We start from the raw sequence: 62,595 nt of genomic DNA on the forward strand, positions 1-62,595 counted from the left end.
GAATACTTTCTCCTCAGAGCCTTAAGAATGTGTAAGAAGAGCAAAATCCTATATGAACTTGCATAACTTTATAGATGAGGAAGATTTTTACATATATAATTTCTTTCAAACTTTATCATCATGAAATACTTCCCACATGCAAAGAAATTGAATAATATCATCAACCTCCTTGTATTTACCCTCCAGCTTAAGAATGAGAGCATTACAGATGCTATGGAAATTCCCTATGTACACACCCGGTCCTTCTGCCGCACTATTCTGACTGTGGGTTCAACACTTTCATACATGTCTCTATAGGTTAGAGCAGGGATCATAAGTGTTTTCTATAAAGACCAGATAGTGAATATTTTAGGCTTTGCAGACCATGTGGACTGTGTTGAAACTGCTGAACTCTGCTATTGTTGTGTGAAGACAGCCATAGATATGCAAGCAGAAGGGCAAATTTGGTCTTTGGCAGGCTGGGTTTGGCTCATGAATCAGCGTTTACTGACTCCTGCATTACATTATCAATGGTAATATGTAGCATTGTTTGTATATTTTTGAGCTTACATACATTTTATCAAACTGCTTGTATTTTTCTGCAACCTGATTCTTTTGTTCAATGTGATGTTTTTAATTTTATCCATATGAATACATATATATAGTCCTAGTTCATTCACTTTAAGTGCTGCATAACACTTATGAATATACTTATAGCATTATGCATATACTATTTCTTTATTGTATCCATTGTCTTGTTGATGGACATTTATACTGTTTCCAATTTTTTACTATTGGAAACGATGCAGTGAGCATTTTTGTCCATGTCACCTATTCATATGTGTAAAGACTTACGTAGTACGGGGACCAGAGTGTTAAGTGACTAGTCCTCGGTTATACATGAAGCTATGAAAGGTCAGCACAGTTCTCTAACTTAATCTTCTCATGTCCCGTCCCCCATGACATTTCTACCACACCACAGCTGTTGTTTCTGTGTATGTGTGGCACTGCCAGGTGTGATAGGGGGATTCAAAAGAAATATATGATATTTAATCATAAATAATTATGATTCCTGTCTTCTTCGAATTTACAATCTGGTGCTATAGTGGGGAAGATGACAGATGTAGTGAAATCATTAATTCCCACACGAGGAGGAGAAAGATAAATGACGGAGGAGCGTCACGGAGAAGTTGTGGCATATATGGAAAAAAAAATCTATAGAGCTGAGAGCTCTAAGAGCACATTTGAGTGTGCAAGGAGACATAACTTGCCCACGAAAGGCAAAATTGCATATTATAAAGATGTAAATCTTCCTAGCTAAGTATATAGGTTTGGTACATCTCAAACTCCTAAAGAAATTTTTTTTAAGAAACTTTTTTTTAAAAAAAGAATGTGACACAAGATGCGATGATTTATTACAGAGAATAAAAACATGAGAATATGTTAGGAAATACTGAAAAAGAATGAACAATAATAGGGAAGGATAATATTGGTACAAGATAGATCAATGGGAAACTAAATTCAGTGTCATTAAAAGAAGGAGCATAAATCAATGGGAAAAAGTATTCAACAAGCAATTCTGAGAAAACTCCCCTTTACCATACACTAAAAATAAAAAACAATAAAAATAGGCTTTAAAAAGTCTAATATATTTAACTACATACAATGGAAAAACTTTTCAGGTAAAGATAATTAAAAGAAAATAAAAATGTTTGTAGTAAATATTCCAGAACACTACTACATTCAATATGCAAAGAACTCTTCTAATTCAATAAAAGAATGAACACTTCCATAGAAAAATGGCAGAGGACATAAACAGAAAATGGAAAGAAATTAGCACGTATAGACAATAAAGATGTAAAAAAAATTTCAACTCTACTAGTATAATCAAAGAAATGCAATTTAATACAGTAATATAGGATTTGTCACTTATGAAATTAGAGAAGATTGTTGAAAGTAATGCTAATGAAGGTGTCGTGAGAAAGTCACCCTTATTCCATGCTGGTGGAAGTATAAATTTAAAAAAAAATTATAGAATGCAATTTGGTATTCTTTAATGCTTTTTTTGTATTGTCTGAATTTTCTGCAGTGGGTCTTTTATTTTAAAGCTAGTGTCATTTAAATTTTAACAACTTTTCAGGAAAACAAGGCATGAAGGTGGGGAAGTCTGTGTGCAAATTCAGATATTTTTCTTTCTTTGCTCTGATTCTAAACTTTGTGTATTAACACACACATGAATTCATCTGAATAGAAATGATGGCTTTCTGTGATCTGGGCTTTCGTTACTAACTCTGGAGAATTTTTAGGCTCTCTGTCTACAGTTTCTCAACATTCAGTATTTAAATAAAACCTTTTAACTGTATTTCTAAGGAGGTGTTCTTCTTCTGGTGCATGTGCTCAGTCATCTCTGGCTGTGGCCCATGCCTGACAGTGGTGACTTCCTTTCTCATCTGCATGCTCTCTCATCCACAACGGACCACTTTCTCTAGCTGTGCTCTTTGACACCAAGGAGAATGATCCATGCTATTCATAGAGAACGCCTAAGGGGCAATGTATAGTTTTGATGAAATGGACACTGATAATAAGTAGTAATACACTCAATCCAGAATATTTTTTATTTAAATATTAAAAATCTTAAGCTCACTAGATGTTTTTTAAAATCCAAATTTATGTGCATGTTTTTGTTGTAGAAAAGTATGATATGATGGTCAATAATAGACATTCAAGTAATAAAATATGCTATATCAGAGTAAACTTCTGCAGTGAAGTGGAATGAAATGTAAACTCACAGAGGAATAGGAATGATAAAATTTTTTTCCAGATGTTAAAGAACATTTTTTTGGTACTTCTTTGAAGGATGAGGGAGGCTATTAAGTTGCTGTGGTATTTAAGAGTACGTTGAAGAGTAATTGAATAGATTTAAGAGTAATGTAACAGCATGTAAAAATGTCAATTTTTATATGTCAGAAGTTAATTTTTTTGCAACTTTTTAAAGTGAAAAACTACAGATATAAACCCAAAAATGTGTTGATGGAGTACATTGTTTTTCAAACTTTTTGTAGGGAGTAAATGAACAAAACTACTCAAAGGCCACTGGTATAGAGAATACCCATTGCTTATTCTCAACCTATAAAATGACTCCTTATATGGAAGGGAGGATTTGAGGGGGAAAAAAAAGCCTCCAGAACTAAGGTGTGGGGTCTCCTGGGAGTTAGTCTTCCCTTGCAGGTCTTCCCCCAACAAGGGGGTGAAGAATATTGGAGAAAGGAGGACATAGAAGTAACCCTAATTGAAGAAATAATATATATGGAAACAGTTGTCAAATACTTGGGACATCGTAGGTGCTCATTAAATGACAAGCCAAATAAGGCTAAACTCACCAATCCCATTAAGGAGCTGCTAAGAGGTAAAGATCTTACTATTATGAGATGTGTATTAGTGGGTTTACACTCCCAAGGCAATCATTACATTTATTCATAGTTTGCCTATAATATTACTTAGTTAAACATTTTTCTTCTGTTATTCGTTGAAGGCAGGGTAACAAACTTTTTCTGCAAAGGGCTAGATAGTAAATGTTTTTGGCTTTGTGGGCCATATATTGTGTATTCCAACTACCCACCTCTGCCATTGTTGGAGGAGAAAAGCCATAGATATTCCATAAACAAATGGGTGTGGCTGTGTGCCAATTACATTTTACGAACACTTACTTTTGAATTTCATGTAATTTTCACGTGTAGTGAAGTATACTTCTTTTGATTTTTTCTACCATTCTGAAGTGTAAAACCATTGTGAGCTTTCAGGCTACACAAAAACAGGTGGGTAGCCAGCTTTGGCCTGAAGGCAATAGGTTGCCAAACCCTGGTTTAATGTACAGTGTTTAAGGGCCCTTTATGCTAAGAATGGGTATAGTATCGGAAGGATACACAAGGAATTGGCCATTGTAGTTGTATTTTGGTAAGGGAAATGGGTAACAGAGCTGGAAGGAAGACTTATTTTTCAGTGTACTGTTTGATTTGCTTACCATGTGCTTACATTACCATTTCAAAAATTAAAGAGTTTCCTTTTCTTTAAGCCCCTTCAGGAATCATAAATCCATCAAACCTGGTTTGAGCAGACTCTGCCATGGATTCTGGATTCTGGAAGGCTTTCTTGTTAGCTAATCAGGGGCACCCACATAATAGATCTTCAGCCAGGGGTAATAACCCAAATGCTACAGAATTAGAGGAATTGGGCTTTGGGTGAGAGATTGATAAATTATGTGCTAATAGGAGAATCATATCCTTATCTAGAATAGGAGAATCATATCCACTTCTAGAAAGAGCATGCCAAATGGCAGGGAATTGGGCAGAACTAAGCAGAAAAATAATTAATACAGATTATTTAATTGAGCCAACATTTCTTGAGGGCCTATTATGTGCCAGGCACTTAAACTAAAGGTACCAAGTTTATATGAACATATAAAGGAAAATATAAGAATCCAAAATGAAGATGAGTATACCTGGAAAATATTACAGAGCTATCATATGGTATGGAAGTATGAGGAAGCTTGATGAACATGACTAAAGATTAAAAAAGACAAATGTTAGAAAAAGTTAGCACAGAAGGAAACCCAAAGGAAGAGTCAAACTACCAAAATCTCCTATTTTTTTCTTAAAGACCAAAGGATATGGATCTTATATCACAGAGTATACATTTGGATTGAATATTAGGAAAAATTCCTGACTCTGTACATTGTGGGTTCCTGGAAATTATTATTATGGTAAACTGTGGAATTTCCTATTCCAGAGGAGGAACTCTATCTAGAATAGTAGTTGTCTGAATTTTGGGGAGGCTTTTCAACCCATTTATTATACAATATGCAGACATGTATACACAATTATTATACATAATTGATATATTAATATATACACAGTGAATATATGCCTGTATAATTCATGTACACGTATTGAACGTTGAATTTCCCTAGTCTGCAACTAGCTTGTGAGTATGAATGAAGTCTCATTAACTGTAACAACTCAACTTTCACTGGTTTATTCCTCAGGTCCTTTAGCTTTTCTGTCAAAGTCCAAGTATTTCAGAAGTGCCTTAGGGTCTCCTCATGTTTGTTCATGATCAGGTTTGTTCTGGCTGCTGCTTCCATTACCTTTTGCGTCCATGAGTGAGAACAGCGCCCAACCAGTGGTCACGATTCCTCTGCTTCTCTGAGGGTTATGGTGATACCTAGCGTGCTGCTACTATTACACAATTGCCCCCAGAAAGGCCCTGGTCCTCTTGGGGTCAAAGTTCCACTGTGATACGTGGCAGAGTTGTGTGAGCATGAGGGTGGCGCTGAAATGAGTCCTCTCTCCTACTTGTTGGAAGTATTCTGTTGGAAGTGTCTACCTCTACTTTATACATCAATGCTTCTAGATTTCATTTTTATTTATCGCCTTCCCTCTCACCTTATGGTGGCAGGAAAGCCTTTTGAATCCAGTATGGATTGGCCAAACGCTGTACTACAGTGAGAATTACACATTTCTCAGACTTAATTTTGCTTTAGGGTGAAGGTCATGGTTTTTGGCTCCACCTGACTTTAGAATGGGTTTTTTCCCAACAGGCCCCTTGGCTTCCTGGGGAATAGATTCTGGTAGGGGCATGCCATTGGTTCACTAGATGGACCCAGATTTGTCTGCATTCCCACAGTGGGCATGGTTTGTATCCTGTAGCAGGAGGTTCTCTCTCTTTCTTGCCCCTTCAACCACCCACTCTCTGGTGTCTTCTCTTCAATTCGGATGTACCCTAGATTTGACCATCTTTAGAAATTGCCCTTGAAACTACATCCTTCATCAGCCACTTCCCTATTTTCACTCCTTTTCACACCCAAACCTCTCTGTTAGAGCATCCTGATCTTAGGCTTCATCAAAAGATTTCATGATAATCTGTAATCATCTGTGTATATGCGTGATTATTTTTTAATGTCTCTCTTCTTCATTAAGCTTGATGTCATTGGTCATGGACACTTCTTTTTCCTTTTACTGTTTTATCTCCAAAGATCCAGCCCAGAGCCTAGTGCAGAATAAGTTCTCAATAAATGTTTTTTCAAAGCATGAATAAAGGAATGGATGCAGCAGCATAGTATGGTAGACTACCTTATCAGCAGCCCAGTATATCTGAAACTCACTTCTGCTTGAACTGGAACATTCTGCTGAGTGAAAGAGAAATAAATAAAGACACAAATAGTAGGGACATTCTAATGAAATACATATTTGTCCAATAGAAGCCCTATATTCTCTTCCTGAATAGCAAATATAAATAGTTATTTATTTGTAGACAAAATGATTTATTGGTAGAGACAAGATAAAAAGGTTTGAAAATCATCCTCAGAAAACAGACTTGGAAAAGAGATTCTGATAGCACAACTTTTCATTACTTGACCTTTCAAATTACCTCTTCAGGAAAGTAGGAGACATATTGGGAGGAAGGAAGGCAGGAGGAAAAGAAGACCTAAAAATATAACTAAAAGTGGACATTGCTTCTCTTGGGCTCTTGGATTCATTCTGGACATTTCCTCAGGATGAAACTTCAGACACTTTGGTGAGATTTACCATTATTTTTCTTTATACCATAATGTTTTTTTTAGCCCACATAAATATAAGACCATGGTAGACCCTGAGAGTGAAAATGCAAGCCCCTGAAATTTTCTCTAAAAAGCAAAAATTAAGATCTGAGAGAACACTTTCTGAATTTTTGATTTGCTGACATAGTGCCTACTCAAGAAGATTCCAGCAGAAAGTGGTCTGAAATCACTTTTGTGTCTTTGTAAATACCTGCTCAACTTTGGAATAAGACTTAAGATAGTAAGTCATCGATTTTTCCCATTTTTAATCAATGCCTTTCTATTTGTTTCTATTTTTTCTATTTGTAAAAGAAATAAAGACATAACCAAAATATCATCAAATCTTGCCCAAATTTCTCAAGTGCTGAAATTTAAATAAAAACATATGGTGTTTCCGATACTTTAGAGAGTGTCTCTTTTGAAAGCACATATCCTGGACATTTATGAGTCCAGATGAGGTGTAAAAATGATAAATATTGAAAACAGCTATGTACAGAAAGGTTATGGCAAAATGTCTACAAAGGGATCCATTTGCTATTTTGTGAATAAGCTTGGTCCCTCCTTCTCTCTCTCTTAACCAACTATCTAAACTGCCAACCCTTCCTCAAACTCTCTACTTATTTATTTGTCTTTCAGATTTTTTTTTTCTTTTTTTGAAGACCACCATAACGAAGGGGCATTCTCAAATAGAACAGTTTGGATGGGATCAAGAATGAATCTCATCGAACACTCCCACTTACCTGTCACAGAAGAATTTTCTCTTTCTGACAATTTATTTGGTAAGTTGTCAGGTTCATTTGAATACAAGTAAAAACAAAGTGCAACTTGGAAATATAGGAGAAAAAAGCCTAGATGATGAATCCAACAGAGCCTGGTAAAAGTTTTTGTTCCTTCTAAGTACTCAATAAACATTAGCTACTATGCAAGGTTGGAGGTAGATCAGACCTTGGATTTATTGAACCTAATAGTCTTCTTTTTTATAGATGAGGACTGTAAGACTGAGAGCTTTGTGACTTGTCCAAGGCCACGAGGCTAGATAATTAACAGAGCTGGGAGTAGAAATGGATTCCTGGTACAGGCTAATTCTGATATTATTATAGCATGTACTAAAGTATGAAATCATACTTCTTATGGTTTAATATTATACCTATAAAAGGCTGAGGTTACTTAGATTATAGTTTCCTTTCCACTATTCATCTTGTGCTGGGGGATATATGGCACAATGTCATGATTAGTCATTTCAATTGGATTGAGGACAAACTGTTCTAAGTTGTTTTCAGTAGATCTGTAACTAGATGATACCATAAAATTATATATTGCTTCACTTTATGCATTTATGAAAAAAACTGTCATTTTAAAGAGTTTCAATTGGGAACATCAGCAAAGACTGAACAGCAGCAATATTTGGGATGAGGTAGGGAAGCCTTCTGCCACTTGTAAAATAATTCCCTTCTGTATAATAGCCCTGCTGGGAAACTTAGATGCTCCCAGTTTTCCACTCTACATTAATGCATGGACCATGGTAGACTATGATAGTGAAAATGCAAACTCCACAAAATTCAATGTTTGAAGGCATGATCCCCTATTTGGTTACTGACATCCTTGAAAGAGATTAATTAATAGCTTATGCTATTACCTACTAGTCATTAGCATCTTAGTGTGTAATGGTTTAGTGGGTCATTTCCAAGGAGAGGTCTTTATTTGTATTGCCTGTTTACATATCTACCTGCCCCATGCAGTATAAGAACATTTAAGGGCAGTGACCATATTTTATTAACCCTAGTTTGCATTTGATAAATAAGAATCAAGTAATAAAGGAAAGGAGAAAAGAAGTTTAGGGGGAAAAAGAGATATTTATCAGTAACTCTCAGAGAGACCAAAGGCAGTAGTAATTATTTATGAAATGCCAGTTTTCAGACATACTTGTTGTCTTATTTCTTCCATTTGGCTTTTCTTCATCATGTGTGTGCATTCAAGGCCAATGGGCCCTATCTCCCAACCCAGCTACCTGACCATTTGCTTCTGGTCTACCCTTCTATTAGTCCTTAAAATAGTCAGTGCATAGACATCTTCATAATTTTTGTCTACTAATCAGAGCTCACAGGATAATTAGAACTGTAAGTGCATATCATAGACTAAGGAAAATTTCACCTAAGATTATTTTTTCACCTCACTGAAATTTTATGATTACATGGTAAGATCTCTAAGCAAGCACGTTAGATTGAAGGCTGACCTCATCAAACATGAGGTGAAAAAGATGTGAGCAGATAGAAAAAAGTTGTGGGGGTGCTGTCAAGTTAGAAGCATCTGGGAATGATTGCTTAAGGAAGCACTGTGACTCATGCTTTCAGTGTTGCTTTTCCTTCAGCTCTCCTTTGCTAGACCACATTCTCATCTTGTTTCCTAACACTGTCATTAAGATTTCTGAAAGTACAAGCTGCATGAGCTGCAAGCACAGCTGTTATTCCTGGCTGGAGCAGTTTCCTCAAATCTTCATCTGGTCTTCTCTCCTGGTAAACTAATATCCGGTGTGGCCATTGGGACACATTTTCCTTTTCTGCACTAAGTTCTAGAGCTAGCTCTAAGCATTTTTATTACATCTCTTTCCTCCCATGCCCTCAGCCTCACTCTACTTAACAAACCTGAGCTAAAGGTATGCCAAAGGGGTGGATGAAGCCTTGCATTTTAATTTCCTTATTCCTCCTCCCCATCCTCTTTTGTGTCCTGATGACACTGATGGATTCTTTGGGCTTCCCACCCTAAGCTTAGGATGCAGAGCACCAGGGAAAACACTGTGGCCCGTGGATGAGTAACTGGCAGTGCCTAACTCACCATTCCTGGTTTTTGAGATATGCCAGAGACTCGCAAGTGTTAACCCATGGGCTCAACTAGCGGAGAGTGGAGTTCTTTTCCAATGGTCTGTGTAATGAATAACAGCTATCATGTTGTTACAGCACAGGAGAGTGAGGCTTATGGTAGAGAATATGGATAGCTATCATGTCTTTACCCAAACGTTGAGTAACAACTATATACTGGTCATTGGAATAAAGCAGGGAATAAGACAGGCAAGATCCTAGAGGAGGGTAGACTCACAATAAACATGCAAATAAATAAATAAGCAAAATAACATTAGGTAGTGGTGAGTGCTATGAAAACAACAAGAAAGGGTGATATCAGAGTAACTGGAAGGATGGGGCTGTTCTAACTTGTGTGATTGGAGAAGACCTCTGAGGAGTTGACAACTGAGTTGAGACTGAAAGGCAAGAAGCCAAGGAGAACATTCTAGGTGGAGGAAATAGTAAATGCAAAAGCTCCAAGTCTGGAATAGACTCAGAAGGGCCTTGTCTTTTCATTTTTATTTAGGGCAGTTGAAAGGGATCTAGAGAACTGGCTCTGGACCTTGCATTCCCATTAACCAGCAAGAGTAAAAGGAGATTATTAGACTGGGAATTCTGGAACCACTGCCTAGTTTTAACATTTGAGTCCACAAATTGCTACAGTTGTTCCAGAAAGTGGTGACTTGGACTCATTGGTACTCATCTGGCACACGATGTGACTTTTAAGGTGGCCTTAGGTATGGTCCTCCTCCCTGCAGGTGACTATAAGGGCCATAATGAAATCTCCATGTTAGGACATTAGGAAGACAATATGAAGATTATTCAGCAAATACTGATGAGCACTCACTAATGGGCACCAGAGACAGTGATGACCTCTGGAGTGAGGCCTTTCAGTGTCTTCTAGAGATGGCTATGGACCCTTCACTCTCTGAAGGCTTTGCTTAAGGTGAAGGGGAAGCAGCTCCACATGTATGAATGGTTACTCTGAGGAGAAGAGCCCGAAGCAAGGACTTGTATGCAGGCAGTTTATGTGAGAGGTGATCATGGATTGTGGAAGCAAAAGACTAGGGTCATGAGACAGGGAAAGAGGAAAACCAACATGAGATGAGATATGAGGGTCACTGCGGTGGATGAGAGAACCTGACACCCCTGGGAGTAGCATGGAGAATTGTCTTCTGAGGGACCAGGAACTGGGACAGTTACTAACAGGATGAAGATCACCCCTGGGGTCATGAGCTCTCTGGCACTTCTGGGTTGTGCTTTTACTACTCCCAGTGGAATCAGGCCAAGTGGTCTCTCTCCTATGATGCTGGAGAAGTTCTGGGCAGAAAGCAAAAAGTGTGTGGCATGCTCCTGAAATGACAGACTGAGTACGAGGTGAGTCTGAGCTCACGTGTGATCATTTGCTGTGGCTACAGTTGAAATGAGGGGTGGGCTGAAGGATGAGATGCTGCCACGAGAGGGGTTTGCCACATACTATAAATGGGATTTTTCCCCCAGATCAGTTTAAATACTCAAAGGAAGGCTAAGATTTTGAGGGGGAGGGGGGATAGTGCAGATTTGCTCTAGAGCTCTGTTTTCTTAGGCTGGTCCTTGCAGAAAAGAAGGAAAGAACCTTAGACAGAGTGGAACTGTAGAGATGGGGCCAGAATGACCTTGTGAGGTCCTTTAATTTATTCTGCAGCCACATGTCCCTGACAAATCCAGATGGGAATCTAGCTCACTGGTAACTCAATCCACGCACAGGACTTGGCATGGAAGGACATGATCACCCAAAAGAGATAAGTCTCTTTTCCTTTGGGACATCCTGCAAGCCAGGAAACTTGGTCAAATACTGATTTAGTGAATTGAGAAAGGCTTCTCTGATGAGTGAAGAAGGCAGGATCTTTATGCAATTAGTGCATAATAAAAGGTAATAATGGCAAAGTCCACGGCTTCCCATGGTTTGGAACGGTGAATAGGGTAGGAGATGGTATGTTAAATACAACCTGTGTATTCTTTTAGCAAATTGTGCTTTAAGAACTCAAAAAACTGCAGAATTTCCGACTAACAGGAAAGCATTCTAACAATAGGACAGAATAAGCAAGAGAAGGTACTGTCTTATGCTCCCCTACCTATTGTTCCCAGTGCAGTGAGTCCTGGTTCTCTTAGCTTAGGGATATGGGGGGAAAGTTCACAAAATGTGAGTGGAAATAAGCAATGAAATTGAAAGAAATAGTCTTGGAGGCCATGGAGATACTCTGAAGTTTAGTTTTGTCCCTTGTAAACAGGGATAATGATGACACGTCACAGCTTGCTAGGAGAATTGAATGGCTATGTGGGAAAAGGTTCTGAAGGCATCACATAACATAATTAATCCAGAGTTTGCAATGTAGTTGTTACTATTTAAATTGTTGAAATGACAAACCACTCTACTCATTAAGGGAAGGAAGTTCTATTTATCTTACATTGTTGAATGCAAAGAATCTTCATGGAGCCAACAAAAACCAACAGTATGGAAATAAATATCTGGGTGCCCTAAGGAAGGAAACACATGTTCTATCTCATCTTGATATTACAGCATTGCTAACAATAGCTGTGGAATCCATGTTTTTATATTATTTTTTATTAGGATATCTAATAGTCTTTCCAAAGACCCATTCTGAATGAGGCCCAGCAAGTGGCAGGAGGCCTCTCTCCCATAATCCCTTTCCTTTAGCTGTTTTACTTTGTGCTTCTCTCAGCTGCTTATGCCTGTTTTCTCTGAGTAAAGCTTTATTTTTATTAGAAGATACTTACTTTGGAATCAGATTCTTGCTTATGTCTTTTACTTAAATTAAAAGAATCTTTCAGATGTTACAGAATCAACCAGACGTTTTAAAATTCAAGGTCTTGAGATGCAGTTTTGTGGAGTATTTCTGAATTTGACTTCAGGTATCTGAAGTGACTGGGTTTATCTCACTGGGTTTAACTCAAGTGAAGGTAGTTCTGATCTAATGGGTAAATCACAGCCCAAAGTTTCCAGAAGATGGAAAGATACCATTGGCTCAGACAAAACTGGAGTTTTGTTTTAGCATAATTTAAGTATTGTTTCTGACCCACATCTTTTCCACAGATTTATGCAATATCTAAGATTCTTATTAATTCACTATGGCTTGGTTTTTGCTCTCCCAGGAATCTCAGATCTGGTAAACCTTGTTAGTGGAGTTAAGAAATGGTAGGATGTAGAGAACTATCGACAGAGACCTTTTTTAAGGCAAAATGGACTACTACTTCTTTTGATAAGGCATGAATAGTTTGGAAAAAGCATGGAGGGAGATGAAGAATTATAGACAAGTGACCAGCTTGTGGGCAACTCCATTGCCATCCAGGGTCTTGCTCTCAACCTTGCAGGCTAAGAAACAGATCTCAAGGATGTTCAGAATAACTAAGCTGAGAAAGGTTGACTATAAAACCAGGTTGCAAACTTATGCATCTTCAGGAATAAAAAAAATGTGATAATGGTAACAGCTACTATTTCTTGAGTGCTTTCTACATGACGGATATCATGCTTAAATACATTTTAGATTTGTTAGCAGACTTCCTGCATTCAAGTTCATCTTTGTCATTTATAGGTATGAGGTCTTAGGCAAACGCCTCAACTTTATGCAAGTGACTTGCTTTATTTAATCAAGTTCTCAGAAGAATGCCTGGCACATCATAAGTGCTCTATAACTATCTGTCATTGATTAATTCTCACAACACTCCTATGAGGTACATATCATTATTATTCCCCTTTTACTGGTGAGAAAGCGGAGATTTAAAGATGTTCAATAATATGCTTAAAGTTCCATAGGTAATAAGTGGCATCCAGAATATAATCAGGATAAGCAATTAGAATTGGATGGTTAAGGAACAAGGCAAAGAGAACACTTCACCTTCTCAGTGGAGAAAGACTTTCCAATGAGATTACATCACTCAAAGTCTATTGACCAACTCTCTTCTCAAGGATAGTTTTCAGAAAAGCATTGCCAGCATTTGCTCTGGGACTTCCCTTTTTTCATGGGTTCATAGCTGATGCTCCCACATACCATGAATGACATGTCATTCACATTGCTCCCAAGTACCATATGCAACAAGACCAATAGAACTTTCCATGATGATTTTTTTTAACATATAATGTATTATTTGTTTCAGAGGTACAGGTCTGTGATTCATCAGTCTTATACAATTCACAGCGCTCAAAAAGAAAAAAAAACTTTCCATGATGATGAAATATTCTAGATCTACTTTGTCCAATGCAGTAGCCACTATCCACATGTGGCTATCGAACACTTAAAATAAAACTAGCATAACTGAGGAATTTATTCTCATTTAATTAAATTAATTTAAATTTAAGTAGCCATATATGGCTAGTGGCTAGTATTTCAGTGCAAAGAATGGCAGGGGAAAAATGTATTTTTAGAAAAAAAAATAGCATGAGGCAGGTGGGCATCACTAAGAGAGAAGCAAAGGGGTCCAGTCAGTCTTATGAGAATATCCTGTGTGAATTTCACTCAGCAACAACAGTTTCCTGGATCAGCTAAATTGTCCTACTCATTTCCTTGTTAGTATAGCAGTTTCTGAGGGCAAGAGGCCCATTTGTTTGACCATTGAGTAAGTCAGTAGAGAATTCTTTTTAAAAAAATAATAAGATTTATTGGGGCACCTGGGTGGCTCAGTCAGTTAAATGTCTGCCTTCAGCTCAGGTCATGATCCCGGGGTCCTGGAATTGAGCCCCACATTGGGCTCCTTGATCAGCAGGGAGCCTGCTTCTCCCTCTCCCTTTGCCTGCTGCTCCCCCTGCTTGTGCTCTCTCTCTCTGTCAAATAAATAAATAAAATCTTTAAAAAAATAAGATAGAAGGTTCAGAGATAGTTTGCCCTGGTTTACATCCTCGGAGTAGCTCTCCCACCCATGGTCCTCCCAAGGCAATGATAGCTCTGGGGTTGTGAGGAGAAGAGAATGAGGTCAGAAGTAGACTAAGGATTGAGAATAGCTTTGCAAACTGTGTCTTAATTTGGCAATCCAAACTGAGACATAACCATGGACCATCACTCTTTTCCTCTTTCGTGGCAATAAGGGCAAGTGTCCCTAAGTGTTTCAACCACGGGGTTTGAGTCAGAAGACCTGGGTTAAAGTCCTAACTTAATGCCTCACTAATTGCATGACCTTAGACAAATCACTTAGCATCCTGCTTTGCCTTGTAGAGTCTGTAAAATACAGTAGAAGATAGGGCATCATAAATAATACCTTCCTCAGAGGATGCAAGTAGGATCAAATGATGTAATGCATATGGAACCACTTGTAAACGTGTGAAGGCTATAGAAATGTCTTGGCAATGATGATTGCATTTATATAGATCACTTTTGCCTTTCAAACTGCTTATTTATTGTGTTTTTATCCTCACAACACATCTATGAGGGAAGTAGGGCAGGAATTATTATCTGTGTTTTACCATCTGTTGATGTAGACAAATGAGGCCCACAGAAGCTGAGAGACTGACCTAAGGTTATACAGGACGTCTGGTTGCATTAAGTGTGAGCTTAACCCTGGGCCTACTGAATCCTATTCTAAAGTCCTTTCTTCCAAAAAATAACCAACAATCATAGGCTTGATATCCACAGGTTATGCTGCAGAAATTATTCCTACTCAGTAAGCAAGCCGCCCTACAACCTGAGTCCAAAGCCAAATAATCATAACATCAATGTAATGATGGTGTGTAGCCACCCACTGTGCTAAGCATTTTATAAACATTACCTTATTTAATGCTCCTAGTAACTCTATGAGGCTGTATGGTTATCAGCCCCATTTTACAGGTGAGGAAATGGAGAAAGGAAATGGTTCAGGAATTTGTCCATGTCCACAGAGCTAGTGAGTACCAAGGGAGTCTCGTTGTATTAGTTTGCTGAGGAGCCTGTAATGAAGGATCAGACTGGGTGGCTTAAAGAACAGAAATGGATTGTTTCACTGTTCTTCACGCTAGAAGACCAAAATCAAGAGGTTAGCAGGTTGATTCCTTCTGAAGGCTGTGAGGGAGTGTCTATTCCTGATCCTCTCCTTGGCTTGTAGATGACTGCCTTTTCCCTGTATCTTTTCATGCTGTCTTCTCTTTATGTCTGTCTGTCTCAGTGTATACATTTCCCATTTGTATAACGACACCAGTTATATGGGATTAGAGACCACCCTCATGACCTTGTTTTAACTTGATTGCCTCTATAAAAACCCTTTCTCCAGATCTGAGATTCAACAGTTGAATCTCAGATCTGTACCTCTGAAACAAATAATGCAATATATGTTAAGAAAGAAAAAAAGAAGAAGAAGAATGTAGCAGGAGGGGAAGAATGAAGGGGGGGAAATCGGAGGGGGAGAAGAACCATGAGAGACAATGGACTCTGAAAAACAAACTGAGGGTTCTAGAGGGGAGGGGGTTGGGAGGATGGGTTAGCCTGGTGATGGGTATTGAGGAGGGCACGTTCTGCATGGAGCACTGGGTGTTATGCACAAACAATGAATCATGGAACACTATATCTAAAACTAATGATGTAATGTATGGGGATTAACATAACAATAAAAAAATTAAAAAAAAAAAAAAACCCTTTCTCCAAATAATGTCACATGCTGAGGTCTGTGGGTTAGAACTTCAACATACCAATTTGGAGGAAGGGGACACAATTCCACTAACATTGGATATAAACCCAGATCATTTGGCCTTATACTGTTAAGCATTATGCTTTAATGCTTCCTGACTTAACAAAATTATATTATTCTGTAGCCTTTTGAGAGGAACAAATTTCGAGACACAGAGCATGTCACTTGACCCCAAATCCACTTTTAGAGCCACTGAACAGAAACCTACTCTACATATTAAGTTCTAAAACTAGAAAGTGCTCCCCAAAAATATTTAGCTAAGAGACTGGTTTCCAGCTTACTAAGCAACTTGGCATTGAGGACTTTTCTCATAAACATTTACAAATATTCTTCTCTGTAATGAAGTTAATCAGTAAACCATACAACCTCTGGCCTCTATTGCTCCTTACCTAGTCTCATTTTTAGTTGCTGTGAGTAAGCTAAGAATGGTAATGCAGTTTCAGGGGTTAGAAAATCCAATTCAAAGTAGTCCTTGCCATAGACACACATCATCAGGATTTATCATGGAAATGATGAGCATGAAGCCTGATAAAGGTAAGACACTATTCACAGGGGCTCTTGGCCAAACCTTTGCAACTGGACTGAGGAAGTGGGGGGCTTTTGTTTGAGATTTTAGCAACAGATCTCTGTCAAAGATGTCTCAGTCAGATCCGGAAGACTGGGGTGAGAAGTTGGGGTGGGGTAATTTTTGAGGATTCGAGGCAGGTGAGTATCTCATTGAGATAAAATCTAAGTATGTTTTCCCTAAAATTGTTCATTGAATATTATGTGAAATTAGCAAGATTTTTTCAGGTTAAACACTAGGCAGTTCTAACATTAATGCCTGTAGACGCTTGAAAAAGCACTTTGAAGTACGTTACTTAATGCAGTGTTTTAAAAATGGTATGTCTCAGATCCTAGTGGGTCATGAAGTCTATTTGTGGCTTATGACCACCATTGAAAATGAACAGAACAGAATAGAATAGAATAGAATAGAACAGAATAGAATAGAATAGAAGTAGAGTAGAAATGTCAGAATGCACTTCAAGAAGTGAGGATAAGGGTTATTTCATGGAAATCTTGTTTCAATAACTTCTACATATGTTTAAGTGTACAAAGGAATTATGATATAAGATGTATTTCAAACTATGGGTTGTGGTGAGAAAAATAAAAAGAGATTGAGAGACACTGATTTACTAAATTAGTTTCATAGCAGATTTCTCCCAAATCAATGGAAAATCAGATGAGTAAAGAGTTCAGCTTTAGGCTTAGGCTATTTGTTTGCTCTGAAGTAAAACATAGATTATAATTAAAACATAGACCATATAATATAATATTGTCTATTTTAATATTTTTTCAAAACAGAATCTTATGTTTTATATTTTCACTTAAAAGAGAAACTCTAATCATTTTTACAATAATTATAATTTTGAATTTTTGATTATAGACTTAGCAGCATACTGTTTTATTTAAATATGTTGTTTAAAAGTGACTGACACTGTATTTAGGAAATTAGTTGGAAGGCAGGAGAAGCAAATTTTTCCATCATTTCCATTTAACAGATATTTATTAAGCACACTGTGTCAGGCTTTGTGTAAGGCACCAGGAATGAACAAAAAAAGGTGGCGGGGGGAGGAATATAACCTAATATATTCCCCAAAGAGCTCACAGGTTAACCACAACAATAGAATAAAATGCATTGAATGCTTATTCTGTGTCCAGCACAATGCAGTTTATATTCTTTGTCTTAGCTTATCTGTACTACAACCTTTCACCCAGGTACTGTATTATTCCACATTATAGAGGAAGGAAGAGAAGCTTAAAGAAGTTCAACATCGTTGCCAAATTCATTCATCTAGCAAGTTGTAGGTGGATTGAATCCAGATTTGTCTATACAGCAGGGCCCTCGTAACCAGTGTGTCATACCACTTCAAGTTTAGCGTAGAGGACAAGCCTATAAACAAACCAAACTATGTATATGCTTCTATGTGCTACAGTAATGGTGTGGACAGAGAGTAGGCGAGATTAACCAAGGGGAGCTAGGACAGGCCTCACAGAGGAGGTGATCAGCTGGTAAGCCAGGGAAAGGCGCCAACGTCACAAAGGCCAGGAATGGCAAACAGCTTACAAATGAAGCCGTATCATCTAGTTAAGAAACCATGGATTAGGAATAAAGGAAGGCAGAGAAGGCAATTTTTCCATTCATGAAACATTTTAACAAAAGATCATGAAACATTTACTATGGTCAGCATTGGGTCAGGGGTAAAAAAATGGATATAATGTGAACCCTTACCAGGCTCATCAGGAACAAACTGTGAGATCATGGCAAAGTGCCTTCATTACAACATGAGCCTGATTCTCCCATCTGGGTACACAGGGATTCTGATCACAAACTCCTAGTCGCTAGTCACATGTGGCTATGTAATTTTTCATTTTAATTATTAAAATTAAATAAAACTTAAAACTCAGTTTCTCAATATCACTAGCCACATTTCAAGTGTTCCATATTCTCATATGGTTAGTGGCTACCATATTGGTGGTACAGAACATTTCTTTCACCTCAGAAAGTTCCCTTAGATGGTATCCCTTTAGAGAAACTACTGAATGCTAGAGACTCTCTACTCAGAAGAATTTTGCTTTCCTTTGCAGGAGGTCTCAGACACCCCAGGTGTCTGTCTGTTCATGTGTTCCTGTTTAAAAGCTCTTCCTAGGAGTGCCTGGATGGCTCATAGGTTAAGTGTCCAACTCTTGATTTTGGCTCAGGTCATGATATCAGGGTCCTAAGATTGAGCCCCGCATTGGGCTCTGTGCTCAGTGGGGAGTCTGTTTGAGATTCTCTTCCTCTCCCTCTCCCTGTGCCCCTCCCCTGCTTGCGCTCTCTGTCTAAAATAAATAAATAAATCTCCAAAAAAGAAAAGTTCTTCCTAAACTCTCAGGGAGCATTACCTGTCATAAAGGAGTCCAAATTCCCCCACTTTTTGATAGACTGATTCCAGAAAAGCACTGATAAATCAAATTTATAGGTATATATTCATATATTATTATTCCCTTTAAATTGTATTAAAGTAGAAATAAATTTACCTTTTTAGAAAGCATATTTTAAAGTTGATCTACTCTTCCCATTCCACATCTGATGCTCTATCAGAAAGTTCTGGTATTTGTTTGCTTGTTTTTGTCCCAGCCCTTGACATCTCTACACACACACACACACACACACACACGACACACACACAAACACACGGGCTCGCATGTCTAGGGAATGACTGGGGGGGCCTTTTGTATCTGTATTCTGTCTGTCTTGTTCACTATTGTATTCTCAGAGACTAGCACACTGTCTGGAAAATAGCAAGTGTTCAGTATATATTTATAATTGAAAGAAGTATCCTATAACTTATGTTTTCAAAACAGACCAAGTGTTAATAATTACTAATTAACTATCAGTTAACTAGTAAAATCAGGATTTTGCTAGGCTCTTTAGGAAACAAACATGTCTTTTTGACATCCAACTTATCAAAACCTTTTCTCAACTACTTTATTCTATACTCAGAACTACCTTATGAGATAGTAGATAGCAGATAGCAAATACCTGGGAACAGGTAATTGATGGGGTAAGATCAGTTGGAGGATAAAATTCAGCAATAAGTGTAAGTGAAACTAATGCTTTTAATGCTTTTTAGTTCTTTTCAAACCTATTCACTCAACAAATTTTAGTCATATTTAATTATGAAATAGATTAGGATTTTGCTTATATTTTCTCTCTTCTTTTTGCTGTAATCATATCATCTTTTCATATTCTTCTATTCTGTGGTAATAAGACAAGGCGCCATTGCCAAAACTTTGTCAGATATACTGACTCAATGCTGGTTTTATATGGAGAAGTCAGGCATAAAAGACAGGAAGTTAATTTTTGCCCAGATAGTGTGTGTATACTTTGTGCTTCGACAATCTTTTTCTGGATCAATGCAGAAAGCATTCTTTTCAACAAACTTTTGGTATGCATATATTCCACTTTGCCATTATAGAAGAGCCCTGAATTCTCATGTCCGTAGTCTATTAGTCATATACTTATGGAGATTTTAGATATAAAGGAGAATATAAGGTCATCGAACATGAAGTCTTTTCTTTAGAGATGAGCAAAGCGCAGCCCAGGGAGGATAGGTAAGTACCATGTAACTAGACTCAGAACACCCAGGGACCTAGAGTCAGGGAAAACTTCCCAAGAGAAACTATACTTAAAAGGAAATTTAGAGATAGATAAGTGGAGAATAGTGAGATGAAGCCCTGTGAGCAAATGGCTGTGTTGCAGAAGGTTCCAGGCTCAGGAAGCAGCAGAGCTTGGGGTGGGGAAGGGAGGTCCTGAGTCTGGAGGCAGTAATGCACATTCAAGGGTTAGAGAAGTCAAAACAGGAGAAATGGCCGGAAAAGAAAAGGTAGGATCATGTGGAGCCTCGCACACCTGGTTGCAGCTTACCTGTAAGCAGAGGCATTGAAGGTACTCACCAACTGAAGTACAGAGGGAGGAAGAGAAAACCGTGTACTATCATGCTTTCAAGCATCACACATCTGAAATTATCCCAGAGAGGAGTGATTTAGCACATGGCTTTGAAGTCAGACTATCAAAGTCCAAATCTCAGCTATTTAGGTATGTGGGAATAAAGTTGCCTTACTTCTCTGTGCCTCAGGCTACTCATTTGTAAACGAGGATCCTAATGTTACCCACCTCATAGGATTTTGAGAGAAAGAGCTGAAAATATACAAGTGCCTGGCACTAGGATGGAGTCTCTAAGAGTTTGCTGATAGTAGCAGTAGCAATAATAACAACCACAACTATTTTGGGGGCACTGCAAATGTATAGATGCGTAGATCCACAGTCCCTAATTGACAGTTCTAAATTCCAAAAGCTCTAAAAACTAAACATTTTATCCAAAGTTTGACACAAACTTCTCTGGTGGCAAAACCTGACCTGAATGGATGTGAGGATATTTATGGCCTTTATTCTGTGTCGTATGAATATTTATACATTTCACCATGGAAAAGATTGCTGTGTTTGATTCTGAGTTCTGTCCCAGACCACGCGGGGAGAAATAGCACTGTGGTCTGTTCTAAAACACAAGCAATCAATTCTGAATTCCAAAACATGTGTGACCCCAAGGGTTTCAGATGAGAAACTGTGGAATAATCTGTATTACCTCAATCAATCCTTAGCATAACCCTTGATCTAGATATTTTCATCCCAAGCTTGCTGCCATCAAAACTGGGGTTCATCAGTAGTTTCAGTAATTTGCCCAAAGTCCCACTGTTCATCGGAAGTGGAGTTGGAATTTCGGTCTAGGGTTGCCTGACCATCCTTTGAAGAATTGGACACATTTGTATATTCTCCTCTATCTTATTTAGTTTATTAAATTTTTTAGTGTTTTGCATAGTTTAAATATTTTTATTTTCTAGAGTAGTAGATTGTGTTTCTAGGAAATAGAAGCATTTTCATAACCTGATAGTTTTCTAATACCTAGAGGTTTTATAGATAAAAGGCTCATTTTGTAATAATGGCAGTAGAATAATAATTATTATTACTATTTTAATGACAACTATAATTTATCAGGCACTCCTTGTGTGCCAAACATTTAGCAAAGTGTTTGGCATGCATTATCTTGTTTAATTCTCACATCAACCTAATGAGGTACCTATTATTCCCTGTTTTATGAAGAGAAATTTGATCCTTAAAGACGTTAAATAAATTACCAACATGCACACAGAAAATAAGTAACAGGACTGGGATTTGAACCACACAATTCCAGCCACTGCATTCTTTTTTTTTTTTTTAAGCTCCTTCTTTGTTTTACCATGATTAAAATACTAATCTACATGACAAAGTTACAAACAGTGTAAAGACTGTGCAACCTCCCACCCCAGAAAACAAAGCAACAATCTCACTTTCCAGTCACCATCATCCAGTTTCTTTTGTATCATGCAGAAATTTGCCTTGTGCATGCATGTGCACACACACATTGTTCTTTTAATACCCGCATAAATATATACATTATTCTATAGTTTAATATTTTCAAATAGCATCATATCATAGAAACCTTTCTTTATCAGTACATATAGATCTAAATCATTGTTTCACATCTACATAGTATTTCAGTGCATAGACATAATGTAATTTATTTAAACCAGACTCCTATTGGTGGATATTTAAATTGTTCCTGATTTATAGTTTTTATAGATGTTCCTGCACATGGACATCTTTACAGAAGCCTTTCACACAGATACATGCCTATCTCTAAAATAAATTTCTTTGCAGTCTAACTGCTGGGTTAAACGAGTATTTGAGTTTCAAATGCTGAAAGATACTGAAAAATTGTCATCTAAGAATGTTTGCTTTTCTGGGGTGCCTGGGTGGCTCAGTTGGTTAAGCGACTGCCTTCGGCTCAGGTCATGATCCTGGAGTCCCTGGATCCAGTCCCGCATCGGGCTCCCTGCTCAGTGGGGAGTCTGCTTCGCCCTCTGACCCTATCCCCTCTCATGTATTCTTTCTCTCTCATTCTCTCTCTCTCAAATAAATAAAATCTTTAAAAAAAAAAAGAAAAAAAGAATGTTTGCTTTTCTAAGAGTGTTCTATTGAGCATTTTTAACCTTTACTCATTTGAGGATGAACATGGTCGTATTTTATATTGCAGTTTAAATTTAAATTTAATTGTTGATAAGTGAGTGCATTTTTGTATGTTTATAAAACACTTTGTGTTTGTATTTCTACTGTCCACTCGTATCCTTTATCCTTTTTTCTCCCCCGTGGGGTTGTTGAATTTTTCTTACTGGTTTGCAAGTGCTTTTTACCTATTAACAATATGAGTCTTTGGTCTGTCTTTTATGTTGCAGATATTTTTCTGAGCTTGTAATTCGTCATTAAATCCTTTTGCAGTGGTTTTTTTTTTTTTTTTTTTTTGCTGTAAAAAAGTTGTCAATTTTTATATAGTTAAATTTTGGTCTTTTCTTAGACATTAATTCCAATTTTGTTACTCTTGTTCAGGTGTACTAACAGAACAAGCAACAGGACCTTTGGGACAGAATCTAGAAGTGGAACCATACTCACAATATAACAATGTTCCGTTTCCGCAAGTTCAACCACAGATTTCCTCATCATCCTATTATTCCAACCTGGGTTTCTACCCCCAGCAGCCTGAGGAGTGGTATTCTCCTGGAATATATGAACTCAGGCGAATGCCGGCTGAGGCTCTCTACCAGGGAGAGATCGAGGTAGCAGAGATTCCGGTAGCAAAAAAGGCCCGAATGGGTGCATCAGCAGGGAGAATAAAAGGGGATGAGTTATGTGTTGTTTGTGGAGACAGAGCATCTGGATACCATTATAATGCACTGACCTGTGAGGGGTGCAAAGGTAAGCATCTCTGGTTGGCCATTATCTCCTTGAGGTTTTACTCTATTGGTTGTTGAAATCCCTCAGACTGGATTCTTCCCTTTTCCCAGATAATGTCCCATTTCCTCTTCCTCCACTCCTACCTGTTCTAAATCTCTAGGAGAAGCCTTTTAGTGTATTTAGCTTATATATAAGTAAACTATTTCCTATTTATAACCTCTCATACGGTTAAAATAAATTTATAGATTATGGGTTTTTTCTGTTTGTTTTTGAGAGAGAGAGAGCGAGCGAGCAGGGGGAAGGGTAGAGAGAGAGAGGGAGAGAGAACCCCAAGCAGGCTCCAGACCCAGCACAGAGCTTGACGTGGGGCTCAATCCCACAGTCCTGAGATCACAACCTGAGTCGAAATCAAGAATTGGGCGCCACTCAGGCGCCCCTGTTGTTTTTCGCAAGAAAGAGAAACTGTTGAACTCATCTCTTCTAAAACTGAGATCAAAGAGAATAAGACTTTATTATCTGATGTATTTATTATACCTCAATAGTAAACCTTTTAGTTCTAATACTTCACTCCCATTTTATAGATGAAAAAAGTGCAGTACAAGAGGTTAATGAACTTACTCAAGGCTTCACAGCTAATTAGAGGTGGAGCTTCAAATCTACAGCTTATAAATCTAATTCCAGAACTTCTGCTGTTGACCACGAGGCTACCCTGTCTTTTAATCCTTGCCTACTGAGTGATCATTCTACTCTGAGCTATTTGCTCAAGGTTAATATTGACTAAATCAATGGACAAAGTATTGGTATTGTCTGGGCCAAGGGAATAAACCCCTGAAGTCAGTAATCTGGGTTGGCTCACCTCCTTACAGGTGAACACTGGTGAAACCTGGTCCTCCCAAGAAGAATCTGGGGCATCCGGGTGACTGGAGTGAAACCAGTATGCCTAGGACAACCCCCAAAAACACTGACTTTAAAAGCAGGCAGGGGACGAATCTCCCCTAAAGTTTATAGAAGGAAGCCAGAGATGGGGTGGGGACCATAGGACACAAGGGGACAGACAAGTGCTCAAGAGAGAACCCATCCTTGGGGGAATTCAGGAAGAAAAAGCTGGATCTGGATGTAGGTATAATTTTTAAGAACAGAGAACGGCAGAGCTTTTTCACTGATTCTGATTTGAGACTTTGCTCCCATGGTGGGAGCAAAAGGACCAGAGTGCAGGGAGGAGATGAGATGGAGCCAGGAAGAGCCTGTGTTCTACATCAGGGGTTGGCAATGTTTTTTTCTGCAAAGAGAGAGTAAATATTTTAGGCTTTGCACCATAGTGGTTTCTGTTGTGATTACTCAACTCTGCAAACACCCACATAAAGAAGGGGCATAGCCGTGGATTTATTTAACCTATAAAAATAGGCAAGGAAATTAAAAAACAACAACAACAACAACAAAAAACAGGCAGTAGGCTGAATTTGGCCCATAGGCCTAGCTGTAGTTTGCTGACCCTGTTGTAGACCAATGACTCTGGAGGGTGAGTGTGAGAATTAACTGGAAGCTGGGTAGCGGGAGAGTACAACACTCAGGGCATGGATATGAGACACATAAACTCATTTTGTATAGCTGGATTGAATTCATGGAAACTGTATTTCATTCAATTCAGGGTTATTCTACTCACCTCCCCCCAAAAAAACCCCACCTTTCTCTGGGGTTTTGTCTAAATTCCATGATTATGCAGCATTGTGGAGGGATTGGGCACTGTGGGTGGGGCTCTGGTTTTCACCGCTGTTAACACAGTGGAGAGTCTGTTGGGTGTTATTCTAGCTGGTCTTCAGTCACCAGTGGGAAGGGTCTCTGAGGCTCCATTCTGGGGTCTTGAGCACACTTCTCCTTCCTGTCGAGCCTACCTCCTGTCCCACAGCTCAGGTGGTGGGTTCCTGATGTTCTGCCAGTGTGGTGCTTGCATGTCTGGTTGCCCAGAGAGACCATTTCGTCTGCTCCTATGCCGCCCTGAGGACAGGCAACCCCAGGTGCCTCACCAGGCTGTCTCCAGGAAAGGGCACAAGAATTTTTCTGTTCTAGGATTCCCGAATGACATGGAGTTTCTATAATCTTTCAATACACACATCCCAGGGTGCAGTCTGGGCATGAAGGTGGGAGGGACAGAGCTCAGGGCCTTCTCATGCACTTAACATGTCTTGGCTCTTTTCATTTTCTCTTTATTTGTCTCCCAACTTGGGGAAATTTAGTGTCTGGGATCTTGGGGCTTAGGCTTTGGTGACTAAAAAGCCAACAATGAATTCCTTTGTGCTTTGTATATGTTCTCTTGAGGAAACAAATGAAAACTATCCTAGCTTAGTGAATAGGGAGGAGGTTCACAGCACAGAGTAGAGTACAAGGGAAAGAACCAGTACCCCATACCAGGTAGGCCTAACAGCTTGGCCAGCTCGGTCCCCCACACCCCTTGGGTATCTGTGCTTACCAGATACAAAATGAATCTTACTCCGTAGCTTTCCATCAAAGGAAGGGTGTGGACTTTTGGGTTTCACAAGCATGCATTGAATCTAGACTGTCATTCGTGGCTGAGTAAAGATGTTACTTAATATATCGGTCAGAGTTCAGTGAAATAAAACAGAAAGCAAAATTTCAAGCAGTAAGGAATTAATATGGGAGAAGTTAGAAGAGCAGAGGAGCAGATTCTATGCTGAGTCTCCAAGAGGATGCTCAGGGTCACCCTGTAGAACTGGCCTGCCAGGGAATTGCTGCGGTCAGGAAGATGGGGAAACAGGAAGCTAACACAGAGCTGTTGGCTCCAGAAAGGCACTGCCTTAGCTGCCATCTAGGGATCGGAAAGCTGCCTGCACCATAATTACTGGCTCCAGAGTGATGGCTTGTGAGCTAAATCTAATATACACATTATGAATGCCCCGTCTTGCCTTTCAATGCCCTCGAAGCTAGCAACTAGAAACCAAGACGCCGCCACAGCACAATTCCACAGCCCTGCTTGCCAGCAGAGACAACAGTCTTAAAAGGGCATCTGTCCCGCAGAGCTTAAATCATATCCACAATGTTAGCTGCAAGGGAGTCTGGGAAAGACTGTGTCCCATTTTCCCACCTTTACAATAGAGAACATACACTAGAGTAGAAGTAGGTGTCGTGGATATCCGGCCAGCCAATTCTTAGTTTATGGAATATTTTGCTTCTCTGAGCCTCCATGCTGCAAAAAAAAAGGGCAGTATCTATTTCACAGGGTCTTTGTAGAATTAACTTAATTTTATATGTAAAGATCCTGGCAGCTCTCTTGCTTTAGGACTTTGATGCGGGTCTGTCAGACTGGTGATCCTTACACACACACACACACACACACACACACACGAAAAATATTTCAAAACTTAAAAACAAAACAAAGATCATGGTTGAACACCCTGATTTCATTGGTCTCATGTTAGAAATATTTTAATTTTAATGAATGTTCTATTGTCGATATTTACAGCATCAAGGAGAGAAATTTCAATACATTTTTAAAAATAATAATTGTGAGAACACAAGCATAACGCAGTGACGGTGACTGCCATTTGCTCAGCACTAGATTACCTCAAGAGCTTTCTTTTCTCCCCGTTATCAGTGGGGCATATGAAAATGTGCTGATGTGTAGATGAATTTTGATTCAAACTTCAAGCCTCAACTAACAAAACTGACCTGCATCTGACTGAAAATTTCAAATGGCTGCATTTCCAAATAGGTCAATGTCAGTCACATCCATCTCCAGGCCGGGAGAGTCTACACCTATCAGCGAGAGAATGGTAGAATTCTTAAAAGGCATTTTATGAGTAAATGGGTGTCCTTTTGAACATATTCTGACTTAGTTCTGAAGTTCCAGGAAAGACTGCATAGTTGTTGAAACTATTCTGGGGTGTGGAATAGATGCAGAGTGTTTCCAATGGGCCCTTTGTTTATGGGTCAGGGCTGAGATGCCCTGACTCGCGCATGAAATTCCTAAAATCCTATTTGATTTTGAGATCTGATTTTATAAAATCTGATAACGATCCTACTGAACTCAATAGGTCAAATTATCTTAGAGTGGGATGCAAGGGGGTGGGACTTAAACTATATCACCTCATTGAACGCCTTTTGTAATAAGTGTTATAGAAATCACAAGAGGAATCAGATTCTGACAGCAGACAACCCAGATTTCAACACCCCCTTCCCCACCGCTGATTCTCTTCCCAGATGTCCAAGTTACTGAATGTCTGGGCTTCAGACATCTCTCCTATAAAATGAGGATAATAATAAAGATGAGGAGGAGGAGGTTGAGGTTGAGATGAGGATGATGGTGGTGCTGCTGATAGATAAGATATATCAAATGATTATTATATGCAGGCTTTATCTGGGACTTTACCTGTACTAACTCGTTCAATCTTCAGGACCACCCTTTGAGGTAGGTACCTAGGGGTTGGTGGGAGGATTAAACAAGATAATGTGTGTAAAGCAATTAACATAGTACTTACCTATGGTGAACCCTCAATAAATGTCCATTATTATTACTATTATCATTGAATAATTGTGAAGAAAAAATGAGACATTGTTCTTGAAACATCTAGCTCTATGTCTGGAACACTTGAATGCTCAATAAGCATTAGTTATTGCTGTTTTGTTGGTGAATTCTTATAATTTTATTGTTGTTATTTTTCTGTTCATCCAGCCTCCCAAACTTTAATCATAAACAGTCTTCAAAACTATTTCTCTTCCTATTAATTAAGCCTCCAGCTTCTGAGAGTTTGAATTCATTAATTCAGTTCTTTATTCAGCTACTATTATTAGGGACTAACCATATGCCAGGCACTATTCTAAGCATAGGAGATGCAGTGGTGAACAAAACAGACAAAATTCCAGCTCTCTTAGTCACCATTTTAAAGCAAAGCCGGGAAACAGTTTATATAACTGAACTAAAACAGACAAAAAGAGAAAACAGTAAGACAAAAAATAAAAGATTAACAAATATAAAAGCAATGAAATAGTATCAAAAAGAATATACAGAAAAATTAAATGGTAAAAGGATGATTTCCAGTGGATAAAAATTGAAATTTCAAATAAATATATAGCAATGATGTTAGACAAAACTAAGACAATAAAAATTACATTTAAACAAGAAAAAATGTTTAAACTAAATATATAAGCAATATGTAAATATGAAAGTAGTGACTAAAAAAACCTCTAGTTTGCTTAAGCCTCCAGCTCCTGGGAGTTTGCCCACCTGGGAGTCTGAATGGCTCTTAAAGACATGCAAAATCAAGCTCACGCAGAGCATTATTACCCCTCCCCTCCTTTTCCCAATCTAAAAGCATTGACTTCCACCTCCATCATCTTTGAGATGATCCAGTATAACCCTTTCAATGAAGGGTTGAAAACAAAAGCCCTATTTGAGAGTTACCTGTTTTTAGAGATGGACAACTTTAGCTTTTGTTTTATCAAGTGAACATGGAAAAATGTCTACCCTCTTGGGTTGGGAAAGAAAAGCAAAAAAAAAAAAAAAAAAGGAGGGGGGAAGAAAAGGATAACCCCCCCAAAAAAACAATAGGAGAAAGAACAAAGAAAGTGTACATGAATCACTCGATAAATTATCCTTTCATTTTAGCATTGCTAAAATTATTGAAAAAATACACATTAATGGACTCAAATTAGGGAATGTAATGACTCTCTGTTATGGGCTCGGCAATTCCTACCTCAGACCCTTTATTTCATTTATCCTTATAATGGCTCCAGTAGATGGTATTATCATCTCGCTTTTGCAAATAAAGATACCAACACTCAGTTACTTGTCCAGGTCTCACAGCTATGAAAGAATGGCATAGAATTTGTAGTCAAATCCTCAGAACTCCTGAGCTATATTTTATTCTCTGTGCTCTTTCCTTGTATCCTTCTGTCACTGACTTTCCAAAGACAGTCAGCACTAACAGCATTTTCCTTGCATATGAGTGTTTTAAAAGTTGGTTCTGTGTTTAGGGAAAAAACACACCAACAAAGAGAAAAACAAACAAAATCTAGGTGATGGCAAATCCAAACCCATTGGTTGTTTGACAGATTGATCTCCTGGTGTTCTCCACCACCATACTTTCCAAAAGCAGGCACAACTATAAATTATGGAACACTACTCGCTTGTATACAAAATAGACCATCTTTTTAATTACTAAGTAGGGTTGTCAGCCCCTTTCACACATTGAAATGACAACCACTAGTCCTATCACTTTTAAAAAATAAAGAATGAGGCATCTAAGTATCTTCATTTCTAATTGTGGTATATATGAGTATTAGAATATATAATTTAAGAATTGCTTTTGTGGGAGCTCTCCTTGCAATGTCTTATACTTTGACCCTGTACCTCATATTAATAGGTTAAGGTGAAAGTAGGATAGACTGAGAGTTGCCTCTCAGGCAAACTCACACAAAGGCAATTCTCAAATGACTTCAGAAAGGACAGTGGTTTCATTAAGTAGCCTCTGTGATTCCCTGTTCACCCCTCTGATGCTGTTTGTGTTTGTGCAGCCTGCTTTTAGCAATCTGGAGGGAGTACAAGATGTGTGGTTGGATAGAATGTTTCAGTCCTTATCTTCTAGGCATGGGGGCTCCCCATTCCTCCTGGGCATTGTCCTCCCCTTCTGGTTTATATTCATTGCTTGAGACTGCATGCAAATACTACTGTTATCCATGGCTTAGATGCATGGCAAACTTTTTGTAAAGGGCCAGATAGTTAATATTTTAGGCTATTTGACTGCCATTGTAGTGTGAAAGCAGATGTGCAGGTAAATGAATGAGCTTGGCTGTGTTCCAATAAAACTTTATTTATGGTCACTAAAATTTGTATGTCATACAACTTTTACATACCACAAAATAATTTTCTTTTGACTTTTTTTTCACTCACTAAACATGTAAAAACCATTCTTAGGTTGCAGATCATGCAGAAATAAACAGGGGGTGGAATTTTCCCTGCATGTTGTAGTTAGCCAACTCCTGGCTTAGCACAGTGCTCCCGCTGAATGCTTATAGGCCGTCAGCATCTTGTATCTGAATTTGGAGTTTCCTCCATTGCTCCTAATCCTGCATTCTCTGCACCTGTTTTGGGCAATGTTTTTCATAAATTTACTCTGTTTTTTAGCTTTCAGGGATTCATCAACATTTTTGATACACTGAGAGAGTTGCATTCTAACTCTTAGAGACTATGCTGTTTCCATGAATTTTTCTCTTATTTTGTGGTATTTTTTTGACAGAAGGAAGTATAGAAGTTTGATGAATGCCCTTTGACTACTAAGTTGTTTGTAGATTTGTTTACTTTGAAAGGATGTTAGGCAACTTCCCAAAATAATTCAAAGTCAGTCCTTTTTTTTTTTTTTTTAAAGATTTTATTTATTTTTTGACAGAGAGAGACACAGCGAGAGAAGGAACACAAGCAGGGGGAATGGGAGAGGGAGAAGCAGGCTTCCCACAGAGCAGGGAACCCGATGTGGGGCTCGATCCCAGGACCCTGGGATCATGACCCGAGCTGAAGGCAGACGCTTAACGACTGAGCCGCCCAGGTGCCCCAAAGTCAGTCCTTTTAAAATGTATTTAAGAAAAAAAAATCAATACGGATTATAGTTGGTAAAAGTAAGTGTTGGAGAAGTCAGGTGAAATTTTTTGTCTGTCTGTGGTTCTCCAATAGGTTAAAGAGGGAAAAACTCAAAATTATTAGCAGGCACTAAATAGTCAATAATAATTTTCATCACAAGTAACAACTGGTGTTGGTGAGAATGTGGAGAAAACTGAACCCTCTTGCAGTCTTGATGGGAATGTAAACTGGTGCAGCCACTGTGGAAAACAGTATGGAGGTTCCTTAAAAAGTTGAAAATAGAACTACCATGTGATTTAGTAATTGTACTACTGGGAATTTACCTAAAGAATACTGAAACATGGGGCGCCTGGGTGGCTCAGATGGTTAAGCCTCTGTCTTCAGCTCAGGTCATGATCTCCAGGTCCTGGGATCGAACCCCACGTCGGGCTCCTGGCTCAGTGGGGAGTCTGCTTCTCTCTCTCCTGCTGCCTCTCCCCCTGCTCATGCTCTCTCTCTATCTGACTGAAATGATTAAAAAAAGTCTGAAAAAAAAGAATACTAAAACACTAATTCAAAGGGATACATGCACCCTTATGTTTATAGCAACATTATTTACAATAGCCAAGATATGGAAGGAGCCCAAATGTCCATCCATAGATGAACAGATAAAGAAGATGTGGTATACATATACAATAGAATATTATTCAGTTATAAAAAGAATGAAATCGTGCCATTTGCATGACATGGTTAGAGCTAGAGAGTATAATGCTAAGCAAAACAAGTCAGTCAGAGAAAGACAAATACCATATGATTTCACTCATATGTGGAATTTAAGAAACAAAACAAATGACCAAAGGGAAAAGAGAGGGAGAGATGATAGATGATAGATAGATAGATAGATAGATAGATAGACAGATGATAGATAGATAGATGATAGATGGGCAAACCAAGAAACAGACTCATAATTATAGAGAACAAACTGATGGTTACCAGAGGGGAGGGTGTTCAGGGGAGATGAGTGAAATAGGTGATGGGGATTAAAGAGTGCATTTATCGTGAGGAGCACCGGGTGTTGTATGGAAGTGTTGAATCACTCACTATATTGTACACCTGAAACTAATATAACACTGTGCGTTAACCAACTCGAATTAAAATGAAAGCTTAAAAAAATAATAATTTTCATCAACTCCATCTCAGAAGTTTGAGAGTTGCTTTTTTGAAAATAATAGTCTGAAACAGCTTCTGCCAGGTGATCAGGAGTCTATAATCAAGTTCTAAAAAGATTAATGTCTAAAGACAATTTTAAGCAATGTAAGCTCCTTACTAGGATAGCCTAATGTACTGATTAAGAGCATAGAGTTTGGAACTGAGCTTATCAGGGTTCAAATCCAAGCTCCACCATTTATTATTTGTAAGACCTCGAGCAAAATGCTTCATCTCTGTGTAACTCAGTCTCCTTAGCTGTAAGAGGGAGATAAGAATAGAATTTACTTCATAGGATTGATGTGGATATTAAATGAATCACCATATGCAAAGTGTTTAGAACAGTGCCTGATACAAAGTAAGTTCTATGTAAGTGAGTGGTGGAGTCCTTTTTATTTGACAATGTGCTGAAATAGACCTAAAGGCTAATTCTATTTAGGCTACAGTGCATGTAAACATACTAGTTATTCAGCTCTATGCATTTGTTGCTGTTTAAAAAGTATGGAGACCTTGAAAGTTTTTTTTTTTTTTAAAGATTTATTTATTTATTTGAGAGAGAGAGAGCAAGCAGGGGAGGGCAGAGGGAGAGGGAGAAGCCGACTCCCTGCTGAGCATGGAACCTGACGCGGGGCTTGATCTCACAACCCTGAGATCGTGACCTGAGCGGAAACCGAGTCAGACGCTTAACACACTGAGCCACCCAGGCGCCCCGAGACCCTGAAAATTTTAAACAATTAATATTTTATTGATTTCAAACTAATGGGTAGTTACTGTCAGTCACTGGAGTCTGATGTGTGCACGTTCATGTGTCCTTGTGTGTGTGTATGTGTGTGCACACGCATACATATTTATATATGTGTTGGGAGTAAGGTATGGTATGTGAGTTACGTCTGTATAAAGAAGCAGAGAAACAGGATGTGCAATATTTTGTATATTGGAGGTATCCATTTTCCTATCCTATAGATATTCTCCTGCCACCGCAGGAATTCCCCTAGAGCTACACCTTCCTCAGATGGCAATGTCAGCCCCCTCTACTTATCTTTCATTACCAGGGAGTCTCTGTTCCTCAGTGAATTTCCTTTCCATTCATTTTCAAATGACTTTTCTGGGCCTTGTTGAATATGCACAAGACAGAGGCAGACGTATGTGTATAGATAGATTTGCATAAGTATAAATACAGTATATGTGCCTATATTTAAGTGATATAATGATAATATTGTGTTGCCATCTCAGAGTGAAAGCTAATTAATTCATCTATTGAGATGATAATGATTTCTTTCTCAGTTAATGCAAGAGTTAAAAAAAAAAACAAAACCCTGCAGAATTGTCCTAGCACTGTTCCTTTGATTCATCTTGGAATAAGGAGGTTTATTTCTGTTAACTATTGAACTATCAGTATCTACGATGGTTTTAAATGGAATCCTTCCTGGGAGGGGCTGAATATTCATGAATATTCAGGTTGACTAAAGAACATCATTGAGCTCATTGATTTGGTACCAGGAAAAAAACTAACTTCCTTCCTCCCTCCCTCTGTCCCTCAGCAGGGAGGGAGAGAGGGAGGGGCCTCTGGGATCTTTTCTTCCTTCCTTCCTTCCTTCCTTTTTCTTTCTTCCCTCCTTCCTTATTCCTTCCTTCTTTCCTTTTCTTGCCTAGAGACTCTTTTAAAATGCATGCTTTGGTATTTGCACTCCCAGTATCAGTGTTGATCTGAAGCACAAAGTCTTTTTTTAGACTTTGTGTAGTTGGATCTGACATTTAGGAAAATGGTAAGATCTTTCCTCCTGAAAGTTATACCAGCTGACAGATTCACAAGCAAGTCTATGACTTTTGTAAACCTTGCTATCTCGAACTTTTTCTTCAGCCTCTGTTTTTATGTTGAGTTAGTTACCAAGTCCTGAGTTTCCCTGTTTCCTCCTCCCTGTTCTCACCATCTAGTTCAGGCGCCAATCACCTCTCAGCTGTTCCACATTTTTTCACCTTGCCCCAAGGATTCTTCCCAAGATGCAGGTTAGGTCACACCCTCTTCGGCCAAAACCCTCTAATGGCTTCTCTTTCTGCATGGTAAAAACTCAACAGCTTTTGCATCATGTTGAAGGACATTTAACCATATTCTGTCCCACTACGTGCCCTTACCCACCTTCCACTAATTCTCCCTATACTCTACTCTCCTGCCAAAATAGATCATCTAACCTTCCTTGGCAGTTCCATAACTTTCTCATTTCCCAGAATGTCCTTCCTTCCTCACAGTCCATGTTTCAAAACCCTATTTATTCTCCAACACCTGGCTAAATTCTACTTCCTTCATTGAAGTGCTCTCTGATTTCCCCTACTCAGAATTAATCAGGGCCATTCCTAGCCATATAATGCCTTTTCCTCAAGACACTCAATTTCTAGCTATTGGGACATTGTCGTATTATACTTACTTTACTAGAACAATTTTTATTGCCTTCTGCTGGAAAAAATTGTCATAACGAATGTACAAATCTCCATGTCTGTGATGAAATTTCTGCCTGAGTTTGAATCCTCCTAATCCACTTATTAACCATGTGATCATGGCCAAGAGGCTTAGTCTCTGTGCCTCTCTTCCACATCTGTAATATGGGAACATATAATATTATCTTCATCATAAAATTGTTATGAAGGTTAAATAACTAAATGCAGGTGAAGTGGTTAGAACAACAGCCAGTGAGTGCTTAATAAACGTTAGCTATTATTCCAACAGGCTGTTAAAATAGGAAGGACTCTTGGTGTCTCAGTTTCAGCATTCATGAAGACGCTAGTTGCTACATCCAAAGTGAGCCCATCTTGCAGTGGGTAGTTAAGAAATAGTTAAAACCTCACCTACTTTGAGGGTATGAAGCAGTCAGGAGTTGGAAATTCTAGAGTAGTCTTTAAAGATTTTGGAGCGTGTGACTTGCGTGCTATAAATCCCATTGCAAAGGGGGGTCATGTGGGATGCAGGTGTCTGCCCTGAGGACCACCACTGAAAGTATGGTACTTTTGCGAGGATTAGGAAAACGTGCCCCCCCTTCCCTAGGTGTAATCTATACATTAAGTAGGCCCTGCTACCCTATGCCCAACAAAAGGGTTTTCAACAGGATCACTTGAGGAAATTGATACGTATCCCTTACAGCTGAGGGACACAGGAGACTGGCATCTGACTTTCACCTGAAAAGCTGAAAGAGCAAGCGGTATGGTGGCTGCTTATGGATAAATGGGAGAGATTTCTCCTCCCCACAGTTTGCTGGACCAGAGAAAGCCGGCACAGGGTTGTCTTAAGCTCATGACAAGAAGGCCACATGGAGGGATTTCAGAGTAAAAAGGATGGAGGTGAATTGCCAAATTCCTACATGCGGAAGAAGGGCTAGTCATGGGCTAGAATAGAGATGTATTTGCCCTCATTGAGGAATTGCAAAGGAACAAATCCCAGTGGTGGGCATTCTCTAAAGAACCCAACCCAAGAGAGAAGGAGTCAATTTCAGAAACTTGCTAGGCACAAGCCAGCTTCTAATAGTACAGGCAACTAGCACTTTCCTGTGAATTCTTCCCCTTGCCTCCCACAATCCTCTCCTTCTTCATTGCTTCACCTTGACTCTGGAAGTGTCAGAAATTACAGTTAGCAGGGTGGAGGAGAAAGAGTAGAGGTGGCAAGTGGGGAAAAAGAGAAAGAAAGGCAGTTGTGTTTCCTTCCTGCCTGCAGCTTACCTGTAATGAGCTGCCGCTGTGGCTACACCTTCTCAGGGGAGATGTTTGCTTTTAAATCAAGGTTGGAATTTGTATTATGACACTAGGCTGGGCATATCAAACACTGAATTGAAGCCATCACTGTGACCTCTCCCAGTCTGCCTGGTAAATAGCAACTCGTTTTGCAAGGCTTAGCTGAACACTTACTTCCGAGTCTGATCTCTTCACCCAGAACTGACCATTCTCCCTGCTTCCTCTGCCCAGCCCAGCCCAGGAACACTTAATTTCACTTGTTTGGTTGTTTGCATGGTTTTAATGCTATAAACACTAAGAGGTCAGGGACGACTTACTCGCCTTTGTACCACTGGCCCCTAGAGCTCACGGGCACACAGCTGTCTCCCAGTAAAGGTATAAGGAAAGTAACCTATCTTAAAATAACAAAGTAAAGGGGAGCCTGGGTGGTGCAGTGGGTTAAGTGACAGACTCTTGGTTTCAGCTCAGGTCGTGATCTCAGGGTCCTGAAACTGAGCCCCGTGTCAGACTCCAAGTTCAGTGGGGAGTCTGCTTGAGATTCTCTCTTTCTCCCTCTGTCCCTCCCACTGCTCCCTCTCTCTCTCTCAAACAAATAAATCTTTAACCACTCCCCCCAAAAGTTAAGATTTTTCTTAAGAGAGGCTATAATTCAAATGTGTCTTTATCTTTGAGCGAGAAATTGGAAATGACAGCCTTCTGGATGTTGCGGTGAGGTTGAAAGTACCTTTGCCGCCTGTACACTCAAGGATGACCCGCGTGCCCTCCAGGGTTTTTTTTTATTTATTTGAGAGAGAGAGAGAGAGAGACAGTGAGAGAGGGACAAGGGTTTTTTTTTTTATTTATTTGAGAGAGAGAGAGAGAGAGACAGTGAGAGAGGGAACACGAGCAGGGGGAGTGGGAGAGGGAGAAGCAGGCTTCCCGCCGAGCAGGGAGCCCGATGCGGGGCTCGATCCCAGGACCCTGGGACCATGACCTGAGCCGAAGGCAGACGCCCAACGACTGAGCCACCCAGGCGCCCCTCTCCAGGGGTTCTCGAGACAGTGCTCTGGCTTGCCTTAATCCTAATGTGTCTTTCTGAGTAGAAGTTGTTAGGAGCCCTTTTACTCCTTTCTGTGTTTCTTCCACAGGTTTCTTCAGGAGAAGCATTACCAAAAATGCCGTGTACAAGTGTAAAAACGGGGGCAACTGTGTGATGGACATGTACATGCGAAGAAAGTGCCAAGAGTGTCGCCTAAGGAAATGCAAAGAGATGGGAATGTTGGCTGAATGTATGTATACAGGTATTCACATCAAGCAATTAAATTCCACTAAAAATCTCTTAAGGAGGGTGCCTGGGTGGCTCAGTCGGTTAAGTGACTGCCTTCGGCTCAGGTCATGATCCCAGGGTCCTGGGATCGAGCCTCGCATTGGGCTCCCTGCTCGGCAGGAAGCCTGCTTCTCCCACTCCCCCTGCTTGTGTTCCCTCCCTCGCTGTATCTCTCTCTGTCAAATAAAGAAATAAAATCTTTAAAAAAAAAATCTCTTTAGGAGGCAGAAGGCAGGTAACTCATCGGATTAGTACTTCACGTACTAAAGAAGGGATTGACTAAGCCATCCAACTTCTTGAAAAGGGTAATGAGCCACTGAAATTGTCCAAAGTGTCAGCTACAGAGCATTTTATTCCCCTGAAAGAAGCAGCTTTTTGTTGTTCCCTGTTGCAAGAATCACATGTGGGGTGAAGTGGCATTAATCTGCAGTGAAAGTAACATGTTGTAATAAGCTACCAAGAATGACAACAACCTAAAAATTTTCTCCAAATTTGATTTAATATCTTTATTATTGTTTAATTAGCATAAAAATTCACAGTTGTGGGAAAGATTAAGAATGTTTTATAAGGTATAACTGCCTCTGAATTGTCTAAATAGAGTTTTAAACCAAGTCATTTTATTAGAAGTCCTTCTTCTCTTACTGCAGCTTTGAACCAATTTGTATAGGTTTACACAGGAAATTAACTACTGTGGGTTTTAATATAATTTGGCCCTTTGATCTGATAAAGAGACACTGTATTAACTGCTGGTTTTGTGGGGAACCATAATCTTCATCAATTTGGAATGCATGCTAGTATATAACATATTAATTTTTCATTCTGCAAATTCTACAGACCACTCAGATTTTGAGATATGTCCTATTCCTCCTCAAAGCACAACTGACAAACAAATGTCACCAAGGGGATGATAACATTCAGGGAGGGAATGCCACATGGAATAAAAGCCTTTGGAAGGTGACTCCTATTCTATTGTTCCCACGCTGTACAGGCGACTGGGATGGACCCAGAGAAATAATGTGTGCAGGAGGGGGAAAAACGGGTCAGTGTAAATAATCCAGCTCTGGGTGGATGAAAGTTTTATAGTAGATGATCACTATCTCCTCTTAGCATATGAAACAAGAGGCTGCAGTAGGGACTACTGCTGGAATCCAATCTTGCAATGGAAATGCTTACTTTGGTACTGGGGAGTTCATGTTGCTCATCACTTAAATATGAACTCATTCCAATGGGAGCACTGAGGACATTTTTCGTGATTCCACCTACAAGAGTCTGTGCTATAATTAATGTAAACTTGTCCAGTAACAGATGCAGAGCGTTCATGTGATCTTATAAAATAAATTCCCTGGACAAAGAAATTCCTGGAACTTAGTTTCATTAACATTGAGAGAGTAAGGACGTTAAATGGGAATATGGAAGATTGTTCTGCATTATTTTTTATAGCTCTGTTTAAGTATAAATTAATTTTGATATTATATGATTCTTCAAAAGGAAATTTCAAAGTCCCTTTGAGTTATTTCCATCTCTAACTATGTTCTCAATAATGTATACAGTTCTAAAGATTAAGAAGATTTAAAATTTTCCCTAAAGGATGTTGACATTTGTTTTGCTCAGTATGTGTTTCCTTATGTGTGTTTAATGTGAAATTAAATATACTTTTTATGATACAATTATGTGAACATGGATGAGAAATAATATTAACATTATGTTGTGAAACACTAGCTTTCAGGGTCCCCCATACCTGGAATGGGGAGAGTGTCATTCACTTTTTTATTGACTGAATACTTTGCATTTGTACAATGCTTTAGTATTACAAATTCTTTACATAAAGTACATTTTTTTAAAAAGCCCCAATTATCCTTAATTTATACAAAACTCTTTGAGGTAGATATTTTTCCTATTTTATAAATGAAGAAACTGAGAGTCACAGAGGGATAAATTTCTTATTCAAGGCCAAGTCTCAAAATTCAGAAGGGCTAGAATTAGCTCTGTGCCAAATTGCATGGATGTGAGCCGACTACACATCAACTGCCTCATGACCATAGACCCAATACGACTCTGTGGTGAAATCTCTGTGTTTTATTTTTTCAGGCTTGTTAACTGAAATTCAGTGTAAATCTAAACGACTAAGAAAAAACGTGAAGCAGCATGCAGATCAGACCATTAATGAAGACAGCGAAGGTCGGGATTTGCGACAAGTGACCTCGACAACCAAGTCATGCAGGGTAATAACATGCAATGGTGTCCGCTAAAGCCCATAGCAGCTGAGCTTCTAGGCATGTAGTGACCTGTCTGGGAGGCTTTAAAATTAGAGCCACCATAAGCAGAATTTCATTCCAGTTGTGCATTAAGTGGGTTTCTTCTTTTTAATCGAGAAAGTAATGTCTGCTTTGGCGTAGAAATTCAAATAATAGCAGTAAATAAAGTAAAATGAATGCTGTCTGTCTCCCTGGCTCCATTCCACTCCTACTACCAAGAGGTTGCCAGTAGAAATGGTTCAGTGTAGAAAATGGATTTTTCAGGTTGAGGGTTTTTTCTTTTTTTTAAGATTTTATTTATTTGACAGAGAGAGAGAGCATACAAGCAGGGGAGTGGTAGGCAGAGGGAGAGGGAGAAGCAGGTTCCCTGCAGAGCAGGGAGCCCCCCGCTGCTGGCCTGGATTCCAGGATCCTGGGATCATGATCTGAGCCAAAGGCAGACACTTAACAAACTGAGAACCCCAGGCACCCCTCGGGTTGAGTTCTGATGACCATTTTCTTTTCTCTGTCATTAAGAAGGGAAATGTAAAGTGGGAAGGATGTGTATTCAGTAGAGGTTTGTGGATTAGTCCCTATCAATGGGTAAAATTGAGTCGATACACATCTGTGGAACAATAGAGAAAAGTCTTTCCCATAGAGCTCACAAATTATGCAAGAAATCCTTTGAACAAATCGAGACAAAATAGAGGAACAGCATTTTGGATGATTGGTTAAACACATCGTGATAATCCACAGGGTATATGGAGGAACTTTAATTTGCCATTAGTTGAGAAAACAAAAATCCATGCTTGCTTAAGTCACATTCTTCTTAATATTTATTATACTACCAACAAGGAAAACCTCATCCACATTTAGTTTTCCAAGTATAGTATTTTTGCATTCATTTCAGAAAAAAATAATTTCATATTATCTTGCCATAGTACTTCCTCAATCACACTTTGGTATAAGGAAGCAAAGAGTTGACACAATTATCCACACTCTTCAAAAGATGCTAGTAAGGGAGAAAGTGATGTTCGGGGTCTGAATTGTCCAGATTGATGACTCTACTTCAGGGCTAGTCAAACACTTTCTTCTGTAAAGGGTCAGATATTTTAGGCTTTGGCCACAAGGTCTCCATGACAACTACTCAACTCTTGCCATTTTAGTGCAAAAGCAGCATAGATAACACATAAACAAATAAGTATGGTTGTGTTCCAATCGAGTCACAAAACCAGGTGGGTTTGGTTGATGGGCCATAGTTTGTCAACTCTTGCTTTATATGAATGCTCTAAAATGTGGGAACTTTTCCTTAGTGAACTTCCACTGAACTTCTCTCTGAATGGGCTTGATAGACTTCATATCCAGACTATTATATATTACCAAGAAGTACATGAAATGGATATTTTGTTATCCCTATTTTACAAACAGAAAAATGAACAACTTGGGACACATATAGTGAAATGTGATATGGCTTGCCCAAGGACCCAGAGTAAGCAATTACAGTACACATTATATCAGAGTGCATAGTTCCTGCCATATTTAGGGCTTTTATCAACAATTTCTGAGATAAGTTTACTCCAGATGGACGCACATATACAAAAAATGCCTTATAACCACCTTCCCTAACACCTTTTATTTTTTTGCCAGTGTAGGAGAAAACTGAACTCACCCCAGATCAACAGAATCTTCTGCATTATATTATGGATTCATACAGCAAACAGAGGATGCCTCAGGAAATAACAAATAAAATTGTACGTACAGGTATCTGAAAATACATGGGTTTAAAGTTAATATTTTCTGGAGCTTTTAGTACCTTGGAGGTAGAGTTTATATATGAATTTGTTATTTTGAAATAATTAGAGCTGAGAGTTTAGTTTATACATTTGAATTTTAGCAGCATTAAACAAAGATTAAGAAGTCTCATATCTATCTAGGTGATAGTAATTATCCTCCAAGGATCTGAAAAATATGAGCTGGAATTTAAATTTTATTATCCAAATCTGGTTCTTTAGTCTAATGATTTTGTGTTGATTTATCCTTTTATCTATTTATTTATCATTTGCTTTTTTTCCCCTTAAAATTTAGTTAAAAGAAGAATTCAGTGCAGAAGAAAACTTTCTCATTTTAACTGAAATGGCGACAAGTCATGTACAGATTCTCGTAGAATTCACAAAAAAACTGCCAGGTATTTTTACATGTAGATACTTTTCTGTTATACTGTGCAATATTCTTGTGACATTGAGTCAGTTCTGTTCATTGTAAAGTAGTGATTATTTCACATCTGATTTAAATTAATGTGTCTAAGTACTATAGGCATGAAATGTTAGAACCAGGTAAGATATGTGAAATCATTTATAATAGTTCTTCTGAATTGATAGACTAAGAAATCGAGACTTTGCAAAGTTGTCATTTATCCATTTATTCATTTAATAAACATTTGTTGATACCTATTTCATACTAAGTACCTAGCTATTACCTTCAAAGGGAATGATTAAAGAAAGGTCATAATAAAAAATTATATACAAAGTGCTGTTTGAACAGAGAGGAAGAGGTTGCTAATTGTATCTGAGAAAGACAGGGAGACTTCAAAGAAAATAATATTTTAATCGGGTCTAAAAGATAAAGCAGTTTTCCTGGTGGTATAGAAGAGAAGGAAACTTCCAAGTTGAGAGATCTGCTTGTGAAAATGTAAAATATAAGGCATAAATAAAAACAGGATTATTAGAGATGAGAGAGGAAAATTCAATGTGATTGCAGCATAAAGTGGTGGGCTCCTTGGTTAGACATAAGGTAGTTGGTACCAGACTGATAAGGGTCTAACTAAGGAATTTAATAATCATCCCCTGGACGGTAGAGAGCTTTTGGTGCCTCTTTGCTGTTGTTTGTGTTGACAGGGAAGTTATGGATTTATGTTATATAGATATGACTTGATCAGTTTTATATAAGATGGATTTGAATGGGGAGAGACCAAGGAGGAGGGATCAGTTAGGATGCTACTGCACTGATCAAGGCAGAGGGCTTGGAATAAAACAACAGCAGTGGGAGACTGAAGAGAAAACAAAATGAAGAGAGATTCAAAAATTGATAGGGCTTAATGAACAATTATATTTGTGGAATGAGGGAGAGGAACTTATCCATAGTCATTTGGATGGTGCCAGTAACTAGAATTCAAGATTCTTATCTCCCAGCTTCCCAATTCTTCCAGCTACATTATCAATGCTATCTAAGCCAATACATTTAAGTTGTTTCGGTGTTTTAAAAATATATTAGTACAATAGAATTCCGTGATCTAAAAGAGTATAATTAATACCTTGTACAAGAGCATAACCCTGTAATATTAAATTATAGAAAGTAACTTCTGATGTAAGATTTTAATTAGACAGGTTAATTTGTCTTCTTTGGCCAGCATTATGCTATTATTTTATTAAAGTGTCATGGATAGACATAAGCCTACATAAAACTCATAAAATGTGAGGAGAAAGTGCTCATTATCATTTTAACATTAATATTCTCTCATTTTTTATTAACAATGAAAGAAGGACTTAATTTGTTATATGCTAATTAAGGCAATCTTGATCAAAAACAAGTTTATACAAGAATAGAAAGTGTGGGAGGAGGAATTGGGAAAGGGAGAAATATGATGTTTTTGGTTGTTTGTGAAAAGAGAGTTTTTCAGTTCAAATGGTCTGTTGGTCTTGAATCACAAAATAATTGAAGAAAAAAATCTTCTTCATAAAAGGTAGCTTATCTGAAGACAACAGCAATAACTGACACATCTCTTTATTCCCTGTGATTAGACTAGTTCCTGAGGGGAGGAAAGAGTACAATTAATGTATGTTTAATGAGTAAAGCAAGGGCACCTGGCTGGCTCAGTTGAGAGAGCATGTCACTCTTGATTTGGAGGTTGAGAGTTTGAGCCCCACATTGGGAGTAGAGATTACTTAAAAATAAACTTTTAAAAAATTAAAAAATAAAAAAACTTTCTAAAAAAGAAAAAATTAAAATACAGAAGGAGATAAAAGACCCAAAACTCCTGAGAAATTTTAACAATAGTAACAATATAGTTAAAATTAACATTTTAACAATAATAATGGAAATGGCATTATGATAAATAGTAATAATAGCGCTGTAATTCCAAAAATGAAAGGGTGTTTGTGAAAGATAGTAGAGATGAATCATTTCATTCTGTAGTTCATTGAACATAATCTGTGCCAGGCATTGTCCAGGGTGCTGGAGACCCTGCAGGAACGGCTCCTGTCCCCAAAGGAGCTCTTAGATTCACTAAGATAGTGATTCTTAATCCTTCGCATTACTCTCTTCTCTAAACTCCCATTGTTATTTAATACTTTTCTAAGCCATTTAGACCCCGATGGTATAGTTTATCTTTATATGTATTGTATGCACGTGCGTGTGTGTGTATATATGTGCATAGGAGCTTGTGTTTGTTTCCCATTTATTCAGTCATCCAATTATTCAACAAATAATTCTTGGATATCAATTATGTGCCAGGCCCTGGGGATACAAAAGTGAACAAAATGGCAAAGTCTCTGCCCCCAGGAAGTTTATACTCTATTAGATGTGGCAGACAATTAACAAATATGCAAATAAATTTATTATGTTAGGTAGCGGTAAATTCTATGAATAAAAAATAAAGCAGGTAGGAACCAGTGAGTTCTGGGGAGTATTGTTTTAGGAGGATTACCTTGAGGCAGAGATCTGCATACAGTGAGGGAGTGAGACTTGGGGATAGCTGGGGAAGGGCATTTACCCCTGAGGCAAAGCAAGCTTGTATGTTCACAGCAGAGCCAGGGGTCAGTGTGGCTAGAGCACAGTGAGTGAGGGGAAGGAGGAAGAAGAAATGATGTCAGGGAGGCTGCTGGCGACTGTGGCATATAAGCCAGGATAAGGACTTTGGATTTTCCAAGTGTGTATGTTCCTTCAGGTTATCAATCCATTCCCATATTTCTCTGATTTTTTCTACCCTGCATGATACAGTGCTGAGCTCAGAGCAGGTATCTTAACGTGACCTTGATTGTTTTGTTTTTTTGAAAATGTCCCCATTGTCCAGATGAACTAATGAATCAGCCAAATATTCCCTTAAATGTCTGGATATATGTAAAGATTTTTTTCTGGTTTGTGGATGCTTCCATTCTGCAGAGTTGACCCTATGACACCAGACTTGACTAATATAATGGCTCAAAGAGAATTTGTTTTCTTCTAATTTCTGAGGGCTGCTTCATCCGAATCAGTCTGTTCTGCCATAATATGTATTTTTGATGGGGATCTGACATCCTTTTTTACCCAACTTGTTCAACAAATCCTACTCAATGAAGATAAAAGTCAGCTTCTATTTGGGAGAGAACAATAGATACTTAATGACTCAACCTACCCAATCTTTTTTTTTTTTTCTTTTTTTTTACTGCTCCAGTCAATGAAAGGGGAACTTTATTGAGGCCCCAGGGCCTTGGGGCTCGGGCAGGAGGCCGCCCTGCGGGCAAAGGAAGAGCCGGTGGAGGGGCCTTATTTGACCTTCTTTTTGGGGCGCAGGTTGTTGGTGTGGCCGCACTTCTTCTTGCGGCAGTTGACAGCGCGGGGCTGCAGGCGAGCATAACACTTGTGGCAGGTCATCTTGTCGCAGTTGTATTTCTGGGCCAGCTGGCAGAGGGAAGGCTCGATGGTGCCACCCCGGAGGTGGCACCAAGTTCAGGGTGGACTCTCTGGATATTATAGTCTGACAGAGTACGGCCAGCTTCCAGCTGTTTGCCTGCAAAAATCAGACGCTGCTCGTCAGGTGGGATGTTCTCCTTGTCTTGGATTTTGGCTTTGACATTCTCAATGGTGTCACTGGGCTCAACCTCGAGGGTGATGTTCTTGCCCGTCAGGGTCTTCACAAAGATCTGCATCTCTGCGTCTGCTGGCAGCAGCCACTAAACCTCTCGGCCACCTCGCTGAAGAGAAAGAGGGCAGCGGAACCTCAACATACCCAATCTTAAAACAATTATAAAATCACTTTATGGAAATGCTTTATCAATGGGGATGATAGTGATGATGAAATATTGTTATATAGAATTCACAATTCCCTCATACTGCTTTGATTATCACCTTCATCCAGGATTTCAGACTTTGGACCATGAAGATCAGATTGCTTTGCTGAAAGGGTCTGCAGTTGAAGCTATGTTCCTCCGTTCAGCTGAGATTTTCAATAAGAAACTTCCAGCTGGACATACTGACCTACTGGAAGAAAGAATTCGGAAGAGTGGTAAGTGATTTGGTTAATGGTAAAGAGTTTGCTCCTCCAAGTAAGAATTAAATAGTTGAGTTGTTTAGAGGGTTGGTTCAAAAATCCTTGTTGTATTAGCAAAATACCAAAAATACTCTTTGCCATATATTAAGATTAAGGGCCAAAGGAGGAATTTTTTAAAGTTTGGAAAATTAGTCTGATAAAAAACATAGCATACAGGAGCTGAGATAATTCAGTCCAAAAAAAAAAGATTCATTTGTTCAAAATCTTCATGTATGAATGACTATGAATCAAACTATTACCCATCTCTATTCAAAGCAAAATAAAAGGAATTATTATTAGCAACATTTATACATCATTTACTAGGTTTTAGACACTGTCCTAAATACTTTACATATATGATTTCATCAAATCCTTGCAAAGTCCTATGAAATAAGTACTGTTATTATTCAAATTTAATAGATAAGGAAACTGACACAGAGAGTGGTTAATAACTTTCCCAGAGACAGACGGGAAGTCTGACATTAGAAGCCCTGTCTAAACTACTGTACTACACTGCCTCTCAATAGACAAAATAAAATAATAGTATGAGCTGAACTTACTATGGAGGAATACTGTGACAGAAAGAGCTAAGAGACATTGGAATAAATTTCCAGGAATTCTGTGCAATTTATCTTAGAAGAGTTTTAAAATAGGGTAAGTTTTTATTTTCCTGAGATGCTTTATATATGGATTGGGAGGGGAGGGATGAATGAAATGAAATGATGGCTCAAGATCTTTTCTTTACAAAGTATTATCTTTTTATGAATGACTAGAACAAGTTTAAGTACTTATAAAATCAGTGTTTTAGAATAGATATTGGAAGGAAAGTTTTTAGGAAGTTCTGCATTTGCAATATAAGGAAAATAATTGAAAAATTGAAAATTATTTTTTAAAAGCAGCCATCCCATAATTATTGTGTTTTCTTCTCTTAAATACTGAAAGCATAATTATCATCATTGATGGATTTAAAGAATGCACATTTTAAAAAGATGCATTATTCATATATATCCATTGATTTATTAGTTTAACATATATTTAAGGGCAAGGTACTGTGGAGGTAGCGAAGAGAGGAATCAGGCATCTTCCTTCTCTTAGGAAGCTTATAGTCTAGTAGAAAGACATGAACTATACATTGATAGTTTTAATGAAATGTGGAAGGAAAGTGAGATAGGGGTGACTTCTAGTTGGTAAGGCTCTGGAAAGATTTCATTGGCAAGCTGGGCCTTGAATGATATTAGATATGAATATTCAGGGTGGAGGTATAAGAGAGAAGGACCAACAGAAACAAAGGACTGAGGCAAGAAAGCTCAGGTTATGCACACAAAGAAGAATGAGTAGTTGAGTTAGATTGGATTAAGGGTTACATCAAAGGGAAATAGAATTTTTTTAAAAGTCAGAATCAAATGGTGAGGGCCTTGAATGCTAGGATAAAGGCTTTATTCTTTATTTTCTAAGAAATAGGAAGACATTGAAGATTTTTGAGCAGGGGAGGAAAAACATCAGTCATGCTTTACAAATCTTCCAGCAATGTTAGGATAAGCCAGGATGGGAGACATCTCTCAGGAGGCAAGAGGTTTCAAGAACATGCTCCCAGAAGAAATGGAGAGAAGGGAAAGAGTCTGAGAAATATATTGTTGGAGATTTTCACCCTTTGAAAGACAGTATATTATCAAGAAATATGGATTCTGATTCTGGACAGATTTTATTTTACGTGGTCTGGAATGTATTTTGTGTGTGTGTGTGTGTGTGTGTTCATTCATCTGTCCATTCGTCCAGGATGCTGGGGGTAAGGGAGAAGGGTTGAATCAGGTAACCTCCAAGGTACCATCCAGTTCTATAAGTCTTACTGCTTGTCTTCTCTTAACTAATCAATTTTTCTGACTGCTGGTTTAGCCAGTCACTTGGGCAGCTACTTGAGTATCTTGATTTTTTATTTTTATTGTGATAAGAACACTTAACCTGCGATCTACACTATTAGCAAAATTTTAAGTGTACAATACAGCATTGTTGCCTATAGGTACATATTGTATAGCAGATATTCATCTTGCTTAACTGAAACTTTATGTCCATTGAGTAGGAGGGGGAAATGAGTTACCAATCAATAGGCACAATAAAGGAGATCTTTCTATTCAACAAATGTACATCGAATACTTGATTTGTGCCAAGCACTGTATAATTATTGAGGGTATGGAGATGAGGAAATATGTTCTTTGTCCCCTGAGGACTTACAGACTAATGGGTAAGTTGTATAAGCAAAGGATTCCAAAACAGTGTGCAGCGTAATTGGGACTAGGAGGGATGTATATGCAAAATGAAATTGAAGCAGAGAGATGTGCTTGCCTTCCCTGAGTCTACTTGGTGAGTCAGAAAAGGCTTAAGAAGTTGACAAGTGAATCATGGAGGATGGTTAAGAACTTGTCAAACCACAAAAGTCTGAGAAAGGCATTCCAAGAGCTATAGCCATTAAATAATAATATAGAAATTGCAAGTGCAAAGATGTGGAGGTGTGAGAACATCCATGTGTTGGATTCACAAATACCATGATATTGCTGAAAGATAGTATTTCTGAAGGTGAAATGTAGTAACTGCTAGATTTTAAAGGACATTGGACACCATAAAAATAGTTTAATATAGTTCTTGTATAATGAGGAGTCTTTGTAATCTTCTGAGCAGATATGACATGACCATAGCAGTACTGTAGAAAAGTCTTTCAAGCAGTAATATGAAGGAAGTTTTAAAGGGATTGAGACAAGTCTATAAAGAAATCAATGCAATAACTAGGTGAGAAATTGTGAGGGTCTTGCAGGTTAAAAATAGGTACTAAAATAGAAAAAAAAAAACTTGCTTGATTAACATAGGTTTCAGAACTTGTGATTTTGCAAGTTTCAGGAAAGTTCAAGAATGAAATTTTCCAGAATACGAACTGTAGAAATAAATATGTGTGCCTCTAGTTCATAAATAGATTACTTTAACCAAACATCAACCACATATTGTGACAATAAAACCCATTCAAACTCACATGCTGCTTCGTATTTTATTATCTATAATGATGTTTCCATTTATTAATATTTATGAATTTGCTTCTCCGAGTGGATTTTCGGAACATTGGCTCTTCCACACACCACATAAAAACCTGATCTTGCAAGATGACCTTTCAGAATAACTTTTTATTCTTATGCAAATATAACACATTCTTCTTTCTATTGTACATTTAATTCTAGAGAAACATATCATCTCAAATTTGCCCTGTCTATGCCTACAGAACTCTTTAAAGAATATAATGTGAAATTTCCTTTCTTGTTCTTCAAATTCATACTCTTTTGTTTGCTATTATTAAATCCCAATTACATACACGAAAGTACTGTCTCCTGAGATACATTTACTTAATGAGGATTATAGTGTTTTTTTATGTTAATTGAGGCTTCAGAACATTATATCTGACATAACCTGTGGTTGGTTTATTTCTATATAATTCTGTGCCTCAATTATATTATTCCTAATGTACTATTATGCAAACTAGATTTTAAAGCTGAAATATTTATTAAAACTAGGAATTATCATATGATACCATAAAATACGACAGCACTGAAATTGCTAACATTGAATGAGTTTACATTTTAACATTAAGGAAATTAGCAATAACTTTTCACAGACCAATGCAAATTGTTCTGTTAACTTCAAATATAAATAACCTCTGAAATTTATGATATTTTTGACCTTTTTTGATTCCCATAACAGACATAAATGAAATATTCAATTCATATGTGTTTATCAGGATGACAATATTTATCTTGTGATTTTGTAATGGTTCGCTTTTATACACATCATCTTATTTGTATTCTCAATGGCCCCTAAAGGTGGGTGTTATGCTCCTATTTTATAGATGAGAAAACAGGCTTAGAGAAGCTAACTGACCTGCCCAATGTCCCACAGCTAATCAGCAGATTGACAGGAGATGAACGCAGGTGATCCAACTCAGAGCCCGGTGCTCTTTCTATATGTTGCACCTGTCACTCACCATGGTCTAATATTTGCTCTACTATCAGCTAGTAAGGAATGAAAAGACCTAGTAAAACACAGTTCCTGCCCTTTGGTTGAGAGAGAACATATAAGGAGCAGGTAGCTATTTGCAATTGGCTTTAGGTAAATGATAAAGTGAATAGAATCAGGGAGGTCAGAGAAATGAGAGATCCTTATTAGCATGATGGAGTTGTAGCTAGTTTACAGTAGCATGGTCAAGTGTGCTCTGTGCAGTATACTGGGCTTGTTTTTCTGCTCTTTAAATACACATGATTTCACTGCTTTAGCTTCGGCAACAAATGAAAACAATTTTAAGAACTAACTTTTCTAAAGAAGCTGATGTAAGCTGATTATCGGTTCAGATACTGACTTTGAAAAAAGGGTTGGAAATGTTAAGAACAAATAACAGAATATTTATAAGAAAAGTAAATGCATAAGTCAAAATTTAGAGTTCTTAACACCTCATTTTGCTTTTAAAAGTGGTCATGTAATTTTGGCATAGACAAATGTGGGGTTCAAACTGTAGGAAAAAGACATTTTCAAAATAAGAAAGTATTAAATTAATATAGGAGTCAGCATTTTCATTGGCTCTCAGCTGTGTTCCCTAAGCCTTTTATACTTGTCCAGTATTGGACAATATGAATTTATTTATGTATCTGCTTCTTCCATTAATCTGTTGACTGCTAGAAGGTTATTCCCAGCATTATCACAGTGCCTGGGACACAGCTGGTGTACAAAAATTGGTGAATTTTGTTGAGACGAATCTGGAACTTGACAATCCAAACCCTGGCAACTCCTAAGCACCAGTGAAATCTAACTTAGCCACATAACCTTTAGCCACTAGGATTAATGGGAAGCATGTTATTTATTAAATATTTCAAATTAAATATTTTATTTTGAAAGTAATTGTTTCTTGAATTGCTAACTTGATGGCAGCTTTTCACTTAAGGCCAACAGTATGGCACAAATGACTCTCTGTGTAGAATTTAGCAGTTCAAGTAGAGGTTAGGGTCCAATCTCTTAACACCATGAGAATGTCTCCATTGTCTTAAGGGCATCCCTTGCCCCATCATGTCTCACAACTATGTCACCTTCATTGCAGGGAACTAGCAAAACAGAATATTGCCCAATTTAACAAACATTTGTTAATTTCTACCATGTCTCCAATAGGATGCTGGTAACTGAGGATACAGAGATGAGTGAGAAACATCTATGGAGCACCCTTTAGTGGTCAGGCAGTGTGTCGAGCACCAGGAATACAGCATTGGTTCCTGTTCTCATAGAATTTTTTCTGGCATTTCACACTCTATTGGGAAGGAGAGATATGAATTGTGATAGCTGCAATAGAAATGGACCTAGAGAAGAAAGCAACTAATTCTGCTTCACTGACACAGGGAAAGCTCCACAGAGAAAGCAAAATTTGAATGTTGCCTTGAAACATGAGTGGTATGTCCTAGCCTAACAGGGTTTGCCTTATATTTCAGGCAAAAAAGCATGAAGACTTTAAAAATGTATCTTATTTTTAGAGGAACTATCTGTTAGGATGCCCTTGGCTGATGATTACAGAAAATCCAATTCAATATGGCCTAAAAAGTAAGGACAGGTCTTTTTCAAATTTCTGCTCCGCTATCCTTGGTGTATTGGCTCTGCCCTCAGGCTGATTCTCTTCCTGGCCACAGCGTTTCCAGGCATCACATCTAGGTGCAACAGTGGCCAAAAGAAAAAGAAACTCAATGAAGAAACTTAATGACCTCTTCCTGAGTATAGAAATCTTTCTTGAGACCTCCCGAGTAGACTCCCCTTTGTCTCATTGGTCAAAATTGTACTGTCGCTGACTAGATCAACCTCTGACAAGAGAAATGAGACCAACAGTGGCTGGACCTTGGGCTGGAGCTTCAGTCCGCCTCTGCCATAGTACATTGGCCATGGGACTGGGGGGAGAGGGAGGTAGAGAAATTGTGTAGACAGTGACATGAATCAGCTTCAGGAACCAAGATTTGGTGTCATTAGCTCATAGAGAAACTACTGGGATGGAGACAGCTTAGGTTTGAAAGGAAAGCAGAAGGCAAGCATTGCTTTGTAGGGCATGTCAGAGACTTATACCTTAACTTCTATGCTATGGGGTGGTGTCATTTCTAGGAAAATGTCAAATTACATGATTTTGAGCAAAAAGCATCATTTTTAGTAAGATTCTTGATCTATCTTGATCCCATCAAGTATGATAAATCAGATAGAGGTATTTAAAATACCAGGAATGGTGTCTTATATAATATGTATTCTTGTATCACACACACACATCCTTCTGCTTTATTTTTTGTTCCCAATCAAAACTTGGAAGTGAATTAGGAAATAAAAGACATTTACATTCAAAATAACTTAAAATAGCATAGTTAATTCTATCAAGTAGTTTTTCTCTCAAAGACTATTTTTGATTATTGAACAATTAATTGTTCAGGTACATACCTCTTTCTTTAAAAAAGGCAAAGCATGAAACAGGAGCAGAAACATACTTTTTTTTTTTTTTTAAACTTCCTTAAGTTAGAAAATAGCCCCCCCTTGTGGCCAAAAATCAGCTAATTGGGCATAGGAGCAAAAAATGAAACAAACTTGAAGCATATCTCCAGAAAGGAGGAGGCAGGGAAAAAGAAAAGATTACCCCTTTGGAATGATATTATTGTTACATTTCTTAGGTTAGAAATTTCTGGTCCATAAACACTTAAAACACCCCTTTGTTGATGGTGCTGTGGTTAATTCTGATTATTAACTCCAATTCTAAATGCATTTATATTTGATCTATGCTGTAGGAAATTTATTTTTTAAAAATTCTATTATTTTCTACATTTTCACTATATTCACTGTTAGCTTGTACAATATGTACATTATGAACAATCATAACAAATATCTTTACCTCTTTTCTCCTCAAAAGTATTAGCTATAGTTAGATAGCTAACGGAGGTAGCATTTTTGGAAGGTTAATGCGGATTTAGAAAGACAAAATAGGAAATTAGGTAGTCAAAGATGATTTCTAAAAATTAAATATTTTCAAATCAGCTGCCTTTAATATTATCGCCAAATCCTTGTATGTATACTATTTTAAAAAATAGCATGGTCATGAGTTATTATTTCAGGTAGCCACAAATGATGGGTGTAGTCCCTGAATGCTGAGGAAAGCCTAAAGACTGCCATTTTTCTTTTTTAAAGTGGAAAAAAAAACAAACAAACAACCTTACCAGGAAAATATAGATCTTAGTTTAGCTTTAACACCTAGAAAAATACTGAAGCAAATCACCGATCAGCCAATTTGTATTCATCTCTAGGAAAGTGCAGAATGTAAAAACAAAACAAAAACATAGCTTTGTAAACACAAAAGTAAATAAGCATAATCTAACTAAAATTAAGGTGAACTGAGATAAAAATGAACTAATGATCTATAAATTGATCCAATTTCCTGAATAACAATAATAGTATTTGCTCTAACATTTATTGAGGGTTTGCTATCAACCAGGTATTATGCTAAGCACTACACATATATTATCTCATATAATGCTATTGTTATAGTTCACATTTCACAGATGAAGAAACTGAGGCTTATGAAAGTTTAGGTACTGTGACCAACATCAAGTCATAGGTCAGATTTCAAACTCAGAGCTGGCTCACTAACTCAACCTCCATGTTTGTTGGAAACCAGGACTGGTATTCCCAGGCTCACATACTTCAGCCTTCTGCATTTTTAAGTTGTATCTAGTTTAGTCATGGGTATTCAGTTCAATCTGTAAAAGTTGGAATCTTCCACATGATGTAATACCCAAGTTGCTTAACAAAGACACTATTGTAAAGAGAGCCCACTGGGGTCAATTAAAGAATCAAAAGTCAACGGGGAAGAAAAGTGTGACATTCTGACTAAAGAGAGAAAGACCGGGGATTCAGTTTGGGAAGACTCTTTAGATTATTCTAAAGGTAAGGATTTAGACTTTCTGACTCTGTGAAGCATAATATTAGATGATAATTGTACTCTTTAGTGTCTGGAATCCAACTATATTCTAGTTTGGTTTGGCCAAAGCTGTATGGCTCTAGGTCTGGTTGGAGATGGAATAGAGCAGTCGATTTTAGTGTAGACCAATTCTGGGAAATTCATCCTCATCTTAATTCATCCATAAGTCACATCACAGTCTTTTTATTTTTCATTCCTATGGTCTTTTTCTCCTCCTCCTTCTCCTCCCCTCCTCTTCCTCCTGCTCCTTCTCCTCCTCCTTCTTTTCTCTGTAATTCTGCAGTCAAAGCTCTTCTGGAGTGGAGCTATGCACAGAACAAGCACAAAATTAATACTTGTTGAATGAGTGGAGGAAGTGACACAAAGGAGTCTTAAGTTACGAAGAGGTTTAATCTAGATAAAGGAGAAGGAGGATATTCCAAGTAGAGAGAATATAAAAACCGGGCAGTGTGAGTAATTTAGGGAGCTCCAAGTGGCTGAACATGGCTGGATGATAGAAAGGTGACGCAGCTTAGTGACAGCTAAGAGCCAGGACTCTGGAGTCTGCTAGCTGTGGTTCAAATCCTGATTCCACATCTCACCAACCGTGTGTCTATGGGCAAATTATATAATTTCTTGGTGCTCATCTCATGGAGTATTAAGAAGATTGAATGAATTGTAGCATAAGAAGTGCTTGGAACAGTGCCTAATACATAATGAGTACTTAATAAATGTGGATCCTACTAGTATTATCATGTAGGTGAGTAGTGGGTAGTGGGATAGGCAGGGGACAGGTCCTGGAATTTCCCATGTAAAAAGGAAGAACATTTATGACAAAAGCCACTGGGAGTTTTTGAAGGTTTGTAAGAATTGCGGGGACAGGGTATGATTTGAATTTTGTGATTCTGGGACTGAACTGAAGACAGGAAGACCAGTGAGGAGGCAGTTGTAGTAATCCAGATGGAAAGAAATAAGGACTTAAAGGGAAATCAATTCCCAGTGTCATGGAGAGGAGAGGGAGCACCCAGGGAGAGGTAGCAGGTTGAATCATAGGACTCGGCACCTGCCCGAGTTAGAGAGAGGGCCGAGTCTCAGTTGTCAGGCAGGGGCAGATGGGTGGGTGAAGATAATAGTCACTGAGAATGGGAATACCAGGAATGGGATGGATTTTGAGGAAGATGAGGAGTTTAGATCTGTACATGGTATTTTTGATTTTGGGTGTATTGACTTAGAAGAGAACAGCCAAGTACCAATGCCCTAGTAGACAATGGACTCTGAGAAGAACTCTAGCTGATGTATTAAGTGCAGATGTTTATACTTCTGGGGTTAAGAACAATAATTTTTTGTTGGTTGTTTAAGATGCTACCTATACCATGATTATAGATATTAATATTAAAAAGATTAACCAAACCCTATCTAGAAAATAGTGAAGTTGGGAGAGTCTTTGGGCAATTTGAGAACATTATCATTTATTGTCGGACAGCAGTGACTGAAACAAAAGCACTGCTAAAATCAGGGACACACAAATCACTGATTAGGTGATATTTTGAGGATTTTGTTAACTGACCATATTTGCGATGACCTGCCTTTGACTGGACACATAATATGTAGTCATTATTTGTGCATTTGTGCATAAATATTAACATGTGCATGTATGTACAATGTGTTTATAGTTTTACACTTTTTAGTCACTCAAAAATTTTATTATGCCTCTGTAATTTTTCATCTTTCCCCCATAGGTATCTCTGATGAGTACATAACACCTATGTTTAGTTTTTATAAAAGCATTGCAGAATTGAAAATGACTCAGGAAGAGTATGCCCTGCTTACAGCAATTGTTATCCTCTCTCCAGGTAATTTCATTGTTACATTTTTATTTTTATGCCATTTGTTTGTTCTACTCCCTCTCCACAATAATAGTAATAATGTTTCTTAAAGAACTGGAAGACACAGCAACACACAAAAAAAGTAAAATGGCCTGTAATCCCACCACTCAAATGGAATCATTGTTAATATTTCAGTGTAGTTCTTCTCAGCCTTTTTTCTAAACATCACACTCATTCATTGAATAATTGCATTTTGAACACCTACTAAGCACTAAACATGGTTCCAGACATTGGGGGATATAGCAGTAAAGAAACGGGCAGGAGACAGCTGCATGGAGTTTGCACTCCAGTAGGGTGAGAAAGACAATAAATGAGGAAACAAAAATAATTTTCAGGAGGTGGTAATGCTAATATATATATATAAAGATGAGGGTATAAGGAAAGAGAGTGGCAGAATGTTACTATTATTAGTAGTCAGGAAAGGCTTTTCTGAGGGGTTGGTATTTGAACAGGGACTTAAATGGAATTACATACTTTTTAAAATAATAGAGAACATACTATCCTTTTCTTAAGTTTATTTTCCCATGTCATTAAAAAATTATATCAGTAATGGGGCACCTGGGTAGCTCAGTCAGTTAAGTGTCTGACGTGATTGCGGCTCAGGTCATGATCTCAGGATTGTGAGATCAAGCCCTCCATTAGGCTCTGTGCTAGGCACGCAGCCTGCTTAAGATTCTCTCTCTCCCTCTCCCCCTGCCCCTCCCCCTCTGTGTGCCCATGCATGCACTCTCTCTCTCAAAGAAAATTATATCAGTAAAACTTTTTTGAAATACATGTATCCATCATATTGATGGACAATTGTTTACTTGTTACCATGTTTGGATATTCAGGATGTTTCCTTTTTTCTGTTGTTTTAAACAATGTCAAAATGGATATCTCTGCACATAAAATTTGTCTGTATTTTTGGATTATTTTAATAATCTGAGAGTGATGCCACGTTCATGATTTGTAAAGCATAATTTCAATGTTAGCCTTAAACCATCTTTATCATAATATCAAGGCAGAAACTAGTTGTTACTTTGTCTTACCATAAAACAAATAATTAAAATAAAGAAAAACTTTTTGGCCATACTTACTAAAGTTACACATATATACTCTATGACCCAGCAATTCCACTACTTAGAATATGCCTACTAGAAATGATACATATGTCCACCATATGGGTTACCTTTGGGGGCATAGATTAGAAGGAGAATTTAGGGAGTCTTCTGGTGGGGGGGCAATAAATGTTCTATATCTTGATCTAGTTGTGATTACATGCATACGTGTGTGTGTGTGTGAAAATTCATCAAGTTAAACACTTATGTACATTTAAAAGTGCACATTTGTAAGTTACATTGTAAGCAAGTTACTGTTGCTATAATTATGCCAAATTAACACTTCTCCACTTTTTAATTTTGTCTTTATATTTTAAACATCAAAACAGACAGACAATACATAAAGGACAGAGAGGCAGTAGAGAAGCTTCAGGAACCACTGCTTGATGTGCTCCAAAAGTTGTGCAAGATTTATCAGCCTGAAAATCCTCAACATTTTGCCTGTCTCCTGGGTCGATTGACTGAGTTGCGGACTTTCAATCATCACCATGCAGAGATGCTGATGTCATGGAGAGTAAATGACCATAAGTTTACCCCACTTCTCTGTGAAATCTGGGATGTGCAGTGATGAGCATCAAAGGGGCAATAGCATCTAGCTCTTTATTTCCCTCATAATATAAATCTGATGTATAACTTTCTTTTATTTCATTTGTACCTGGTTTCACACAAGAATTTTGATGAATATTTATGCAGTAATTACATAACTTCCACAGTTGTAAATATAGAGCTAGATAGGATGACTTTCTTTACATTGTATTTTACAAGGCTTCAGGGACTCTTTCATTCTAATTGGCATGCCCTGTTTGCCTAATTAAATTGATCATTCTTCACCTCTCTCTGTTGAAATAGGGAAAATTTCATTTTGCTCTTCATCTTACCTTATTTGCATACATTTTATCAGAGTTGTGTTCAATTTTGGCAATAAACTGAACATAATGGCAACAGGCTTTTCTTCTGGAACAAAATTTGAAAAATACAAACCCATATCTTTAAATGGTGAATCACATCCTATTGGGCCTGGTGTATGTGTGTCTGGGGGGGGGGGCGGTGATGGGTAATTAACAAAAAGATAAACTCTCATAACACAAGTGTTTTTCTCATCCCTGGAGAAGTCCTGGTGAATATTCATTTATTTGTAATAGCCCTTGGATCATTTCATTTTCTTTGAAGTTCAAAGAGATAACATACAGAAAAATTAATGATTCTCACATAAAGTATTCCCTCAAGCAAACCCTTTTGCAGTTAGGATCTTGAAGCAGCATTTACAAATGCAGACAACTCCCATGATGGGATATTCCCTTTTCTCTCTTCAGAGCACTCACTATTCGCTTCAGTGCATATAATTAATCTTTTTTTTTTTTTTTTTTTTTTTGGTTTGTTTTGTTTTGCTTTTGGAAAACACTCGTACAGCTGGGTGCACAGCTGTTGTATACTTCCCCAAAGCAGGAATTATTTCATTTCCTTCATTCATTGTTATACTGTTGCATTCTTCTCCCCATTATCCTTTGGTGAATACAATAAAACACCTTCTATAAGTAATGGGCTTATATGTCCCTTTCTCCTGAAGTCAGACAAAATGGAGCTTGCTTAGCACGCCAAAGTCCTAAACATAGTGGAATGAGGTAGGACTAGCATTAGTTGGATTCCACTTGCTACAACAAGAAGATTTGTGTCCTCACTAAGTACAAGATCCTTAGGACACAGTAATTGCCTGGAGGGGTTTACAAAGAAGTGCAGAGGCAAGTTCTGTGGGCTCACTGGGCAAGTCTCATGGAGAAGGTGGCAATTCCCTTGGACTTGGAAGGGTAGCCAGGACTTCCTTGGATCAGGGTGAGAGGGAAGGGGGTTCAAGGTGAAAGGAGTGGCAGGAGCAAAAGCAGGGGGTGATGAGTTGTGCAGATTTTAAAAAAGCACAAGTAATCTGGGGAGAGACAACGCTTAGCACAACCCTTCCTGAGCCTCAGTTTCACCATTGTGAAATGAAGATACCAGCGCCTACCATCTCAAGGGATTGAGCTAATGAATGAAAAGTGGGAAGTTGCAGGCCCACCAAGGAAGAGGGGTGGTAAAGAAAGGACACTTCAGACAGAGAAGTCAATTTCTGAATGCCTGAAGGAGGAGATCCAGTTTGAGGAATTGAATGTGGTTTGGTGTTTCCCAGATTACAAGGCAGATGCCTTGTAGGGAAAGTGATGGGAAATGAACTGGAACTGAGGGAGCACTGTAGACAGAGCTAGGAGTTTATCATGTAGGTGCAGATTTATTCACATAGTTAAGACCTTGTAATAGTAAATAATAATTCTTCTCATGTGGAAAACTAATTGTGATAAAATAAGAAATAATGTAGGTTCTTTGTCTCCAGTTATGACACAGAGCTTCTAAAATGTTTGGAATTTCCTGATGGGGTGAAAGGAGTATCTTTTGTTATTCAAAACAAGCCCCTTTCAACCAGACTTGAGTTTATGCTAATAAGGTGATGGGAGTGGGGCTGTAGATGCTTCAGGATGGGGAATGATTGCTAGAGGAGCCAACCATGTGATTAGAGAGCTGGATCTTTCAGCCTCATTCCCAGACTCTGAGGAAGGAAGATGATCCCAGAGATTGAGGTCAATCACCAATGGCCAAGGATTTAATCAATAATGCTTATGTAATGGGTCTGCCATAAAAACACCTAAATGACGGGTTTGGAGAACTTCTGGGTTGATGAACACATTGAGGTGCTGGGAGGTCAGTGTGCTGGAGAGAGCACGGAAGCTCCATGTCCTCTCCCCCACCCCCATACCTAGCCTTGTGCCTCTTCCATTTGGCTATTACTGAGTTGTACCCTTTATAATAAACCAGTAATAGTAAGTAAACTGTTTTCTTGAGTTCTGTGAACCATACTAGCAAATTATCAAAACTGAGGAGGGGGGTCATTTGTAAAGATCTTATTTCCAAATAAGGTCACATTCTGAGGTTCTAGATGGATATGAATTTTGGGGAGGGGGCACACTATTCAATCCACTACATAGATACAACAACTGTTGTTATCAAATTTTGTTATCAACAACTGTTGTTATCAAATTTTATATCATTGAATTCCTTATACATATTATTTGTTAATGCAAATCTGTAACATTTCTTTAAGATAAGCTTAGTATTGTTTTTAATGTAGTTGGCTCTCAATAGATTATCTGCTGAATGAGTAGTTTAGTTAATTATGAATAAATCAAGCCCTCTATTGCCCCCAAATTTTATCCAGTACTTCACACAAGGTATAATCCATAGATTGACACTCAATAATGTCAAGGAATTAAATGCAACCAGCAGCAGCAGCCACAAAATGCAGAAAAAAACAACTAATAAACCCATCAAAAGAAAAAAAAAAAAAAAATCAACAACTATTTTTTTTTTTTTTAATTCCAGTGTACTTAACATACAGTGTTATATTAGTTTCAGGGGTGCAATATAGTGATTCAACAAATCTATATATTACTCAGTGCTCCTCAAGAATAGTGTACTCTTAATCCCCTTCACCTATTTCACCCAACCCCCCACCACCTCCCCTCTGGTAACCATCAGTTTGTTTTCTATAGTTAAAGAGTCTGTTTTTTGGTTTGTCTCTTTTTCTCTTTGTTCATTTGTTTTCTTAAATTCCACATGTGAGTGAAATCATATGATAGTTGTCTTTTCTCTGACTTATTTTACTTAGCATTATACTCTCTAGATCCATCCATGTTGTTGCAAATGGCAAGATTTCATTCTTTTTTATGGATGAGTAATATTCCACTGTATATATATATATATATGTGTGTGTATCTATCTGTCTATCATCTATCATTTATTTATCTATCTATATCATCTATCTATCTATCATCTATCTATCTACCATCTATCTATCATCTATCTATCTATCTATCTATCTATCTATCTATCTATCTATCTATCATGTCTTCTTTATCCATTCATCTATTGATGGACTCTTGGGCTGCTTCCATAATGGCTATTGTAAATAATGCTGCAATAAACATAGGGGTGCATATATCTTTTCAAATTAGTGTTTTTGTATTCTTTGAGTGAATACCCAGTAGTGTAATTACTGGATCATATGGTAGTTCTATTTTTAATTTTTTGAGGAATCTCCAACTGTTTTCCACAGTGGCCGCACCAGTTTGCATTCCCACTAATAGTGCATGAGATTTCCTTTTTCTCCACATCCTTGCCAACACTTGTTGCTTCTTATATTTCTTATGGTTCTTTGTATTTTTGACTTTAGCCATTCCTTTTTTTTTTTTTTTTTAAGTGAGGGGGCTTTGGGGGAGGGGCTGCGGGAGAGGGAGAGAGAATCTTAAGCAGGCTTCACACCCAGCATGGAGCCCAATGCGGGGCTCAACTCCCAACCTTGAGATCACGACCTGATCCAAAATCAAGAGTTGGACGCTTAACCAACTGAGCCACACAGGTACCCTGACTTTAGTCATTCTGACAGGTGTGAGGTGATATCTCATTGTGGTGTTGCATTTCCCTGATGATAAGTGATGTTGAGCATCTTTTCATGTGTCTGTTGGCCACCTGTATGTCTTCTTTGGAGAAATGTCTGTTCATGTTTTTTCCCCATTTTTAATTGGATTGTTTGTTTTTTTTGGTGTTGAGCTGTATAAGTTCTTTATATATTTCAGATATTAACCCTTTATCAGATATGCCATTTGCAAATATCTTCTCCCATTCTCTATGCTGCCTTTTAGTTTTATTGTTTCCTTTGCTGTGCAGAAGCTTTTTATTTTGCTGTAGAACCAATAGTTTATTTTTGCTTTTGTTTCCCTTGCCTCGGGAGATAAATCTAGAAAAATGTTGCTACGGCCGATGTAAGAAAAATTACTGCCTGTGTTCTTTTCAAGGATTCTTATGATTTTGGGTCTCCCATTTAAGCCCTTAGTCCATTTTGAGTTTATTTTTGTAACTCTGGTATATTTTAAGCAATAGAGCATTCTTGCAGGGCTGTGAAAAAGCCAAATCATATTTCAACATCCAAGGGGTATATGATTTTGAGAGGCTCTTCCGTTTGATTAGTCAGATAAGTGATTATTCCTAATGTAATAACTTAAATTTAGATTTCCAAGCATGGTGCTTTCTTAAAGTGGGGGCACATCTTCACAATTCTGGCAAAGTCATAACTAATAGACTTTATCATCTGATGAAAACAGACTGGTGAAGCTTGCTCTGCATGTTGCAACCATGGCAATTTCAAGTAAAGTAAGAACCTCTAAAATATAGCTATTAACCTAACCACCAATTAGAAAATCTACACATGAAAGTAGATTACACCTCATTAGGTAGAACCTTCAATTACTAATTGTAGTGTTAAAATCAAGATAGGTGAGATGGTAAGTGCACTTAGGGAGTGAGGTACTAACTGGGAACTAAAATGGTACTAACTGGGAAATAAAAATGAGGTTAAGAAAGCAACAAGAGAACTTTCTTATTATACAGAAGGGAAAAGCAACAAGAATCAAAGAATTTAGAACGGAACTCCTCACCCAATGTACACATCTAACCAGTAAGGGATATGGGCTTAAAGAGAAGTGATTTGCTTAGACTTTTTGATTGCAGATTCACTTTCCTCCTGTCTTGTATCTTTATAAGGTACAGCAGTTACCAAGACAAACTACATAGACAATGAGAATAAAAAGAAAGCATAAAATACCCTGCTGTCAAAGTTTCAGTAAATGGTTTAGAAATATTAAGTGGGATGTGTGTGTGTGTGTGTGTGAGAGAGAGAGAGAGAGAGAGAGAGTGTTTATGTACATATATAAGTATAGCATACTTTCAATTTTTAATAAGTGGTATTCAAATGCTTAGGCACATAGTATGCATGTAAGAAAAAATTGTTAACTAATGTCTCATCAAACAACTCTTAAAG

General features: G+C 38.1%; 2 protein-coding genes across 5 annotated transcripts; one reads left to right on the top strand and one right to left on the bottom strand.

Moving 5' to 3' along the window:
- The first annotated feature begins 7,274 nt into the window (after positions 1–7,274).
- On the top strand, positions 7,275–57,264 carry NR1H4 (nuclear receptor subfamily 1 group H member 4). Of its 4 annotated transcripts, none has more exons than XM_032416538.1 (9): positions 7,275–7,353; positions 23,066–23,431; positions 37,028–37,168; positions 39,295–39,428; positions 41,093–41,191; positions 41,526–41,625; positions 45,553–45,699; positions 55,453–55,566; positions 57,026–57,264. In XM_032416538.1, the coding sequence occupies exons 1-9, from the start codon at positions 7,275–7,277 to the stop codon at positions 57,262–57,264; spliced, it is 1,419 nt and encodes a 472-aa protein (XP_032272429.1). The 4 variants fall into 4 exon arrangements, with proteins under 4 accessions (XP_032272429.1, XP_032272430.1, XP_032272427.1 ...); XM_032416536.1 differs by lacking the exon at positions 7,275–7,353 and adding an exon at positions 16,328–16,593 and having other exon boundaries at positions 37,028–37,180; XM_032416537.1 differs by lacking the exon at positions 7,275–7,353 and adding an exon at positions 16,485–16,593.
- Positions 44,850–45,358, bottom strand: LOC116639857 (ubiquitin-60S ribosomal protein L40-like). Its single transcript, XM_032416540.1, is given in 3 exon segments — positions 44,850–45,135; positions 45,137–45,157; positions 45,159–45,358. Coding segments are annotated over 3 exon segments (381 nt in total). The 5' UTR covers positions 45,344–45,358; the 3' UTR covers positions 44,850–44,960.
- Positions 57,265–62,595: the final 5,331 nt, after the last annotated feature.

Source organism: Phoca vitulina, unplaced genomic scaffold, assembly GCF_004348235.1.
Source record: "Phoca vitulina isolate PV1807 unplaced genomic scaffold, GSC_HSeal_1.0 scaffold19, whole genome shotgun sequence".
Classification (NCBI taxonomy): domain Eukaryota; kingdom Metazoa; phylum Chordata; class Mammalia; order Carnivora; family Phocidae; genus Phoca; species Phoca vitulina.

Coding starts and splice junctions, on each gene's coding strand:
- NR1H4 (XM_032416536.1), top strand. CDS start 16,485: ATGGTAATGCAGTTTCAGGGGTTAGAAAATCCAATTCAAAGTAGTCCT. Junction 23,432..37,027: donor GACCTGTGAGGGGTGCAAAG/GTAAGCATCTCT, acceptor TTTCTTCCACAG/GTTTCTTCAGGAGAAGCATT. Junction 41,192..41,525: donor AGGAAATAACAAATAAAATT/GTACGTACAGGT, acceptor CTTAAAATTTAG/TTAAAAGAAGAATTCAGTGC.